The following is a 72,089-nucleotide window of genomic DNA, read 5'->3' as shown; positions in this document are numbered from 1 at the left end:
GTCTTAGGGAGGGAAGCGAAGAAGGTGTTGAGACCATAATGGTTATTCTGAAGGTGTGGCTATTTTATGAATTGTATCAGAATTTGGAACTGGCTTGCGGAATGAAAGCTATCATTTCTTTGGTACTTTCTGGATACTGTGTTGTTGTTCTCACCAAAACTTGTTGTTTGATGGAAAATGGGTAAAACCTATTTATACAAGTCATAATTGAATACACCCTGGTCTCGTAGGAAGTGGGAGTAATTGAGTGATGGAAGAGTGGAGTAATGCGTAACTTCCAGAAACCACGCCTCCACTATGAAGGAAGTGGGTTCGTTTACACCCACTACTTATTTCCTCCGCTAACTGCCATGTTTTCCTGAAACTTTCTTATGATGGATGTGTTGCACGCCGCACGCTGTAAACCTACAGACCAGTACCCTTATGAGCATCCCCCAGTTTGTGACATGTTTGATGTCTCGAGTGTTTTCGTGAAAAACGTGTAGCATATTGCTACGTGTGGCAAGTCAAAGTCAAGAGACTTTCCATAGGAAAATAACATGTGATGCTATTAGGCTTGCCTTGGCTGGACGCCTAAAACTTGCCACAAGCCTGTCAATTCCATGGAGAATTTGGACGGATGAGATTGTAGCTTATGAGAAAGGATGGCCATTGATTATGGTCATATCCTGTTTTATAGGAAAGTGGCGTCATTGGCATGGTGGCGCCTGGCGTAGCCATGGTATAACGGCATGCCAGTGGCAGCTGTTTTGGCGTATTGGTGTTAGACCCAAATATGGCTCCGACAACATTGGCTCTGTTGCTAAATTAAACTTAAGGCCTTAGGAGAATCACTTGACCTAGTTGGCACGACGACTTTAGCTAAATTAGGGTTTGGCGTATCGAAACCTTTATTAGCACGTGCGCTGCGGCACGGTGGCGTGGATGACATAGTTAGCGCATGCCAGTGGCATGATGGTGCAAGTAGCGCCTGACGTAGCCATGACCGCTAGATTTTGGCACATTGGTGTTAGACCCAAATGTGGCGTGGCAACATTGGTCCTGTTGCCACATCAATCCCAATACTCTGGGAAACGTTACTTGGCTTGGTTGTCGTAGCAATTTTGCCTAAATTAGGGTTTGGCGTGCCAAAACCCTAATTAGTGCATACAGCATGCGACATGTGGCATGTGGCCGTGGCGCATCGACGTTTTGTGCAAATGGTGCCATAGCCACGCCAAAGGAACCATAGCCATACCATCATGTGCAAAGGACCACGGGAGTAAGGATTGCCGCGGGTGGCCATGATATGGCGTCTTTATTAGGGTTTCTTGGGTCCCGCACGGCTCGTGGCATGTTATGGGGTCCGAAGTGGCATAATTTGTACCACAACTGGAAATTAGGGTTTCGACCATGCAAGGTTCGTGTTTCTGGTTAGGATAACCACATTGAAGTCTGTTATGACGTTGGAAACGAACAGAAGATGGGTTGGCACGTAAGTGCACTATTTATGGTATGCCTCCACGTTCGGCATGCTTCTGTGGCATAGTGGCGTGTCCGTCACGTTGGGCATGCACGTTTGGTATGTCAGTTAGCGCATTGACGCAACTTTGGAAATCCAATGGAAAATGGCGTCGGCTGGCCTAAGGCATGGCCACGCCTCCCTTTGTTGTTGTTCCTATTATGCGGCTCCTTTATTTCTTGTTTTCTGATTCTAGGCAAGATTTTGTACCTACTAAGCCATGCCGGATTAATTACCTAATTTTCCTAGGCTTAATTTCGACAGGCAAGGTCTGATATACTGCATAAGGCGCAAAACCCTAATTTTTGCAAATTAGTTAGGGTAATATGTAAATCTTGTGAATTATCACAAAATTGATTGAATTCTATGTGTTGACACAGAGTTCTTTAAGTTCATTTCCAGAGAGCAGTATGCTTTCTGATTGAATACTTTATGCAAAGACCTTATCCTTGATACTTGGAAATTCGTGCTACTCTCCTGCGAGTGAACACAAATTGTCATGCCATATCAACATTAAGGGTTCAGCCGGGGAACATAGCACAAAAGGCATTCAAAAAAACTTATATTAACCGAATAATACAGGTAAGGTGCCAAAATTTACATAATATCTGGGATTGTTGCTACGTGCACCATTCTGAGTAAATTTCATAAGAAAATATTGAGTTGCTCAATAAATGCGCCAGTGAAGAGGTTGAACACTCATCACTTTTACATGGATTCGTTTCTTTGTAGAGTGACGGCACATTAAATGCATGGTTTTACAAATTTAGGCCTGAACTAAAAACCACCATCAACAGTCCGATTAATAAGTAGGTAAAAATTTCGAGATTGGGTCAGAGTAATCGGCAGTTTATGAAGTTATTTATGAACTTCACCTATCTACCGATTGCTAACGGCCACAAGTTCCATTTCGAGTTTTATACTTTAACAATCGTAGATAATACTACTATACTAACTACCGATTGTGTAAGGGCACTCAGGTAATCTCCAAAAATTAAGACATCCCATAACCGTGTCTATGAGTTGGGAATAAAAAACTCGCCCCTAATTATTTTCGTTCATAAGGCGGGCGGTAGGTAGGGGATTGATACCCACTAGGGAAAGATGGAGCTGCCCAAAATCCAGAAATACTCTCAATTTTACCGTGGTTTTAAGTTTTGTTAAAAAAGTTCATGCCTAAAACATAGGCTTAAGCCACCCCACCAATCCAATTAGTTTGCAACCCATCCCACCTATATTTTCCATCTCCGCCACTAGATGGATCCAAGCTTTCACTAATTTCTTTTATGGATAGAATTGAAATTGGGTCTTGTTAACGGGTTAACGATTGGATTAGCAATATGGCTAGTCCAGGTTGCTAGGTCTGCTCATGATGTGGGCCTAACTGTGCCGTGACAAAAAGAAATAAGAAACATAAAATATTGAAAATGACTCTGATATCACCGTGATTTCATAAACTTCTAACCAAATCTTTCGAAAGATTAAAGAACCTCTGTCAATTCAATATTATATTCATTAAAAATCCATAATTCTGCACCATCGAAGACATGGAGATGGAGCGTATAATTTTTACTTTTCTTCCACCACTAAATTTTGTCTCTCAAAAGTATATATCAATATTATCATCTAAATGTCATTGCCGGTTGATTCATTAACTCTCCTTTTAACTTTAAGTCTTAAGAGTCTAGCTTTTACCGCCAATTTTACATGAAGAGAATGACGATGACAGTACACAGTAATACTTCTTCATCTGAATAGATTATAGACAAATAGTACGCATTAACTCAATAGAGTAATGTAAAAAAATGTTTTAGAAAATAATTGAGGAATATTTTGTTTTTATTAAGAAAGTTCAATTGAGATTGTCATGCAAGAACATGTTTAGGAATTATTAAAAAAAGAAAAATAATACTCGATTTAATAATTTTATTACCATATGATTTTCTTTTTCTTCAAAATCATCAATATTCTTGTTGCAGAGACATTAAGGACAGTGTACGATCTGTTGGATACATCCTACTGTCTTTAATCATGTGGAGTGTGGACTAAATCATGGAGCTAAATCCAAAGCAGTTGTCAATTACTTAAAATTAGAGTACTATTAATTAGAATGCGTCACCAGAAATGACAGAGAACTACGACTACTGCACGTGTCTTCACGTATCCAGTAAAGAAAAGAGAATATTGTAAATTTATTATATACAGATAGATTCAATAATCAATGTCTTTCTTCAACACTATGTACAAGTATAAGTTGGCTGGCTGCAGAAGTATCATCACATGGTTACAGATACTTTAAGAAATCACACTTGTATTTCTATATACTTACAAATTCAAATGGAGATTAAAGATTAGTGTGTAATCAAATCAACTGATATTTAATTTACAACGTCATTACCAAAACTACAGTGCGAAAGTATTATGCAAGGCCTTTATCATCAGACAATTAAATTTATATTTGAATGTCAGTAAGTTGATTTGATATGTTATTTTTGATCCATAAGGACCATTATTTTTTATTTTATTTTTCTTTTTTGATAAACAAGAAACCTTTTTATGAACGGGATTTCAAGGTTATAATGAGTTTAACATCGAAAATAAGAGAATACAAAGTAACAAGAACATACTATAAGAGTACAATACCGAGAAATCCGGCAAGAGAAAGAGAAGGATTACCGGAGTAAGACAAATACAAGTATGAATAAGATCCGATTAAATCGGAAGAAGGATGGTTTTTCTCGGAATTAAATTCCAACGATTTAGTTTGTTTTTCTTATTAAGAAAGAAATGCTCCCAAAGTAGGAGTGATTTGTTCAAATCTCATGTAAATAATGATGAAGCTTCCGTCGTCAAAGTATGTTGCAAGCATGCATCATTTTAATGTATTTCATAGGAAAAGTGAATATTGCACTAATTTGCATGTTCACTGAATAAATATTGGAACAAAGTGGAATCAACTAGCACAAGTCCTGTGCATACTTCTCGAAAGTCCCTTGACCTATATGAATTAGGGTTGTTTGGCCTTTGCCATTGCAACAAGAGTTGGTTTTGTTTGCTAGTCCCTGTATTGATCAAGTATGGTATGTGTTTGATTCCTTCATGGTATGGGTTGGGTGCGTAAGCAGATGCTCCACACTTGTGGTCCTGCACTTTGTTGCTTATATCAGCTAATTGTGCGAGGATTGCAACACTTTGGCATATTATATCATCTCGGCTCGACTTGCAGGACAACATATGATTTATGCCATACTTGATTGGGTAGTTGCATCCCATTTATTGAATTCTCCAACTGCTTACCAAGCTAATCGACATTGGCATGCACTGTTGTGGATTGGTTATGATCAGGAAAAAAAAATTTACCAGATTGCAATTTAAGGGAGCTCGCATAAGCCACTTGCATCACAAGGATGTTGTAAGGAAATGATGGCATGAGCCCGGCTGATGCACTCTTGGCACGAGCAATATCAGTGTATGCATCAAGCTCAATGTCGAAGCAAAGTAAGGAAGCTGAAAATAGGCTTGCAATGGCCTATGGGCCCAAGGAATGCCTTATGCCTGGACAACGCTTGTGAGATTGTGATGCATGCAAAATGCATCACCATTGGCCTTTAAAGCTATGTACCCTTATCAGAACAAGGGTATGTTAGAAAGGTGTCGAGCTACGTATTGGAAAACATGTTTCAAGTATGTAGCAATGGTTTTTTAATATTGCTCCCACATGGACGTTCCATTTCCTATTAACGAACCAATGAACTATATACCGAGATAGGTTAAAACAAATATCGTAATGATCCGTAAGTCCTTTTGTTGTACAGGACAATGAAGTTATTAATAGTAATATAAGCGATATGAGATACCGTGGACCGATCATATTGAGTTCAATGGGAGGTTCTGTAAAGCTTTGGAAACACCACATAAGTTTGTGAGCATGTCCATAACCGATCTTACAAACAAGAGCAAGCCTTGTTCCAAAGCTTTAAAAAGAAAAACTATGAACTCGATATGATCGGTCTGCGGTATCACTTATCGTTGTGCATACATCCTATACATGGTGTAAGTCGTGTTGTCCAGAACAATAAATATTATAAACGTTGTCATATACCTTATTGTCCTGTTTTCCAATAAAATTCGGGACAACCAGGCCAACGTCGAAAAAAGAAGGAAATATAGGACATGCTTGGCATTTGCGAATTTGTCCGGGCGCGAAATGACCGAAGTCCCTTAGTTAGGAATTTTAATATTTCCGCCCCTTATTTTGTCAAACGCAATATTAATCTCCCCCAACAGGGTATTTCCCCTTCAAATATCATCCTTGCAAAGCACGTTTGGAAAGGAAAATCGAAGTGCATTTGCATGATGAGAAACGAAGTTTTCCAACATGGTTATGCCGTTTTAGTGGCGCACCGGTGAGTTTTGGCCTACCCAGCATAGCATTGGTGGGAAATTTATTAGTCTGTAACAATTAATACTTAGTTTAATTAATGGCAGTAATCATTACTTTAGAATGGAAAATTTGTATGAATCGCCTGAATCTGTATATCCCGATCTTCAAAGTTCTTGAGTGGTCTTATTGCATAAAAGAAAGACCATGGAATAAATAAGAACTTATCTATAATATAGCTATACGTTGGTCACAAATTCAATGAAGAAAATAATATTATATAACAATCTAGTTACCCAACGGTACTATTAGTGCTCCTTGATCCCGTAATAAGTTTTTCAACTAGTTAATCGCGTTTTCACCCGAAACTTAATCACGGCTACTAACTGTTGATAATAACTTCCACATAACTCAGGCATATTCTGAGATGAGTTTGTAATAATACAAGATTCTAGTCTTTATAGTTTCATGACCAATGCTTGGAAACAAGATAATTTCGTTTTTAAATTACCAGATACCCATAAGTGAACATTTTCTAACATTGTATTATCTAGATATTCTTGGATTATATTTACGCAAATAACTCATTTGTAACTAAGAAAAATATATTTTTATTTATGGATAAAATCTAGATATATTCCACATTAATACTTGAGATATCCTACTAGTAATACAACCATATTTAGATAGTTGTAAATCCATGTACTTTGCTAAATTAGTCAATTAGTTATGTGAAATTTTATGGAAACAAAAGAGAAAAGAGATTGGATACTAATAATAGTAACAAATATTTTTTGCAAATATTAATCAAAAGTATATAAAACTATACTTTGTAGCTCAATACAATGTTGTAGATTACAACCAATGTGTATCATCTTTCTATACCTTGATCATATATAATGATCAAGTCACCGTATATACTAAAGCCATGTAAACAAACAGTTAGAGCATCAGTTGGTCACACTCACAAGTTTTTGTATGTCAAGCTTGTTGTAAAATTTGGTTAATCAAGACTAAATCTTAATTTATAATCTACTAAAATCAGTCTCAGACTAGGAATAGATCATGGTAGTTGAGTATCATAATTCACCTATCGACCTAGAAGATTGAAGATTGAAGAACGATGGAGGCACCTATAGGACGTCATCAACAAAGATATGTGAATACTGACTATCCTATTTACTTTTTTTTTACCATTTTATCTACTGAGACAATGTCGTATGATTTTAATATTATGATGAAAATTGCAAATAAGAAATTTTAGGTTCAATCTAGTACTTGATAAATCTCGAATTATAATTTCAAGTAATGGAAGTTCTAAAGAAATTATCTCATAATACGTTGAGAACAATTTATTTTTCAACAAATCTGTTAAAGCATTACTTTGTTGTACCCACTGGCATTGGTATGTCAAGTCAGTTGTCAAATTTAGATGCCAAAACGCATTCTGATTTAATTTACCGAAGTCAATTTTGGACTACATTAGGTTTCGGTAGTAGAATACATAATTAGATATATCCTTGAAGACTGAAGATTTAAGACTCACAAATACATTTATAGAGAACTTCATTTAAGGTTAGTAACAAATACTCGATTCTATTGTTTATTCTACCTCTCTATCTATCGAAACAAAGTGCTCACTCTTTGAAACAATTTCTATGATGGTAAATATACTTTTGTGTATAAACAAGAGGAGTTTTGAGCCTAATATTTTTACTGAGAATAACCATTGACCTTGGAAAGGTCTCCTTCATCTTATGATGAATGAAAATACGAATCCAATGAGCCAAGAATCACTCAATTCCGAGTTATAAGGAAGGAGTTATGAGTGATTTACTAAGCTGAAAAGTGCGGCTAAAGGTGCAGTTCATGAATAGGAAAGAGTACATGAACTTTCAGTTACAGTTCGCGAACTGAAACCTCAAAAACATGATTAAAGTACTCCCTCCGTCCCAAATTAGATGACCTAGTTAGTTTAAAATTTTGTCCCAAAATATATCATCAAACAATGAAATATTTCTAAAATTACCCTTTTAATTGATAGTATAATAAATATTAAAATTTGATAGTCATGTTTATATTCATTACATAGTGTTTTAAAATGCTTTCTAATGGTATAAAGTTTACAAATATCCGTGGTATGGTTTGAGAGATAAATCATTTCTAAATTTTACTAGTAATTATCCACAAGGGTATAATTATATAGAATACTTAAAAATTCTCCTCTCTATTCCTTACCTTAAAAATTGTGCAAACCACAACTACGTCATCTAATTTCGGACGGAAGGAGTTTATTTTAGTCAAGTTTTTGATGTTTCATTTCCTAGACAAGGTGGCTTGAATTTTAAGCAATCAACCTTGGCCATTCATTATAAAAAGAGGTTTCATGTAACTACACAAACTATCCCTTGAAAAATTGTGTATATGTTGCATAGGTGATCTAATGACCAAAAACGATGGAAGTGGGCTCTCGAGATGGACTGTTCTGCGTATGCTATCGTCTCTACCTGCAGGAGGGGGTTACCATATTACCTTCTACTACCGTCGGGATGAGGTGGACCACCGAGATGCACTGCCCCGCCAATTATTTTCTACATCTTCGTTCTTCACAAACAAGAGTGAGTTTTTTAAGATTTTACTTGGGGTCGTAAAGTACATGTTAGCTATCTTCTTCTTTGGTAGTTAAAGAACATGTATCTAGGTGATTATAATTGTTTATATTAAGGTCTTTCTCTTCGTTATAAGGTCATTCAAGGATTATTTATCATAAACCTAGATTTGATAAATCAAGATATTTTTAGAATATTTGTATTTGATCTTGTGAGGTAAAATCAAAAAGTTTACAAAACATGTAAACCATAATTATTGAGGAGAATCTTTTAAAGTGAATTAGAGTTTTGATAGAAGATTTACAAGATCAATTCCTAAAGAGAATCAGTATTCTTCTTGGATTTTTACAGGTACACGAATACAACTGAAGCAGATGTTACATCTAGTCCGAAATTTGGTAGTAGGTAATTGGTGTAACAGCTTAAAATCAGCGCGTATTCGATATAGACTAAGTTCTTTTTTTTTTACAATATTGTAGTTTCCTCATTAACAAAAAAATCTGGTGTCCGTGTTACTTCTTTTTGTATTATGTTGTTTTATCTTTATAATTAAATATCACAGGTTGTACGTCGTTAAACTTAGATAGTATTAAGTCAACTGTAAGGAACCTACAAGACCCGTTCTTGTTAAATTTGTATATTGAAATATAAACTACAAAACCTTTTCTTCTTGGAATTCGGTTCGTGTATAGTTCTGGTGCATACTAGGTTTATCTTATTAAAACAATTTTATATTTATATCCAGTAACATATAGATTGTATAACAATTGTCCATATAGGTTCCCAAGAGAAAAATTGGTGGTATACTAATTACCCTCTCCTTTTCAATATCGTAATTGGGTAAGAAGTTCATAGCACATGTCAAGTTATATTAATGATCACTAACTAATTTGGTTAGTATACGAACTTTGAATTTATTGATAATATACTTGATGGATTAAATCTCTTGTTATGTCACATTTAGGAACTGATTTGTCCAGTTGGCGAATCGGTTTATTTTGAGATGTTCCTGGATACTTTTAAATCCTCAAGTGCACTAACTGATTTGGTTAGTAAGCGAAGTGGTTGGATTTAAGAGGTTTCTGGACAATTTATTGTAACTTGAGTACACGAGATGATTTTTACAGTTCATGAACTTATAGATATAAAAAGTTCCTTAAATCTGAGACGAAAATTTGTTCGGAAACTATTTTGGACAGTTTACAAACTGATTTAGTATGTGAGAGTTATTGAGCTTCATGATTTCTGATGGTTCACGGAAAACTTGACCATTGTTCTTGAGCCAACCATTTGGTACACATAGCGTATATCGATAAATACATGGGTGCACAATTTTCTTTGTAATTAAAGGTAAACTTCTCACATGCTTACATAAATAATCTATATTGAGAAGTAAAGCTTACTTGGTGTCAAAGTAATTCATAAACATGAAAACTAGTTCTCTAACTCAGCTTTGATTGTAAACTACCTATAAATGTTCATCATTATAAATAGATGACTCTCTGTATATTAGAATCTCAATATTGGCAGTTTTGTGCTCTAGTGGCGGCTAGATTCGTCCTTTAACAACCTAGGTATCATTGAGAAACTGTACTAGGTTACGAATTTGTTGATGGTGGTTTTTAACTTAGGGTTATAATTGTAAAACCTTACATCTGATGTGACGTCACTCTGTAAGGAAACAGAGCCATGAGTGTCAACCTCTCCACTGACACATTTATTGAGCAACTCAATATTTTCTTATGAAATTTACCCAGAATGGTGCATGTAGCAACAATCCCAGGCATTCTGTAAATTTTGGCACCTTGCCTACATTCAATTAATATAAATTTCTTTGAATGCTTCATGTGTTATGTTCCACAGCTAAACCCTTAATGTTGATATGGCGTGACAATTTTTGTTCACTCGCAGCAGAGTAGCACGAGTTTCCAAGTATCAAGGATAAGGTCTTTGCATAAGGTATTCAATCAGAAAGCATGCTGCTCTCTGACAATGAACTTAAAAGAACTCTGTGTCAACACATAGAATTCAATCAATTATCCTGACTAATTTTCAAGAGTTAGAGTGTTGCGCCTTAGGCAGTATATCAGACCTTGCTTGTCGAAATCAAGCCTAGGAAAACTAGGTAATTAATCCTCCATGGATTAGCAGATGCAAAATCTTGCCCAGAATCAGAAAACAAAGAGCCGCAGGATAGGAGTAGCAGCAAAGGGAGGCGTGGACATGTCTTAGGCCAATCAGCGCCATTGGCCACGCCCCATCCTAAACCGGCCCCATATCCCTCAACCAATCAGGTTGCTCTAAAGTCGCCACGCTCACACCGGAAGTGTAGCCACGCCCATGCTTGGCCGGACCCTCTCCTTTCTACCGACCAATTAGGTCATATTAAAATGCGCCACGAGCACTAGAGGTGTGGCCGTGCCTTATGTTTGGCCGGCCCCTTTTCTTGATCAATCAAGTCGCTCTAAACTCTCCACACATACATTAAAGGCCAAACGCACCTTGCCGCGCCACCATACTAACTGGCAAACCAAACGCACCCTGCCACAACAACATATTAACCGGCATACCAACATGCCATTCTGCCGCAGTAACATGCCAATATGCCACAAATGACGCCACTACGTGCTAATCCACTTTATGTTCGTGGCCAATGCCATAACGGACTCCAATTAGGATTTCATGATCGAAACAAGACTTTTGCTTCAGTAGCGTTAGCCGAAACCCTAATTTTTGGTCATAATCCACAATATGCCACGAGTCACTTTAACCTTGGCCATGCCGCCAAGCCCTAACTTTGGCCACGGCGCCAAACCCTAGCCTTGACCATGCCGCCAATCACTAAATTTCGCCACAGCGCCAAATCCTAGCCTTGGTCATGCCACCAAGCCCTAATTTTGGCCACGACGCCAAATCCTAGCCTTGGACATGCCGCCAAGCCCTAACTTTGGCCACGACGCCAAATCCTAGCCCTGGCCATGCCGCCAAGCCCTAACTTGGGCCACAGCGCCAAATCCTAGCTTTGGCCATGCCGCCAAGCCCTAACTTTGGCAACGGTGCCAAAATCCTAGCCTTGGCCATGCCGCAACGCCACAGGCGTGGCCATGCCACAACGCCACAGACGCGTCTATGACACAATGCAGTAGGCACATGCTACTACGCCGCGGCCATGCCATTATTTCACTAACAGGTGCCAACAGAATGTGGCCATAATCAACAACCATTCTCTCTCCTGAATTACAATCTCAGCCATCCAAGTTTGCCACCGAATCGATAGACTTGTGCAACTTGTAGGCGACTCACCGCCTAAATATAATGGCCATGGCTATGCCAGGCGCCACTTGTACCACCGTGCCACTGACATGCACGGGCCATGCCAGGCATGCACCAAAGGTGCCATTGCGCCATTACCAGGCGCCAACAGAAGGTAGCCACAATCAACGGCTATCCTTCCTCATGAGATGCGATCTCAGCCATCCAAGTTTGCCACTAAATTACCAGACTTGTGGAAACTTTTAGACGACTCGTCGCCTAAATCTAGTGTCCATGGCTACGCCAGGCGCCACTTGCACCACCGTTCCACTGTCATGCACGATCCATGCCATCCATGCTGCAATGCCGCTGGCATTCACCAAAGGTGCCATTTCTCCATTACCACACGCCAATAGAAGGTAGACATAAACAACGGCTACCCTTCATCATGAGATGCAATCTCAACCATCAAAGTTCGCCACCGAGCCGGCAGGCTTGTGGCAAGTTTCAGGCGACCAACCAAGACAAGCCTAATAGCTTCACATGCTATTTTCCTGCGCAAGCCTCTTGATTTTAACTTGCCACACGTAGCAAAGTGCTACATGTTTTCCACGAAAACACTCGAGACATCAAACATGTCACAAACTGGGAGATACTCGTCATGGTATTGGCCTGGCGGTTTACGGCGTGCGGCGTGCAATACGCCTGTTACAAGAAAGTGTCATGACGAAGGGCGGTTAGTATTGGCAAGAAGTAATGGTGTAAACATTTCCTTCATCATGGAAGCATAAATTATGATGTTACACGTTACTCCACTCCTTCACCACTCAATCGTTTCCACTTTCTACGAGACCAGGGTACGTTTTACTACGATTTATATAAATAGGTTTCACCTATTTTCTCCAAACAACAAATGTTGGTCAGGAGAGCAACACAATATCTAGAAATCACCTGATAGATTTTTCATTCAGCTAGCCAGTTCTACTTTCCGATACAAGTCGTAAACAACCACACCTTCAGAATCAACTATTCTAGTCTCAACACTTTCTTCGCTTCCCTCCCTAAGACCAACCCTTCTCCTTCACTTTGTGACCGAAGCAAGCCTGGAATGTCCATTTCTTTGTTTAGGCTAGGGTTGTACAGATTGATCTCTCGAATCAAAAGTACTCCCGTACAGTACATTGTTTAGGGTCTAGACTCGTTTCTCATCTACACACATGAGTTTACCAAAACCAGCAGAAACCGTTTTCACCCTCAAACAATTGGCGACCACATTGGGAGATTAATCTTTCGGTTGCAATATCAATTTCCAATTTCATTTTTCAACACTAGCAAGAGCTCATACTGTGACTCACCCGACAAGTCTCCTCCTCAAGCGTACATACCAAACCGATTCATGGCACCGCTTTCGATAGTTTCTGATACAAGCGACCTGAAGATAATTTGCTCAGACAAAAAAGGATGACTGGGGACTTCTCACATCCAGGACGGCGTCACCATAAAGCTCGGATTTGCGCTATGAAGATCCAATTTTGTTAAAAACTCTAAAAGCGACTTTTCTGAAATAATTGTGCTACTCACGGCGATCAGGGTGCCACTATCTTAAAAGTAATAATTCATTCAAAAAAAAAAACTAAGAAAAGGAAGTTCGGAAGACAGAAGATATTCAAGGGAAATCATTCAACAATAGTTCGTTCTTCTTGGAGAAAGCATCCTTCACACTTTGAAGAGCCGCCCGTTTCAGCTTCAACTCCTGAGACAAACTTTCGACCTCTGTTTCCTGTTGGTTGATCACATCCGCAGAGGGACCTTCGATCGCTTCAGTCTGCAACTTTTAGATCTCGGAAAAACCTTCACAGAACCTAGAGACGTTGAACACAAAGTCTACGCACACACATCCCGGTGAAACTTCCAGCTCGAAATTACATCTCCAGAAATAGTGTGGCTGGTCACGTTGCACATGTCGTGAATTGAGGACAAGGCTTCTTCTACACGCTTAACCAACGCAAATCGGCTGGTGATCTTTTTAGTTGTTGCGATATGTCCATACCTTCCCATATTTTGGTATACAGCTCCGCCTATTTTATTGGCACACTGAATCCTCCAATCAACACGTGGCCCTCAAAAAGGAGCCTCAAATGGAGGATCGAAAACAACACCTGCTGCTGGATGTGCAATTAGCAAAGATTCTTGGGGAACAGTCACGCCCGTCGTCACAACAGCGTTTTCCGCTATTGGGAGCACATCAGCATCTTCACGACGATCAATCTCCGTCTCCAGATTACCAGCGGGTACGGCTTCCATGACTGGAGACACAGTTATATCTTCATTGCCATGAATCTCCATCTCAGGGTTATTTTCAGAAGCGGCTTCTTCCTGTAATATCACCAATTAAATATTTGCTCCATATAAATAAACAAGTCTAAAAGAAAAATGTGTGAAAACTCACCGACTCATCTGTGGGACCGCTGGAACTAGAAGAAGACCCGTTGATGCGTTCTGAAGTGTTCTCCCCGTCATAACTGGATTCTGAATCTTCTTCTTCTTCATTTTCCTCCTCATTGGCCGAAGGCTCAGTATTACCAGACTTTTCTTCAGAAGCCGTTCCCTGACCACGTGCAAGCTTGGCGAAGGTGTTTGAACTGTCGAGACCCTGAGTAAAAAAAAGAAAAGATTTTCAGTGGAAACAATCCAGAATGTTCACGCAATTCAGGAAGAGAATCATACGTACTTGCACGTTGGAAGAACTGAAGGTCACCGGGGCTGTCGAAGCCGATTGAAAGCCGCCTGCACGACCTTTTGACCTTCGATCCTTTTTCTGGGGACTGTGTTCACTTGAGTTAGAAGATTTCCGCCTACACGGAGAAGGAAATCTCAACAACCCATACTTCGCCAAAACTTTAGAGAAGGGCTTGCCGCGTGGATCCGTCACAATATTCTGCACAAATTGCTGGATACAAAAGAACTCTCCCCGCCACATAGCATTATATTTAGGGGTTGCCACCGATTTCTCCCTGAAAGCATAAAAGAAAGGCTCTTATGCTCTGTCAGGGCACTGCTATCAAAAACAACTGGCAACAGTTTTTCCGGAGGCGTTGATGGACAGAAGAATGGAACCCCCTGATCAAAGCCCATATGACGAGCGGACCTGTCAATATTATATGGGACCGCTTCCAAAGATTCCTTGAAAAAGGACGGTACGTATCCAGGTATGCATCTTCGCATGAATATGACTTCTCCAACGGTTAAATACGTTCTATCAGAATGTAATGTTATGTCCGGGTCGGAAGCAAAAGTGTTTGGCTGAACTATGGATTTGTGGACCGGAGCCCAGGGACGAAAGTTTATTACATTCACGTTGTCGAGAAAATCAACGATTTTCGAGCTAGGTCTTGGACGCTTATTCGACCACCGAAGTATCCTAGAGCCGCCATATGTGTCAGGAAGTGAAGTTATTGGATTAGGAGCGTAGTGCTTAAAATGCTCCCACAACCATGCTTGGAGAAAGGAGACATGGACGTACGAGTCCACCTTCATGTACCCGTTAGAAGCATACATGTCTGCTGTTAAGCAATCCATATGGGTGTACAAGGATCCAAGGAACAAGCTTCCCATGAGAAGGGCTACACCTTTCGCCAATTTGATAGCAAAGTTGATGAGATTCCATCTTATTTCTTTCCTGCCAGAACCATCATCAAAAATATCTCTGGATAACCAAAAGGCTAAAAATGCAGCGATATGGAGCATATCGTCCAGCACCGAAGCCGGCTCCGGGGGAACCATTCAGACACCCACCAAGTATAAAAGCACGTTTCCTCATTGTCCTTCCGAACATATTCTTCCGACTTCCTAACCAGAGTAGCATGCATTTCCTCTTCCTCCTCGGACAAGACGACATCAAGATTCCCAATTATATGAAGATTCAGTAGGACGGCTACGCTCTCCAAAGTAATAGTCATCTCGCCCCACCTAAATATGGCAGTGTGATTCTCCATACACCACATAGAGATGAAAGTGATCAGACCTGCAATGTCTTTCCTAATATGAAGTGGCGCAGACGCCATGACAACATTCATGATTCGTGCTGCAACCAGAATAGCCTTGACGTGGTCACGAATTATCAAGAATCTCATCCATCCTTCGTAAGAGCTCAATGGGCTTTGGAAAATTTTAAAGTCGATAGAAGAAGCCGGATACTCTTTCCTCTAGAGACAAAACCGTATCACACGCAATGGTGAAATCGACTGGACCTCTCCTTCGTTCTCTGATCCAGTCAAAAAAGTTGCCACATGACTGGGATACGTCCTTACAACTGTGCAAGATTCTGTGAAGAATTAATCATCCATATTCGGCTTGTCCTTGGAGTTGTTAGCATTTATCGGCACGACGGCAGAACTGTTTCCAGGTGACATCTTAACAAGAATCTCTTATGCTACTTTTCACTTTTTGAATAACTACAACGGAGCAAAAAACAGGAAAAGGGTTACTACTCTGAAGAAAAACAATGCGTGAGGATTTTATCAGAAAAATCGGATACAATGATCAAAAACCAACCACAAGTTTTCTACAGGAAAGCTTTCTTTGGTCACATGTTATGACACTCACGGCCAAAGAGAATGGGGACCGACGCTTACTCAGCGCAAAGACATGTCTTGCCACGGGAAATATTTTTTTGGCCAAGACCGTGCCTTGCCGCTGGAATGACGGTCACTTCCAAACAAAAAAAGTAAAAAAACCTAAAGCTAGGTTTTATGGAGGAAGGAGCCAATGGCGGACACTCTCCCATGCATGCTCGCTTTGGATAATATTTAGCTTCGTTGTTATTAATGTTGTGGCTAATGCTATTACATGCCACAATACTACTGGAAAAGAGGAATCATTCATACTGAAGTATTTATACAAATGTATGGAAGATATACATGTGACTAGGGTTTACACCAAAACAGAAGAGAAAGCAAAATAAGAAACACTGGGATACGTACCTGAAATATGCTCGCCTGCTTTATTGTTACTGCTCTGCCGCTAGCACCAAGACATGGAAACAAAGAAAATAATACGAGATAAAGATGATAGGTAACGCCTCTTATAGGCATAGCACTTTGGAGTTCGAGAGAAGGAAGGTTTCTTATTTTGGGATATACACGGAAAGAGGTAACCGGACCCGCGCTACCAAAGCTCCATGGCGCCAACAGGCCACGGCCAAGCTAGCACCAACAGTCTGCGTCCCAGCCAGCGCCACACCCAAGCCAGCTCCATCAGTTCGCGTCCCAGCCAACGCCACGTCCAGCACCATCGACCTATCCAGCCAAAGCGGCGCCATCCACCATTCTATATCCAGCCAACGCCCGTTCCGCGAATCAAGTTGCAGTGCCACCTCTGCCGATGAGTAGCCAAAGTTGCAGCGCTGACATGAACACCCTATGGCCAAGACGAATTTATGCAAAACTTCCAATGCAAAGATCACAGATTCTTCATACCTCATGCCAAAGGTTAGCCAAACTTCCCTGACAATCTCTTCATGACTTGTCGTTTCGATTTTATCCTTGTCTGTCACTATCTCATGCTTACCCCGCAACAATGCCACTGTTACGAGCTAAGCAGTGGACTTAATGTTGATGGTGGATTTTAGCTTAGGGTTATAATTGTAAAACCTTACATCTGATGTGACGTCACTTTGTAAGGAAGCGGAGCCATGAGTTTCAACCTCTCCACTGACACATTTATTGAGCAACTCAATATTTTCTTATGAAATTTACCCAGAATGGTGCATGTAGCAACAATCCCAGGCATTCTGTAAATTTTGTCACCTTTCCTACATTCAATTAATATAAGTTTCTTTGAATGCTTCATGTGCTATGTTCCCCGGCTGAACACTTAATGTTGATATGGCATGAAAATTTGTGTTCACTCGCAGCAGAGTAGCACGAATTTCCAAGTATCAAGGATAAGGTTTTTGCATTAGGTATCCAGTCAGGAAGCATGCTTCTAACTGGCAATGAACTTAAAAGAACTATGTGTAAACACATAGAATTCAATCAATTATCCTGACTAATTTGCAAAAGTTAGGGTTTTACGCCTTGCGCAGTATGTCAGACCTTGCTTGTCGAAATCAAGCCTAGGAAAACTAGGTAATTAATCCGCCATGAATTAGCAGATGCAAAATCTTGCCTAGAATCAGAAAACAAAGAGCCGCAGTATAGGAGCAACAGCAAAGGGAGGCATGGCCATGCCTTAGGCCAATCAGCGCCATTGGTCATGCCCCATCCTAAACCGTCCCCATCTCCCTCGACCAATCAGGTTGCTCTAAAGCCGACACGCTCACACCGGAAGTGTATCCACCCCCATGCTTGGTCGGCCCCTCTCCTTTATACCGACCAATCAGGTCACTTTAAAATGTGCCACGAGCACTAGAGGTGTGGCCGCGCCTTATGTTTGGTCGGCCCCTTTTCTTGATTAATAAAGTCGCTATAAACTCGCCACCATACATTAAAGGCCAAACGCACCTTGTCGCGCCACCATACTAACTGGAAAACCAAACGCGCCCTGCCACAACAACATATTAATCGGCATGCCAACATTCCACTCTGCCGCAGTAACATGCCAATGTGCCACAAATGACGCCACTACGTGCTAATCCACTTTCTGTTCGTGGCCAATGCCATAACGGACTCCAATTAGGATTTCATGATCGAAACAAGACTTTTGCTTCAGTAGCGTTAGCCGAAACCCTAATTTTGGTCATAATCCACAATATGCCACGAGTCACTTTAGCCTTGGCCATGCTGCCAAGCCCTAACTTTGGCCACGACGCCAAATCCTAGCCTTGGCCATGCCGCCAAGCCCTAAATTTCGCCACGACGCCAAATGATATCCTTGGCCATGCCTCCAAGCCCTAACTTTCGCCACGGCGCTGATTAAATATTTTTCGTGGTTGTAGTAATGAGGTTCAAACTCTCGGACTTGTGAAGGATAATTTTTTTTAGAAAATAAAAATATATACAAAATTTTTGTCACAGGATCAAGAGACACTAGGACTCAGGATTCCACCATTAATCATTCACACAATTCATATATTTATTCGAAACAATTATAGCTCAAATCATAAGGACTCTCATTCTTGCCAAGGTAGATTTTTAGAATATTTATTGTATATCACTAGCATGACGCATCAAAAGCACTACGACCAAGCATACATCATCATACGATATCACAACCAATTAAGAAAAATCATAAATCGATTAATAAAAAGTGCAAGTAGTCAAAAAGAATTAATATAATTATCATATGCGTAAAGAACGGCTTCCTCCATCATCCCAATGTTGGGGTTTAGCTACTCATATTAATCATGTTCTCAAAATACATTTTTATAGCTCAAAAAGTTGATTAAAAGGTAAAGAAGAACTAAAACAGTGAATCTGCGACCAACATAAGGCGTCCAGAAAACAACGATACTTTACCACTGCTGTAACAGAAACAACGATACTTAGCTTCCACTGTCGCTGTCGCTGCTGTTTTAAGACTGCTAAGAAACGACTGTTCTGGTAAGTGTGTTCTTCGTGTTCTTCAGGCGTGTTAATGGCAGCAGCAGCAGCAGCAGGTAACTTCTCTGCAACTCCTCCTGCGCCTCTCTGCTCGCCTCCAAACCTCCCCAAACTCTCGACAGCCTCTTCCCAATGACCGATACTTGTATTTATAGTGTTTTGGAGCAAGAAATCCGACCATTGATTGCGTATATTTTCTATTTAATTCGATTATTCTTTGCTGCTCATATTTAACAATAATTTCCATTTTTGGCTTCCACACACGTTAGATTTGATCCTGCACGCTCTAGTTAGACTTCTCCACGTCTCAACACTCTTTCAACGCTAGTAGAACTCCTCCATGCACACAAGAACTTCAATTTTGCTCGTGTTACAGTACACGTGCTCTGTTTTGGGTGTGTGAATCATCACGAATTTTCCAGCCAATTCCGATCGAATTCGATGCCCAAAATGTGTTCCTTAGGCTATATCACATCTTCCTACCAAGTTTGAGCCATTGAATCGCACCACAACACCTTCATTTTGTCGATTGAAATTCTGACAGTTGATGAACCAATTTTCCCGCCAAAAAGTTTATTTGAATTTGAGAAGAAGGTGTCCTGGTGGTGCCCCTTAGTAATTAGGTTACCCCTTATCCAAAAGCGAGAGTCCGAATAACACTTGTCCTCCGGGTGCCAAAATCAACTTTTCGAGCCAAATTTTCCAAAAATGTTTATTTCCTAAAAATACATAAAAACACAATATTAGTACAAAAATAGAGTTCCAACAATACTGACATTGAGGACAAATTAGACACAAAAATGTGTCTATCAAATACCCCCAAACTTATTATTTGCTAGTCCTCGAGCAAATTTATTCTTGAAAAGTGACCGAGTTAATCTCGGGTGGGTTTATCAGAGGTGTACCCACAAAAACCAATACTCCATACCCTAGCTATCTACGCAGAACCTTGGAAAGCACTAAAGAACCTCCTTGGTTGGCATACTTATTAATTACTGGAGGAAGTACCCTGACGCGAAATTCCAATTGTTGTATACGAGTTTGCACTCAAGCATACTAAAATTCATATAAGTGACAGAGCTCTACTAAGATAGTTTCACGATGGACATCATACTCGGAGTCAGACTAATCACATGAAAAGATTAAGAAGATGGAAAAAGAAAAATGTAGATGGTTGAAAAGTGAACGGTGTTTCCCATATCTGTCTGAAGGCCTCTGCCAAGGTGAACCTAACCTAAATGACTGAGATACCGGTCTGACTAATATTAACACACTGGCATATACAAGGGAACCAGTGGTCAATAACTTAAATCTAGATCAACAAACTGGCAAATACAAGGGAACCAGCAGTTGACTACACATAACAATAACCATTTTTTTTTTAACTTAACGGCATGAATAGATCTTTTGGATCCAAGCGCATGCTTCTTGTCAGCAGATTACACGATAGTTCCCACGGGTCCTGCATTCCACGCTTGCTTAGGCGACGGAAACAGGGAGAACACACGCATATTGCTATCCAAGTGTTAATACTTATTCTGATTGATTGGTCTAACTGGTCCGGTCTTTTTCTCTCTCTTTTTTTTTTTTTTTTTTTTTTTTTTGGGTAACTCAGTCACTCTATTTCACCCTAGCAAAGGTAACAACTTGAATCGTGTGCCCCACCAAATCACTTGAAATAAAAGAAAACTAAAAAAAGAAAGTGAAAGGACTCGACAAGATATGGCGAAACTATCATGTTATTTCTAACACCTGAGCTCTGTGCTTTTATGAATAGACTCTATAGATGTTTCCATCTAGTCAGATTGGTTCCTCAACTCCTAAAACAAAAGTTTCCATCCTTAGATTGGTTAGTGCTATCCTTAATAGGCGTAAATTTCTAGGCTCTGGAGTTTATTTATTATGCAACTAAAAAGTTTCTCCCATACCCCCAAACTTAAATCTAACATTGTCCTCAATGTTCTAAAGATGAAACTAAAAGCATGAACAAGGAGAAACTGTTACCATTTGAAGCGAAAGAGTTAAGGAAAGATATTACCGTGTTGCATGAGATTGGGTTACCTCCCAAGAAGTGCTAAGTTTAAAGTCTTCAGCCAGACTTAGGAAAGGATTAGTCAACTCAACCATAAAGTAACAGTCGAAATAACTGTGGGTCTTCAAAACGAAAAAGAGCTGACCAAAGGAAACTACAATAACCCAAGAAAGTGAACAAGAATAACATGCCCTTATCTAGTTTTCTGATTAAGAAATTTATATCTAATTGTGGTTCAGGTTCAGGTTCTATGAAAGGGTCTAAATAAAATATTTTCCTCGGATGCATTTCCTCATAGGTTGGATCCAAATTATTAGGTCCTAGAGTCTGGAAAAACTCAAATATGATCTTAGAAGCGCACAATAATAACCTAAATAACTGAGGATCCTCTAAGCCAATAAGATTTGACTTACAAATTGACCACAATGAGAGTAGTGGTCATTCTTAAGCAAATGTGTCGATTCTAATTTCCTAAAGCATTTAGGTCTAGTCTCACAACTTAATATTCGACACATTTGGAATATAAACGTTCCCACAGTTGGAAGAAAACTATTTGGTGGGAAAACAAAGTCAATCTGGGGATCATAGCCTGGGCAAACCACATCAACCAGAGGATGGGTTTCTAACGACTGAACTCCTTCATGGACATCATTAGGTTCGGGAAAACGAGTATGAAGGTAATCTTGTAAAATGGTTGAGGCACATATGTCAAGTCCCAAGTGAGGGACCTTTCTAAGAGTTAAAGGTAAGGCACTAGGAAGGTGATAATCACCCCCGAACTTAGAGTTTTCAGTGTCTCTAGATAGACCTCTAATTATTTCTTGAATTTCCGTATCTTCAGAGTCCTTAAAATATTCAAGAGATTCTTCTAAGTTATTATCAGGTAGTGCATCTTTACTCATCTCTACGGGTCTATCTTTTTTCCAAGACTATTGTTTCTAAGTCGCTAGACTCTAAAACAGTATTTTCGAAATGAACCCGTTCCTCTAAACCACTATCGGCTTCGTAAACAGGAAATACTACGTCGTCTAAAACGGTGGTATCCCTAATCAAATCCTCGTCCTTTTGAATAGGTGAATAATCATAAAAATTATTTGGATTTGAACTAGAAATAATATAATCACTATACAACTCAATTGGATTACTAGACTCCTGATCACTATGCCTACAATTTCAGATTCTTCATTACTGCTATCCTCATCATCAGTACGAAAATGATTGAACCTTATCTAAATAAGTAGTGTCTTTTATTCTAACCTCGTCCTCTAAATTAGGCAAATATTCACTATTGATCAAGGGTAGAATTGGAAACACTATTTTGGAAATTTAGATTATTTCGAGCAGCATTAGCTAACTGTTCATTTTCTGCCTCTAAACGTGCTTGAATTTCACTGAGCGTAACACTTATACTTTCACAAGTCTCATTGAATATCTTAGACCGTTGTGTACTCTCTTCTCTTGAACTAACTGCACGTTCATACTCCCTTCGAATTTGTTGGTAGGTTTCTTCTAGAGATTGAACATGTTTAGAAATGTCATAATCAGGACTAGTTTTTAAGTAATTTTCCAAAAACGCATGACTAGTACTATAATATTCCTGATTTTCTTGCTCGTAAGACCAATTCGTGTGTGGATAGTAATTAGGCTCACTATGGTATGAACCATAACCTTGAAAAGGTTGGCGTTCCCAACTACTATTCCCACCATGGTCATAAAACTGATGATGTCCATATTCAAATTCAGGTCGATACTCATTGTATGGCTTCTATCATACCAGTTCGACATTCTTAATTGCAAGGGAATTCTACACAATCACAAACAAGGCCGACTCGACTCCACCAAAACAAACCTAAAGATTTCTAGCAAACAAAAAGCATGATGGCTCCACTTAGATTGTTTCTAGACCAGCTTCTATCTTTCGAAAGGGAATTCGTTGCAATTTGAGCAAACCCCTCTGGAATCAATCTGAGTCAAAGTAAGTTGAATGAGGCGAGGGAAGCTAGTAGAGCTTTGATACCCAAGGCCTCACCGCTATCACAAGGCGGCGCAGTCACGCATTCAACTCACAGAAACCATCATGAACTTTGGAGTGTGCTTAAAGAGCAACCAATATTTTTCGAACGAGTTTCCTATTAAGCTCGTTACCCTATCGGTCTCGTTCTATTCCAAATTTTAAAGCTTAGGTTCGCGTTCGGTTTCGTTTTCCTAAGGCGGGCAAGAAGAGAACGGTGATGAAATCCGAACCCTTATCTTGTTTAGGCCAGGCCTTGCCCTTTACTAGGAAATAAAAACAGTCCGGTTCGTCCTCAAACAATTATCACCTTAAGGCAGACAGTAACCCGCTTGCAGGAGATTCGCGGGTGTTTCGATTGGACTTACCTCCCGTACCAGACGGGCGATGAACCGTTGTCGTCGACTCGGGCCACGACTCCTATGCCGTGTGCGAACCCGAGGGGCCGAGACGATATAGTAATCGTCGTCCTTCCCTGCAAACAGTTTGTATTTTTTTTTTTTTTTTAATTTAAACCCTTCCGTAGGGTTTTAAAAATAATGTCCAAAGTCCAGAATAAAGTCCAAATAAAAAAGAAAGTCCAAAATAAAAAAATTACAGTTTTCCTCACACACTCAAAAAAAAAAATTAAAAATTAAATCCTAAAATTGTCCTTTTTTCTTCTCTTTTCGCTTTTCGCTTTAAGCTTTTTCCTCTCCAAGTCCTTAGTGCTCCACTTCGAACCTGTAAATCAAAGACAAAAAGACAAAGTAAAAAGGAACAAATAATTCTAAAAAAAAAAAAAACCTAAAAAAAAAAATTCTACCTAAGCACAAATCCCCGCGGCGGCGCCAAAATGATTAATATTTTTCGTGGTTGTAGTAATGAGGTTCAAACTCTCGGACTTGTGAAGGATAATTTTTAGAAAATAAAAATATATACAAAATTTTTGTCACAGGATCAAGAGACACTAGGACTCAGGATTCCACCATTAATCATTCACACAATTCATATATTTATTCGAAACAATTATAGCTCAAATCATAAGGACTCTCATTCTTGCCAAGGTATTTTTAGAATATTTATTGTATATCACTAGCATGACGCATCAAAAGCACTACGACCAAGCATACATCATCATACGATATCACAACCAATTAAGAAAAATCATAAATCGATTAATAAAAAGTGCAAGTAGTCAAAAAGAATTAATATAATTATCATATGCGTAAAGAACGGCTTCCTCCATCATCCCAATGTTGGGGTTTAGCTACTCATATTAATCATGTTCTCAAAATACATTTTTATAGCTCAAAAAGTTGATTAAAAGGTAAAGAAGAACTAAAACAGTGAATCTGCGACCAACATAAGGCGTCCAGAAAACAACGATACTTTACCACTGCTGTAACAGAAACAACGATACTTAGCTTCCACTGTCGCTGTCGCTGCTGTTTTAAGACTGCTAAGAAACGACTGTTCTGGTAAGTGTGTTCTTCGTGTTCTTCAGGCGTGTTAATGGCAGCAGCAGCAGCAGCAGGTAACTTCTCTGCAACTCCTCCTGCGCCTCTCTGCTCGCCTCCAAACCTCCCCAAACTCTCGACAGCCTCTTCCCAATGACCGATACTTGTATTTATAGTGTTTTGGAGCAATAAATCCGACCATTGATTGCGTATATTTTCTATTTAATTCGATTATTCTTTGCTGCCCATATTTAACAATAATTTCCATTTTTGGCTTCCACACACGTTAGATTTGATCCTGCACGCTCTAGTTAGACTTCTCCACGTCTCAACACTCTTTCAACGCTAGTAGAACTCCTCCATGCACACAAGAACTTCAATTTTGCTCGTGTTACAGTACACGTGCTCTGTTTTGGGTGTGTGAATCATCACGAATTTTCCAGCCAATTCCGATCGAATTCGATGCCCAAAATGTGTTCCTTAAGCTATATCACATCTTCCTACCAAGTTTGAGCCATTGAATCGCACCACAACACCTTCATTTTGTCGATTGAAATTCTGACAGTTGATGAACCAATTTTCCCGCCAAAAAGTTTATTTGAATTTGAGAAGAAGGTGTCCTGGTGGTGCCCCTTAGTAATTAGGTTACCCCTTATCCAAAAGCGAGAGTCCGAATAACACTTGTCCTCCGGGTGCCAAAATCAACTTTTCGAGCCAAATTTTCCAAAAATGTTTATTTCCTAAAAATACATAAAAACACAATATTAGTACAAAAATAGAGTTCCAACAATACTGACATTGAGGACAAATTAGACACAAAAATGTGTCTATCAGGCGCCAAATCCTAGCCTTGGACATGCCGCCAAGCCCTAACTTTAGCCACGACGCCAAATCCTAGCCTTGGCCATGCCGCCAATCCCTAACTTTGGCCACGGCGCCAAATGCTAGCCTTGGCCATGCCGCCAAGCCCTAACTTTGGCCACGACGCCAAATCCTAGCCTTGGCCATGCCGCCAAGCCCTAACTTTGGCCACAACGCCAAAATCCTAGCCTTGGTCATGCCGCAACGCCACAGACACGGCTATGCCATTATGCCACTAACAGGTGCCAACAAAATGTGGCCATAATCAACGACCACTCTCTCTTCTGAATTACAATCTCAACCATCCAAGTTTGCCACCGAACCGACATACCCTTGGCAACTTTTAGGCGACCCGCCGCCTAAATATAGTTGCCATGGCTACGCCAGGCGCCACTTGCACCACCGTGCCACTGACATGCACGGGTCATGCCAGCCATGCTGCAATGATGATGGCATGCACCAAAGGTGCCACTGCGCCACTACCAGGCGCCAACAGAAGGTAGCCATAATCAACGGCTACCCTTCCTCATGAGATGCGATCTCAGCCATCCAATTTTTCCACCAAATTTCCAGAATTGTGGCAACTTTTAGGCGACCCACCTCCTAAATCTAGTGTCCATGTCTACGCCAGGCGCCACTTGCACCACCGTGCCACTGACATGCACGAGACATGCCTACCATGCTGCAATGTCGCTGGCATGCACTAACGGTGCCATTGCGCCATTAAAAGGCGCCAACAGAAGGTAGCCATAATCAACGGCTACCCTTCATTATGAGATGAAATCTCAGCCATCAAAGTTCGCCACCGAGCCGGCATACTTGTAGCAAGTTTCAGGCGACCATCCCAGACAAGCCTAATAGTATCGCATGCTATTTTCCTGCGGCAAGCCTCTTGATTTTAACTTGCCACACGTAGCAAAGTGCTACATGTTTTCCACGTAAATACTCGAGACATCAAACATGTCACAAACTGGGGGATACTTGCCGGGGTATTGGTCTGGCGGTTTACAGCGTGCGACGTTCAATACGCCCGTTACAAGAAAGTGTCATGAAGAAGGGAGGTTAGTAGTGGCAAGAAGTAATGGTGTAAACGTTTCCTTCATCATGGAAGTATAAATTCTGACGTTACACGTTACTCCACTCTTCCACTACTCAATCGTTTCCACTTCCTACGAGACCATTGTACGTTTTACTACGACTTGTATAAATAGGTTTCACCTATTTTCACCAAACAAAAAGTTTTGCTTAGGAGAGCAACACAGTATCTAGAAATCACCTGATAGCTTTTTCATTCAGCTAGCCAGTTCTACTTTCCGATACAAGTCGTATACAACCACACCTTCAGAATCAACTATTCTGGTCTCAACACTTTCTTCTCTTCCCTCCCTAAGACCAACCTTTCTCCTTCACTTTGTGACCGAAGCAAGCCTAGAACGGCCATTTCTCGGTTTAGGCCAGGGTTGTACAGATTGATCTCTCGAATCAAAAGTACTCCCGTGCAATACATTATTTAGGTTCTAGACTCGTTTCTCATCCACACACACGAATTTACCAAAACCAGTAGAAATCGTTTCACCCACAAACAGAATTTTAAAGTCTTCACTAAGGGATTTGCGAAGCCTGGTCAGATTATCTTTTATCTAACAATTCTTGGTATTCGAAATCTTATCCGGATCATCATAATTCTTATCTATTCTAAGGTCCGTCTCTTATGTTCTACGGTCATTCTAGAATTATCATATAAAAAGATTGATAAAAATTACAACTTTCTTTTCGTCTCAGACTTTGTAATTCTAAAATTTTCATATCTGTTCTAGATTGGTCTTGTGAGATAAAATCGATTATGCATCTCTATAACCTTTTGAAGAGAATAAGCTATCCTAATTGTTGAGGTTTACTTGATATCTTCTTTATCCTTTATGTTTCATCTAAGCAATTTCCACTACCTTGATTGTATATTTTTTTGAAAGAAATTGATAGACACATTTTTGTATCTGATTTGTCTCAATTCTATATATTATTAGTGCTCATTTTTGTACTTATTATGGTGTTTATGTGTGTATAGGTGTTTTTTGAAAATAAACATTTTTGGAAAAATTGGCTCGAAAAAGTGATAAAGCACCCAAAAATTACAAAAGGCACCCATAGACAAGTATTAAAGGCACCCCAGTAGAAAATAGAGACACTCCATCTTCTCAAAATTCATATATAGAAACTGGCGTGAAAATTTTGGAATGAACTCTCAGATTTAGGGTTCGATTTTTGGGATTGTTTGGGGGAGATTCAATTGCTGATTTTTATTGGGATGGACTTGATTGGGCTAAACAGGGTTGGTATAGGTGTTGGATTTGACTAAATATGGATGGATCATCGACTTGAAGAAAAACAAAGGAGAAGTATTCTCTGGATTATATTTTGGTCTATTTTTGGAAGTTATGTGAGATTTAAGAGAAGATATTCTCTGTAGATATCTTGCTATAGAATCTGGAGGACTTTGGAATGGATTGTACAGCACAGAAACGCGTAAATCAGATTGGCAGAGATATTATTGTCGGGACTTGCACGAAAAGGAAAAAAAGATTTTGTCGGATTTTCTAAGGTTGTTTAGGTTATATAAGGAGTGGTGGAGTCCCAAAAGAGTAGACATAAGTTTGAAGAGGGTTTAGAGAGCTAGCATAGGTGAGGGAAAGAAGAAATCATAGGTTGCAGAAAAGTTTCTGCTCCTGCACAACTAAAGAGCACGAAAAACATTTGACGCCTCAGAACTGTCGTTGTTAAACAGTCGCCTTTTCATTCACAGAACAACTGTTCTTTATGTGACAGTCTTTTATTTTCGTTCTCATTAACGCCTATACGACGTTGCAAATTCTCTGCTTTATTTTATTCTCATCTCAATGTAACACTTTTGATCTATGAACCATTATTTTGAGCGGGTGATTAATATGAGGAGCTAAACCCCACTGCTGAGGCGACATAGGAAACTACTTTTCCAATAAAAAGTGGTATATTCTTATTTATTTAATTATTGCAATTTTTTTATGATTATTTGCTTTGGTTAAAAAATTGATTCAATAATTTTTTAAGACATTTGTGATTTCTTTTGATGGTGCATGCTTGGCCTACGGTTTTTGATGTTACATGCTTTCGGTTTACAGTTGTTATTCTGAAAAACTACTTGTTGCAATAATGTAGTATCAAATTGAATGTATGAATTGCATAATTATAATTATTGAATTAAATCACCTGAAAATTGGAAAATAGTAAAATATTAGCCTTAGTATTATTTTAATCTTGATATCATCTTTGTTTTGAGTTTGAGTGAGTTTTATAGTTTTAGTGTCAGAATTGAAGTCTAAAAATCAATATTCACAAGTCTGAGTAACGACCACTCTATTTATCACTTCTACAACACATACAGAAATCAATAGGCTATATGTAAAACAGTTAAAAGTGTTCGCTTCGGCTGTAAACGATGTCATGCATAGGGTCTTGCGAGATCCAAGAGAGGTAAGGAGAACGACTGAAGCTGAATTGCTTGGATGTTCAATTCGATCTCAACTACATTCCAATACGAAGTATGATAGTAGGCTAGTGTTCATACCAAATTAATACAATGTGAAAAGAAGAGGGTACCAAGTATACCAATAAATTTTTATTCGAAAACCTGTATGGACAAACTTATAACAATGAGTAACACAAATCAACTACAAAGATCCGATACTTGTTATGTAGACAAGTTTTAGTTAGACGATCTCAAAAATCTATATCTTAGTAATAATTAGTATGTACCCGAACTGTTATAAGAACTAAATTCCAACAAGATCAAGTCTATTAATTGTTAGAGCATTTGTCGGTCGAACTCGCAAGTGTTTCTATCTCAAGCTTGTTGTAAAATATAGTTGATCAAAACTATATCTTGATTTATAGTCTACTATGTAGTCGTGTCTCGTTTAGGATATAAGTGTGTAGTTGAGAATCAGACTTCACCGCGTTCACCATTTGAAGAAGAAGATCAACTGAAAACTTCGGATTGGAGATCAACTGAAGAACTGTGGAGAACTTCGTCGACAAAAAGTATGTGAATACTGAACCATCTATTCACTCAGATATATTTTATTCTATCTACTAAAATGAGACTAAGTCGTATGACTAAGTAGATTTTAAATTATAGCACAATGAAAATTTCGAGTTGTGTTTATTCAAAATATATATCTCGAAATATGAGTTAAGCTACATGGCATTCGAAAAATTTATTGTTCATTATGATCGATTGAAAATAGCCTTGAACAATAATATGTGTGAGATTATGATTACTAAGGAATGTCTCGATTTTAATTCATTTCGATCGTGTGAAAATAACCTTGAACATTTTATATGATCTATGTGAGACAATCATGTAATATTAACTTGGGATGTTTCGTATTGATTAAGTAATCATTTCAGAATTACTTGGAACATGTGGTATATGTCAGATTGCCATCAACGTCTTCCGAGGATGTTTCAAATCCGCCCCAGCTACGATGTAGTCGGGCCACATGTATTTTGTATGTGGTCCCTCTTTATTTTTTGACACCTATTCAACCAAAAAACCTTCCCCCTCCAAATCCCCTTAACTATTTCACTTTTTGAGAAAAAGTTGGAAGTTGAAAAAAGAAAAAAAGCAAAACAGGTAGGTAATAAAACAGTTTTTCAAACTTTTTCCTACTTTATATGTGGTGTCAGCAATTAAAGAGGGGCCACATACTTCAAGTATGTGGCCCGACCACATCGTAGCCGCACCGTTTCAAATCGACTACCGAGAGTTTTACAGAAACACTGACTTCTGGATACATGACAATATGCATACCTAGTACACGTACTGGCGTAATTGTGATGGGTACGGATCTGTAGTATGCGTACTCAGTACATGTACCAGCGAGACTAGGAAAGGTTTGGAACTTTAGTGTGCGTACTCAGTACACATACTAGTCAGTTTATGTTCGGCTAAAAACACCTTAGTACAGATACTCAGTATGCATACCAAAAATATGTGCTCGTGATGTCAAGGGAGTATACGTACTCAGTGTGCATACACGAGTCCCAGATGTAGCTGTCGTGAGAGTAGAATACCTAGTATGCATACCTTAGCATTACAACTCACAAACTTGATGTAGTACACATACCCAGTATGCGTACTTACTCTGTCGAATATATTCAGATGCATTCGAAAATATTTCTTTAAGATTTGATCGCCAATTAATTCAGATGCATTTGAATAACTCTCCAAAACACATTTTAGATATATATTTGATCGCCAATCAATTTTTGGTTGATTATCAAATTGAATCTAAAGTGTTTTACGTAAATGACGAAAGGCTTATTACGTTCATATGGCTAACGTTGGTTAATCGTTATTGAGCCTACTCATTGTACACGTTTAGGTACGGTTCATCCTTATCTAAGATTGTATATTTCATTTGTGTGAAAGTCAATCTAAATTATCTAACGGTAGATATGATTGCTTATTTTCTAAGCTATGTTACCTTGAATCTCAAGTCAGAATTCAATCTAACGGTGAATGTTGTTTGCTTGAATACAAATCTATCTCAGCTTAAATTGTAAGTAACCTTTGATCTTGAAAGTCTACATAAAGATAAGATCTTGCATATGGGAAAACTAATCCCGACAGTTTCATGTATTCTAGTTGCAAACTAGAGTCGATTCTCTCTTGACCCAGGTTTCCAGATTTTTATGTGAAACATAATTAGGTTTACGACTTAAATAATTCTCTTGGGATTCTTGAAGCCAGGTCCGACTATTTTATCTTTGATAGTTCGTGTATCCTGATCTCGTTTTGAGTTTGTCTCGTTTCTGAGTTATCTCGAATTTATCTACGATAGGTAACATATAATGAAATCACAAAGTTCTTTGTCTCAAATTTTGTGATTCCATAATAACTTATTCTATCTATTAGGTAAGTTATTATGAGGTGAATAATAATCTAGGATGCTCTTCGGGAGTCGTAAGTACCGGATTTTAAGGTTTGATGAGCTTTATGCTTATTGCAATTGATTTCCTATTTCACCTTGATCTTTGATTTAAACAGATAACATAATAGACTTATCTGCGAAAGATAGATTGGTTTGTAAGTGTTTTTATTTGGGTTGAAGCAACTTATAAGTTGTAAAGGACGTCATCTAGGGGAATCAAGTGCGCAGAGTCTTGCTGGGATTCAAGAGGCATAAAAAGCGCGACTGCACCTGAATCGGTGTGAGACTGGGTTTGGGCTCAACTACATTCTAGAACGAAGTTATTCGTAGTAGGATAGAGTATGTAGCAGCTTAATACAGTGTGGTATTCAAGTCTGGATGAGGTCTCGGGGTTTTTCTGCATTTCTGGTTTCCTCGTTAACAAAATTTCTGGTGTCTGTGTTATTTCTTTCTGCATTATATTTTGTTTATATAATTGAAATATCACAGGTTGTGCGTTATATCAATCATAGTTGATAAATCCTTCCTTGTTTGTTGGATAATATTTGATTGAACTTGGATATTGATTTTTGAGATCGTCAAAGTACTTTCACGTTATAAGCAGGTTTGCAGACTCGTTTCTGTTCAATCTAGAGAAAGAGATAAAGCAATTTAATATTTTTTATTGATTGAGTCTCATTAAGTTGTAACTTTCGGAATATTTTTAAGGCTTAGTCCATACAGGTTTCCGAATTAAAAAGTTGGTTTGGTTGTTGTACCCCCGGTTTTTCAGTAATCTTTCTTTCAATATATCAATTCTCAAAAACAAATTTTGTGGGTTCCATACAGTCTTTTAAGCTCAAAACCGTTTAAGTTATTTAACGTACTAGTAGTATAAAGACAAATACCATTATGCGCAAAATAAATAGCACAAGACATCATAAATTTTGTTAATGAGGAAAACTGCAATGTGCAGAAAAATCACGGGACCTAGTCCAGAACTTAAACACCGTATTGTATTAAGTAGCTATAGACACCAGCTTACTATCAAACTTCATCATACAATGTAGTTGAGACCGAAACGACCATACAAGTAATTCAACTTCAGTTGTGCTCCTTTATGTCCTTTGGATCTCACAAGATCCTGCGTAACACGATTTCTCTTGATGACGTTCTTTACAGGCCTCGGGGTTGCTTCAACCTACGCGGAGAATTTTTGACTATATTGCCTCTTACAAAAATCCATTTGATTTCCTTTCTGAAAGATAGTCAATCAGGGTATAAAATTATATGCTTATGAGGGATCTTCAAAAGAAGAAAATATCAAGCAAACCAACGATTATGATAGCTTACTTTATTCATGCAATCAATTATACCTCACAATAGGAATCTATTTCCATCTTGTGAAATTACAAAATCTGAGACGAAGAGTACTTTGTGATTTCTATCTATCTTGTTCCTGATCTACATTTAGGAAACTGTAATGATCAATAAGAACAAGATCCGGATAACAAGAACTGTAAAGTAAAAGATAGTCTAACCGAGCTTCACGAATCCCTTAGTGGAGTCTTTTGAAGTCGTAACCTAATATAATTTCACCATAGGGACCTTAGGTTTTTAAAGGACGACTCAAGCCGCTACTAGGACACAGAAGCGCACGTGTGCATGGAGTTCTCTATTTATATTGGTGGACAAAGATTGGTAACTTGCAAACAAATACAGGTTCATGAATTAGTTTCCATGTTTAATAATTGCTTTTTCACCAAGAAGGCTAAACTTCTCCAAATAGATTGTGCATGTAAGCATGTGAGAAGTTTGCTTTGAATCCGAAAGAAGATACGTGCAATCGTAAGTATAAATTATGCACCAACTGGTTTTGTAAAAAAATGATTACGTAGTTTTGAAACCAACAAGCTTAAATTAGAGTTTAGTCATCTCAAGACTAAATCATTTCGTGAACTGTCAAAGCAGTTTGTGAATTTAAAAGTCATCTCGTAATTCAGGATCCTTTTGAAATTGACAAGCTTCGCAATCTGTCCATTACAATTTGTGTACTTTAAAACAGAAGTTTTACATGAAACATTCAAAAATAACCAGTTCGTGAACTGTATAAATCATTTTGTATCCTATTGTATCCAGGATTATCTCAAAATCGATTAGTTTGCGAACTGAGCGAATCAGTTCGTGTACGCGAGTTAATTGAGATTTTGTTAATCAAGTCTTTACTTTTATAAGTTCAAGTTCGTGAACTGAATGAAACAATTTGTGATCTTTAAGAACTAACTTGATGAGTTCTTATTGATTTAATGATTCATTGCAATGTTTATTATAATATTAAAGTCATACGACATGTCTCAGTAGATAGAATGGTAGATAATATGAGTAAATCGGATAGTCAGCCTTCACATACCTTTGTTGATGAAGTTTCTGTTGATTTCGTCGTTCTTCAGTCTTCAATATTCGAGGTCGATTAGTGAACTCTGATACTCAACTACCAAGTTATATTCCTAGTCTGACTTTAGTAGACTATAAATCAAGACATGGTTCTGACAATAAAAAGCTTGGCATACCAAATTAAACTTGTGAGTTTGATTGGCGATGCTCTAACGCATTGCATTTTTCAAACTGTACTATCTCCCGGAGGTTTTCTACAATATTGCATGTAACACTTGGTGTTTTTAGCATGACACATGCTCAAAGATGCTCCATGGACTGAGATAAAGCTTCATCCATATTGTCCAAAGGCTAATATCGCGTCAAAGTGGCACATTATGTTGGGCATATTGGTCAAGTCCAATATGGCACCAATAGGGTATAAGCTGCAAGCTACACTGTCCTAGGTCCAAAGGTCAATCTCGCATCAAATGGTCCATTAGGCCAGTTAGGTAGATGACCTTGAGCAAAGTTAGTGCTAACATAGCACAATAACATGTCATTAGCCTAAGACCAATATCCCATCACTGTGTTGCATCAGGATAGATCAGGTTGATTTAGGAAATGTTCAGCCATTACGGACGGACATTGGAATTGCTTTATGGGCCAGAACTGAATGTAAAACCATCATGGTCGGTTATTCAGAAATACATGGTAACATCCATGAATAGTGAAACAAGCACCTCGAAAGTAGGACTTGGTGAATATCACTTTCCTTCCCTACTTTAAGCTGTCAAAATGTCTTTAAAACATATACAGGTAGGGTAGTTGGTTGAAGGTGCATATGCGGACCATGCACCAAGTAAGCTTCATAGATTAGACGAAAGAGCATAAATTGTGCTTATGCCTCATTGTAGCTGTGTAGCCTTGCCATTAGAGCATATTATGCACGGGCATTACTATGTCATGTTGCGGATGCAATATTGCATAATATTTGTGCATTTTGACGGAATGGCCTATACGGACTAGGCCATTATTATTTGTGCATTTTGACGGAACGACCTATACGTAGTAGGACATTATTATTATTGCTTGGTCGTGGCATTGCAACGCGAGTTGGCTTAAGTTTCTGTCCCTTCGTGGATGAACTACGGTCAGTTCGTGATCCATCTAGAGAAGGGAAGGGTGCATACATAACTGCAATGAATTGCAGCATTTTCGGTCCAGCACATTGTCGCTCATATCATCTAATTACAAGATGATTGCGGCATATTGGCCTCTCATATCACCTATCTCGGTATTGCGATGTAAGAGATAATTGTAGCCAAACTTGATGAGGCATGTTACATTCCATTCCTTGGATGCTCATACTTCCTATCAAGGCGTTCGACGTAGGCATGCACCAATGGCGCAATGGGCATGGCCAGGAAAGTAAGCACTAGATCAATATGCAAGTTAGTGGAGATTGCATAAACCTAAAGAAAGTATTACATGATCCTGATTGATGCACCATTGGCACGAGCAAGACTAGTGCATGCTTTCAGCGATGCCTAATCTAAGTAAAGAGATGGAATTAGGCCTTTAATGGCCTATGCGTAAGTTCAAGGCATGCTCTATGCCTAGAATGGATTCGAAAGCCAGTTATGCATGATAATGCATCGGCACTAGCCCTAATGGCTTTAAACCCTTCGCATAACAAGGGTAAGTTGGAACAGTGTGGAAGCTAAGTTACTTGCATCATGCTCTTTGAGCATGCCTGTAAGGAAAATAAACGTGCATTTTTTTAGCACGCTAGGCGTAATTTTTTGATCCGTCACACTGCAGTTTCCTCGTTAATAAAATTTCATGTGTCGTGCGTTATTTCATTGTATAACACAAGTAGTATGTTAATCATCTTAGAAAAATTTTAAACTTAATCGTATAACAACCTACATGCTTGTTCTTCTGAATTTGTGTCTTGAAATCTATATTTTAAGACTTCTGCTTGTTGGAATTCGGTTCTTACACAGTTCGGGTACATACTATGTTGTTCTTTGATATTAAGTTTTGAGATCGTCCAAGCAACTTGTTTTACAATCAGGTACAAGGATATTTTATTTTTATTTTTACTTATTCAACAAAAAAAAATAGTAATGTACTTGGCACCCTCTTTTTTTCACAATCATGTTATTTTCAATGAATAAGCTATGAAGTTGATTGAGAGGGAACATCCGTTCAATAATTAGTTATTAACCTCGGTTGAAGTATGATGTCTTCGTTTATTATTCAATATGTACTCAAGTCTTGAGGGCGTAAGTAGAGTGTTGTCTCAACATTTCTATGACCTGAGTATAAATTAAGGAAGTTTATTTTAGTAAACAATTCAAGCAGTTGAGTTGGGATTTTAAACATAAAAGTTAAGACTTTAGTAGCAATGGGGTTTATGGTTTCTAGGTTACCAAGAGCAACTACAATAATTGGAGAAAATCTTAATTTTTATATCCAAATAGGATTTAGAACCCAATATGTTAGAGCATTACTCAGTTGAACCCTCCAAGCATTGGTATGCCAAGGTTGGTTGTCATATCTTAGTATCAAAACTCAAAAGTCGCATGATTAGATTACTAGAGTCAACTTTGTTAGGTTAGACTAGGAAGTCTAGAAATATTGAGACATACAAATATTACTCTGAAGACCTGAAGAATACGAAGACATATCGACATCAACGAAGACATCATCCTTCCACTTGAGGTTAGTAATACAATACTTGACTTGTTTCCACTTCTATTACGTTACTTTCAAATCTGAAAACACTGAGGGTACCAAAATACACCACCAGCTTTTTTCGCCAGCAATCTGTATGGATAAACTTAACATAATTCCGAGAGTTAAAACTCAATCAAAGAAAGTTTCTAGGGTTATATCTCTATCTCTCTTGCGATTAGAACGTTTACAGAATCAAATCCGTGAACTAATCACAAAGAGAGTTCTTGGACGGTACCAAAGACCAATGTCCAAGGATCAATCAAGTCGTATCTAGCAAACTAGGTCGGACGTATCTACTTTGATTGATCAATGCACAACCTGTGATATTTCAACTATAAAGATAAACAATATAATGCCGAAAAAGAAATAACACAGACACCAAAAAAAAATTTAACGAGGAAACCACAAATGCAGGAAAACCTGGGACCTAGTCCATATTGAACACCAAACTGTATTAAGCCGCTACAGACACTAGCATACTACCATTTAACTTTGGTGTGGAACGTAGTTGAGCCCGAACTCAGTCTCCCACTGATTCAGGTACAATCACGCTCCTTGCGCCTCTTGAATCCCAGCAGGACTCCGTGCAATTGATTCCTTGGTGTTAAGTGCATATTTTGCATATATTTAGTGTCGAATCCATGCTAGTAATTGCTATATATTCTTGCGAATTATTGTACATTACTCTTGTTTTCTCTTATTTATGTTTTCCTAGGTGAATCGTCCAAACGAAGTGAATTTGCACGTAATTGTGCAATAAAAGAAGTTAGTTACAAGTGGAGAAAGGCCAAAGACCCAGTGGAACTCTTTCAAATAGAGGATTTCTAATCTTCAACTTGAAGAGGACGAGAAGATGAAGAAAATGGCGAAAGAACGGAGTCATTGTGAGTTCTATGAAGAAGTTATGAGCAAAACAAGAACTTAGAAGACTAAAAGGGAAAAATGGTAATTTTAAAGGAAAAGTGCTATTCCTATCCCCATTGTACGTTAAGGACAGTCACGCTGCTAAGGGGCATTCAAGTATCAAATGAACTGCTAAAGGGAATCAGGTCTTTTATAAAAGGGGAGTTCAGATTCAAATGTTGATTAAGGCACCCGTCATTTTTATTAAGGGCACCTTACTCTTCTTCCCAAATTCTACATAAAGGAACGTCACTGGCCGGTGATGCTGATGATCGTGATGATCAAGATGTGACGGTTTTGGAATGATTGTCGAATTCGAATGATTCAATGGGGTGTTTTAGCAGTTGGAAGAATTGGGTTGCTGGTAGAATGGAAGTTAAAAATCGATGGTGCTGCTGCCATTGAATAGCAACAATCGTGAGTGATGGTGAACACATAGAAGCTCGTGATGATCACGTTGGTGCTGTGAAGAGATGAAAGAGTAGTTGTTGCCATTGGCAGCGATAAGAAGGACGACAGGTTACGAAGAAAAGAGATGGTTGCTCGTTTGGTTAGCTCCCATGGATGATCGATGGATGCTGATGATCCTGGCAGAGATAGAGAACTCAACAGTGGCTAGATGCTGCCATTATCGATGATGCCAGAGATGTTGTGAACTGAGTTAATGGAGTCGGAGGGTGATGATGGTATGTGGTTTAATGGTAATGGGTTGAGAAGAGCTCGGGAAATATCATAGAAGGTTTGGGTTGTGTTTGGGGCAGAGAGTAAGCTTGAGCAGTTCACAACCAATGCTCGATGTTGTCGAACCAAGTGCACCTGCCATGAGACTAGTGGGATCTGTTGGGTACGTAAGAAGTATAGGAGATGGATGGAGATACTCAAACACGTACGAGTTGAGCACGGTATGAAGATGTCGTGGAATTGAGTTTCTTTACCGAGAAACTAGCTGAAGAAGAATGACTTCTTGCCATTGATGGAAACGATGAACGAAGAGGATTAAGCGGTGATGGAGTTTGGTCGCTGTTGAAAGACTAGTTAAGGATAGATACAAAGAAGATTTCCGCAAAGTGGAAATATTTACACGGAATGGAAAGTGGGCATCTGGTGCAAGATTCGTACATGAAGTTTGATGTATGATCAGTTCTTGGGAGGAGACATTGGTACACGTGGCTAGGGGAAAGGTTACAGACTATCAGAAGAGAGGATCTATACGATTAAGATAATCCATGCTATATCGAAACATAAGCACTTGTTACCTAAAAGTTTAAAACACTGCTGACCGACTATGAATTGAGGATTTGTCGCATGTGATAGGTTTCTTACGAACCTATATAAAGGCGCAAAGATAGCTGAGTGAAATACAACTTTAGAGAGAGAAGAAAAACAGAGAAAAGGAAAAGAGAGGAGAGGTTTTATTCAACTTGGGGTTTATCCTTTTATTCATCTCGGGGTTCATCTCGGGGAAACCAAGCTATCTTCTTCTTATTATTTCATATATTTTTTATGGATTTTAGTAGATCCATGTGTAGTTAAATTTTACTGATTCAGGATGATTTTAAAGTCCTGAATAATGGAATTTTAATTCTTTTTACGAGTTTATTTTAAGTCGATTTTTTTTATCGATTGTCTCTATTGTTTTTAGTATCTAAGATTGCTATTGGGTTATTCAATTGGCCATTTGAATTAATCCGATAGTAATTCTTCTACTAGTATTGGGGTTGGTGATACGTGTAATAGTCACTCAATTCCATACACAAGTAGTACATCGCAAAAGCTGACAGAGGGATTCTGTTAAGCAATTGTGTATAGAGATGACACTAGTAAGTAGACCGAGCTTATGCGTTTGATGCTAGGATCAACCTATTTCACAAAACATAATGCATTCGACGGGTTACACCTTGAGAGCTTATTCATGGTGGCTCAGATGGATAGAATCTGGTAGTCGAGCGCTTATGTATCCAGTGACAACAGGAATTCTGGGGATAGCAGAGCTTATTTCTATTCTACGGTTGGTGATAATAGAAAATTAACAAGGAATACACGAGTATTTTATGTTCAGTGGCGGCGAATGATTCCTTAATCATCTTTGTTTTCTTATTATCTTATCTTAAAGCCAATCCCCTATTTGTTATTTAGTTTATGTTGCTGATCAAATAACCTATCAATTACACAGCTCTTTGTGGGAACGATCTCTTACTACCGCTATATTACCAGTTAATTAGTGGGAAATGTCTTAATTAATTTGTTGCACTTACGACACGCATCACTTAGATGACGTCTCACCAACTAAGAGTTGCTTCAACTCAATTGAAGACTTTAAACCAAATTTTCCTCCCACAGATTAAGCCTATATAATTGATCTCCAGATTACTATCGAAATGGATGATCAAATTAAACGTAGGATCAAGGTGATGGAAATCGATAGTAATTTGACAGAAGTCTAGCTATCCTCAAAATCCGGACCTATGCAACCCGAAGTGCAGCGTAGGTTATTATTCACCTCACAAGTATAAAACTTTCGGAATCACAAAGTTGAGACGAAGATAACTTTGTGATTTCTATCTATCTTGTTTAAGTGATAAATCAACAATCGAACAAGATTAGGATACTCAAGTTATCAACATAAAAAATAACTGGACCTGGCTTCACGAATCCCAATGAAGTCTTTGATAGTCACTAAACCCTAAAAGGGTTTCTGGAGAGGACGACTTTAGATACAACTAGGACATACCAAAAAGTAGTTTCAGGATTCAAATATCCTAGTTGCCAAGAGTCTCCCTTATATAGACTTCAAAGCATAAGTTGCTTTAGGTTTAAGCTAAGATAGCTTTGGAACCAAACAAACAATATTCACCGTTAGATGAAAGTTTTGAATCTTATTCACATAGACAAGATATACACTCTGGTTAGGTAAACCGTAACCGAACCTTGAACAAAGACTATGTTCAACATGGTTAGCCGAAACTATCTGGTCTGAACTTAAAAGCTTAACACTCATTTTCATGAACACAAAGACATTGATCTTGAGTCACAATCATGTGATCAAATAAGTCTGATGTTAATTAGAGAATTGATCAAATGCAAATCATCTAGTAGAAATAATTTAATTGCATTTGAACACAATCGACATAGTTTGTAAATGCACAAAGTACAAATACATGAGTCGTTCGTGAACTGGCTAAGTCATGGTACACGGACCGATTTGCAAACTTATGAGCAAACCGAGTTCCGGAGTTAACAACATTTTTTCAGTTCACGTACCGGTTTGCAAACTTAAGTGCAAAAATGAGTTCCGGAGTTCACAGAACTTTTTCAGTTTGCGAACCGGTTTGGAAACCTTAAGGCTTTACCGGTTTCGGAGTTCATAGAACCTTTTCAGTTTGCATACCGGTTTGGGTACTAAACTAGTTCAGGAACATAGAACTATATTGGTTCGCATACCAGTTTGGATACTTAAACCCGGTTCCCTTACCACAGTTCCAAAATGATTTGCATACAAATATGCATACCTATCCGGACATGAAACAAACAGATTTTTCCATGATGTGCACACGAATATGCGTATCGCGCAAATATGTAAGTCGATATATAGCTACTCCGCTACGTGTACAAGTACATGTAATACGACTTCACACATATAACAGTTATATCAGTTTGTAATACTGATAACACTGTCTTGTATTCCGAATATAATAATTATATATTTTTCTCTAAATCAATTCGAAACATTCCCGAATAACATCAATGACACATATAACTGTTCCAGGCTATTTTTGAATGATAAACTTGAATCATGATTTGGTTCCGAACAATGAATTATTCTCCACCGAAATTAATCAAGTACGAACAAATGTTCATTAAGCTTAGTCATTATATTCGAGTAATTCATAAAATAAATAATTAGTTCTCGACTCGAAATTCTTGTATATGCAAGCTAGTCTAATTAGTTATGCGACAAACGTCTCAAGGATAGAAAAATGAATATAACTTGAGAAATAGGTGGTTCAGTCTTCACTTACCATTTGTTGATGAAGTTCTCCAAAAGCTTCGGTTGATCTTCACCTTCAAACGGAAAAACAAAAATGATGACTGGTTCGTTTCTCAATTACCTCTATCTTAGACCGGGATTTAACTAATTGTAGACTAGAAATCAAGATATAGTTTTGACGACTAAATTTGACAACAAGCTTGAGATAGCAACACTTGTGAGTTCGACCGAGCAATGCTCTAACAAAGTCATTTAGATTGAAAACATAACATGCGAAGTTATATACATGAAACACTAGTATTAGAGACTTGATAATCTTATTATGATCAAAGTATCAAGGAAGAATATACAATTTGTTTTGCAATCTTGGTATACTGAATTACGAAGTACAATGCTTATCTTTTGAACCTCGTAATTGCGACATAGACATAATCTTTGTAACTTGTTACTAGATTGTTTAATGAACTTAGGATTTATTTTGCATAGAAAACTATATTTGATTACACAAGTTTAAGAAAATATACTTACGAACCCGTTTCATAGTTGAAAGAAATCAATATGATTAGTGATCTGGTTTTTATTGCAGATCTAAGGCAGGGCCGATCCCTTAATGTTGGGAACCATGATAGTACCGATCCTTACCTATGTTGAGAATCAATGTAGTACCGATCCTTACCTATGTTAGGAGTCATGGTAGTATCGATCCTTACCTATATCATGGACTAAGGTAGAACCGATTCATATCTACATTGGGAGTCATGGTAGAACCGATCCCCATATGCAAAACCGATTTCTATTATAACTTACAATTTAGGGTTTGTGTGATTTTGGAAATTGCGTTTGCAAAATGTGAAAGTTCAATATGTCGACATAGTGAGTAATTTGAACATGTGCACGAATCTCATATTTTATTGTTCAAATATATTCCATGATACTCAAGATAAGATCCCAAATCGAAATGTTTGAGAATATATTTATTAAGATTTTCGAATATATATGTTTTGTTTTTCCAGTAAGCGAAGCATATCTTTGGAAGATATATTATTAAAACGTTAGCTAAAATTGAGTTCTCCAAGAGAGATTTTGGTATTACAGTTGGATATTGGTTGGAATTAGACAAAACCGAATTTAGGTGCTTATTGCATATCTTGAGAATATTTTCGTTTATGGAAATACCTTGGTGTCCAATCTACCTTGATCTATAAATAATGAAGTTTGTTCTTCTTAAAAACTTATTCCGAGGTAGGCACTTCATTTTTTAGTCGAAATATCTTGAAAACTATCTTGAAGAGGAGAGTAACCTAATTAGGCGAAATATCTTACGCCCGCTAGTTTAAAAACTTCTTTGGGATCAATAGGGTCTACTAGTACCATTAGTGGGAAACTAGAATCAGCATTGTTAATTTAGTTTTCCAATATGTATTTGATTGACTAACGGTTGTTAACTCTCGATTGCACCTAGTTTGATTAGTTTTGAGAGCCTTCTCTTCCGACATAATGTCACTCAAACTACATCAAGTGATTAACGGTAGTTTAGATCCGATGTTGACTTGTGATCATCTATTGTTAACAGATTCCTTTATGTGCGTGATCGATCATAAATGGGAATCAACTTTTGTTGTGCAGGTACATAAGAATACATTGAATATTTTGAAGACAAAAATATTTCTAATTGGTTTCTTATCTTTGTGATTTAACTTCTTGTACAAACTTGATCGGCCGGGGTCTGACTATAACTCATTTATGTTTGATAGGCGATTGACCGAATAGTCGTATTAGATCAGCAAGCTATCATTTGGTGGTATTCTTCAATATTTGAATTTGATAGTTTGTAAATCAAGATTTGATTATTTCGATAATCTAGATCTTGATTGATCTTACCGGACTAAGGCTTTTATTGAATTAAACATAAGAACCTTTATCATAGTCAACATATTATTTGATTTACTTTTTGAGGTTTAAGAGCGGTCACCGGACAGACTAGTCCTTTACTGCTTCGGAAGACGATCCAAATGAGTTGAGTGCTTGAAGTCTCCACAACGGCTGAAGCAACTTAAGATAGTGGACTCTATCCTAGGGTTCACGTGCTTTGTCCAGATTGCTTGTAAACGCAGGTATACTGAGGAAATTGGGTAAGTAGGGGTAGTTTACTTGGTCTCAACTATACGAAGTTGGTAGTTATCTTTTATAGCGGCTTAATTCTAAGAGTATTCAAAACTGGACTAAGTCCCGCGGTTTTCTCCTGCGTTCGCGGTTGCCTCGTTCACAAAATTTTATTGTGTGTTTTTACTTTTCTTTCTGCACTATAATTGTTTAAGCTATAATTAAAGTAATTGCATTTGTACATTAATCCAAAAAAAACTTGGTGGATCCCTATAATTAGGTTCTGTTTTGGACTTATATTATATACCAAGTGTATACCTTGTGGTTGCAATCTTCTTGACAGTTTATGTCTGTATTAGACCACCACATGTATCAGATTTATAGGTGAATATCGAAAATATTGTGGTATACTTGATACCCTCGTCATTTTACAATATCCTTACAATTTCATCTCCAATAACATGGATTAAAAAACGTCTTAGTGAAAGTCTCGGACCTCCAATAGATTTCAAATCCCCCTCTTTATATACCAACTTAAATGATAAATATTTATTAGCTACCAAAGTTAACACTGGATCCAACTAAATATCACATTACCACTATTCAAAATTAAAGAGTTAACTATTTCCTAATAAGAATTTTGTATGTTTTAGGAGCCCGCCGTGGAAAATCCATCATAGAATTTAAAGGAGTATCCAAGAACGGAAACCATTTTAAAATAAGAGTTTATATTAGTAATACTTTCTGTTTACTTCTTATTAACATAAAACCACCGTTATATAGGTTTCGGAGTATTCTCCAACAACGAGTCAAGAAAATTCTACGTGGATGTCTTCATAATACCTACATTTTTCAAGGTTTTAATATATGACATTTTGACATGAAATTCATCTCCAATAGTTGGAGTGTTAAATTGTCTAAGGTTTTATACAATGCAGAATTAATGGCATAAGACATCCATTGAAAAGAAAAAAAGAAATATCTTAATAAATTGTAAAAAACATCGCCAAAAAACCACGATTGGTAAAGGAGTACCAGTACAAACCTAATCATTAGATTTCTGGATTGATATCTACCATAACGATATTGATGCCTGCATTTAGCAATTATGCATACCCGCTTTCAACAATCGAGCGAAATACCGAGAAAATATAGGAAAAATTGTTAACTAATCCAGAATATACGTTTGTTTGTTATTTTTTTTTTGGTAGTTTTACGTGGTGTCTTTTAAAAGGACAAAAGAAAACGGTTATGCTCCATGTATTGTTATCCCGCTAGAAGTAAAACTCAGTAACCCCATCAGAAAAAAAAATGTTTTAAAGTGGAGCACGCATCCTATTTCTCTCGAGATTATCGACAATAATCCCACGGTAAATCTATCATTTCTAAGAAAAAAGAATGAATCTACAGAGAAATTGGATTATCCAACAACCAAATAGATACTGAGCGGATCATACTCCATCTAAATTAACAACCCTGTTATAGGGGCGGCATGTTCCATTAGAGGGGCGGCAAGTGTGATAGCAATGTCCCTCTTATTGGTTAGGGGGTGTCCTATAGGGGGTGTAAATTGACTAGATTACCCTCTCCAATTTTTAACCTAATGGAATCAGAAAAATCAATTTTTTTTTGATTTTTTCATCTTCTCTTCTCCTCCTCCATTAAAATTGAAATTTCATCGTCCCCGATTAATCATCGATTTGAAAAATTGATAATCGTTGATTGAAAACTATATTTCGAAAAGACCCAGTTAGGGTTTAGTTTATTGTGTTTGATTTAAGTTAGTTTTGTATCAAAAAGTAGGGTTTTGGATCAAAATTGAAATTGAAATTTCTGTGTTGCATGTGAATTACGGTTGGTAATAACTCCAATTGGAATCGTAACTATAAATTTGGTTGATGTTACGGTTCATTTAACTCATATACCAACCGTAAGTTCTTGATTTTGAGATAAAATGTTCAGTTACGATTTTTTTTTGCAACCGTAAATTACTTACGGTTGGTCTCGTTACTTAAGTTACGAACCGTAAGTTGTCCTGGATGTTTCATTTTTTTTTTACGGTTTGTAATTGCATCACTGTTATCAACCGTATTTAAATTACGACTTGTAACTCAAATAACCTTACCAACCGTAGGTTAGTTACTGTTGATCTCGATTCATTAGTTACCAACCGTAATTTGTTACGGTTGCTACATGTTGTCATTCTACCAACCGTAACTGGTACTACGATTGGGTTTTTCCCAAATTGAACCAGTTACGATTGGTATTCGATACTTTTGGAACCGTAACTGAGAGTTACGGTTGGTAACGAGCTAAATTCCAACCGTAAGTTCTTCTGAAATTTTAAAAGTTTCGATTTTTTTACGTACTTTAGATAATTTTGAGCGACAAAAAGCTAATGGGAACTAATTTAGAGATTCACCCATCTCAAATTTGTCACTGGAATCACTCAATTTGGTTGAGTGAATCAAAATCTAGGGTTTCACAAATATCACAAAAGTTTTTATTTTCTTCTTCTCTAAACTTTTTTTTTAAACTCTAAAAATCTGATTTTGATTTGTTTTAGAGTTAATATATGTAAGGGTTAAAATCATTTTTAATTTTTTTAAGGGCATTTCGAATTACCATGTAATGATCCTTTTTGTCATATTCACCGCCGCCTCTTTAATGGAATCCGCAGTCCCTTTAACAGGGTTTCTATCTACGCGTGCGGTTTTGGATAATCCCATACCAAGGTTTGTAAATTGTAAATAATTTTTGTTAAAATGAAAAACACTGATGACGGGCGCAAATTTGTCCAGCTAGGAATATAGGATAACTTACGTGTATATATATTATTGTCTACGTTGACCCATAAATCTCGGCCCTATATTTGGCAGGAAATAGCTTCACGTGCTAGCTATACATTACAGTCTTTTGCATAATGTGTCAATGTAGTCATCTAATCCCATGGCTGTAAACGTATGTGTATGCTGGAATTGCTGTTAGATATGAGTCCAATCATTCAAAAGGAATGTGAATAAGAATCCTCTTTCTGCCATCGAATCCTTGAATATCCAAAATATGATAGGGCTTACGATAAAATGCAAGCTCTAGCTCGTTTTTGTGATTTTATCAATCTATTCTCAACCCCAGACTTAACTCCCAATCTTTAATAGCTGACTGACACAATTGTGCATGACCAGTTAACGGGACCGACAATATATTCTGATGTCAATCAAGATCTTATAAGTTGGTGGAAGAATCTGATGTCAGTTATTACTCTGGCTGATTATATGTCCTATCTAATGCTGTCACCTTAATTTAGTTATCTAGGATGATAATCAAACGGTTGATTATATGTCTAATATCACATTAATTATCTAGGATTGATGATCAAAATTGGGATTAGAGGCTTAACAACAAAATAAATATTGGGATTAGGGTAACATTACATTAATTAGGATCATTACCAACAAAACTGCAGCCGACGGAAATTTATAGTTTTTGGTCTGCCAGGAAGGATAAAGTCAGAATTATCAGCTAGAGTCTCTTTCACACATATAACGTCTGTGTTCAGACACGTCTACCCTATTAAGATGTGGAAACTGTTTGGTGGAATGGTGGGGCGAAAATTTTGTACCGTCAGATATTAATTATTTAAGCGGTGAAGGTAGCTGTTCCAAGCTCCGCCTTATATGATCGAGTATTAATTATTTTGTACCACGATAACGTTTGTGTTTAAGAGAGGCGTATTGAATCAGGATTTATATGCATAAAAACAGATACTAGTTTACGTGAATCAAGTGGATTTATAAGATTTCTTAAAAGAATCTTATAATTCTTATAGATATATAATTTTAAATTATAATGGATCAAATTTATAAAAATTGAAGATCGTGTTTTCCTTTTGAATAAAAACCCATCAATAAAATTGAGGTGATGGGCGGTGGTATGTGATATATGTGTTGGTGGCGGGTAGTTGGTGGTGGTGGTCGGTGACGATGGTCGACAGTGGTGGTTGTTGGTGGTGGTGTGTCGTGGTGGTGGTTAGTAGCATAGGTGGTGGTGGGTGGTTGGTGGTGGTCGGTGGCGATGGTGGTGTTGGTGTTGGTTGGTGGTGTATGGTGGTGGGGGAAAAAACATAGTATGATGTGATAAAAAAAAAAAAAGAAAAAAAGATGTCCACAACAATCCATGTAACTCTTGTAGTTTGGGTTGAAATTATAATGAGATAATAATGTGCATATTTTGCCTACAAATATCCATAACAATCCTTATATATCCTTCTCCTCAGTTATCCTAAAAAATCTTAAACAAATTGAATACCTAGGATATTTAATGATTCCTGACATATCCTAATTGAATACCTCGGATATTTAATGAATCCCGACATATCCTAATTGAATACCTAAGAGTTTTTAGGATTGTCAGATATCTATCTAAATCCTAATCCAATACACCCCTGTAAATATTTTAGCGAGGAGAATGTGGATGCTTGAATTGAATATCTATGGGTAGAAGCCTACTAGGACAGTTCTGAACAGACTGCTCCCAGTGAAAACCCTATACTCACCTCTCCGAAGCAACCTATTGAAAGCATAATTGGCAACTATGACCGGTCCAAACAGTGTTGCGAATAGACTGGCAGATGGAACTGCACAATCCGATGACGTAGCGCCAACTTGGATAAGATAAGAAAGGCTACTTAGCACATGCAACAACTATGCGATAGTATTGCATATCCTTATTCAGAGTTGGCCCAGCTCAAAGAAGGAATAAAGGATGAAATGCAAGTCATGCAATGACTTTGGCATTGTCCCAAGCATTGGCCAAGGCTTGGACAATGCATATGCAACAATGGAGGGGACAACCATGCCATTGGTATCAATTGCTCAGGCAAAAGGAATGCAAGTGATGCATATGAAGTATGAAGTTGAACTAAGCAAGTCAAGACTCAATTGGCATGGTATCTGGATGTTGCATCCACATAAGCTACGTATGTGACCGGAATGAGTGAAGCATAACCATTGTCGGATACTTGGCAGAAGTGCAAGTTGAGTGTTGCACAATCATTGCCGAATATTGGCAGGGCCAAGTTGCGAAGTGCAATGATTGTCGAACAACCATCTGTTCATAGGTAGTTCCCCTAACCGCCAGCAGCCTTACTTTTTAACTACTAACTTTAGTGTTGGCGTGCAGAAATCACTGCTAACTGTGTTGCGTACGGATTGTCCCTGGTTCTTGGCAGTATAAAAAGGCCAGAGAACCTTTGCAAGTGCAAGTATTCACATTGATCGGTTGTCAACCGTCAAATATAATTTCACTTTTTTACTTAACTACAATAATATAGTAAGTGGTAGGAAAGAGTTCGTATCCACAGAGAGGCTTTTGTTGTTATGTAATTTTCAGTTTCTAAGATAACCAAGGGGGATTTTTGTTTTAGCAAATATAATAAAATAAAGTAAAGCAAAGCAAACAGTTGGAATAATCAATAAGGAGAAGATATTGGTCATGGGGTAGTATCATTCACAAACATGTATTTTCATCAATGATTAGAATTGATATTTTAATCTCGCATTTATTAAAAGTCCTAGGATACCTTGATCGCAAGAATATATCGCTAATTCCCTAATTTCATCACAACCACATTAAAAGATGCATATGTGAATTCTTCCTAGAGAGCAACCCAAAGTGTAAAATCACAATTCAGTTTAACTCTCTAAAAGCATTAAGATTTATGGAATAAGACTAATCAACGCAAACAAACGTGTAAAAGCACTACTTCGTTTTAACCAAGGTTATGATCCATATGTGACTAGTAGGATATATCCCTACAAGCACTACCCACAATTATGCTACTTAAAATCAGGGACAAACAACTTTTTCGTATTGAAAACCCTAATATAGCTTTAAAGATGAACGCAAATCGGATTGATTCCGGACTCAACCAATCAAACAATCAAATCCTATAACAATATAGACTATGAATCATAAACAATAAAATATTGAGACAAAACTAATCCATAGATTCAAATAACATATTTGAGAAATCAACTTTTATCCCATAACCAATAGTAGTATCTAGTTACTCATAATAACGGAGTTCATCATAATCATAATCAATAAAATAAAGAAGATGAAAACAAACGAAAGCAAACCCTAGAAGAAGTTCTCTCCAAAGCTCCAAGTAGAAAATAATACGTGTTCTCCAAAGTTTGTAGAAAACTTTTCCTTTTTGTACCTTTTCTCCCTTCCAAAACTAGGTCAAAACTTCAAAGCCCATTAGATGAAAATCCACGTGGCCCAAAAGCGAGATGAACCCATGTAGAAACTCTGCCAAATTGTCGCCGAAAAGTGGCCGGAGAGTCGCAGGAAATTGGGCTCAGGTGACCGGCAAAGTCAAACTGGTCACCGGTCAACGGGTCAACTCGGTCTTGGTCAACTAAGTTGGACTAGGGTCAACTCGGTCAAAGTCAGACCGAGTCAGCTGGATAGTCAGATGGTTAGTCAGGCCTGTGTCAGAGCTGAATGAACTGAGTGTCCATGGCCTTGGCTTTTGCACTGCCTGAACTAATACAGCGTAATCATTGTGCATCACCAACTCTTAACCAGCCATGACGGATGTTCCCTGTAAGCTTCTATGCTCCTAAACATTCATCTGTATTCATTATGTAGCTTCAGTCGCTGCTACCACCAATACCAGCAGACTCCATGATGCTCTTGACTGCAATCCCAGACTCATAGCCACTATTGCAGTTGCACAACATCCATTTCTTCCTTGCCTGTGAGTTCAATTTCATACCCATTTTCTTTGTTGTCTTGCAACACCAACAGCACAATCTCCCCTGCAATCAGTTTTGACACAGCTGCAATACCCCAATAGCTCATCATCAATTCCATTCTCAAAACTTCCCTTCATTTGTGATCTCTGAAATTCACCACAAATCCTAACATCCTTCGCAGCTGCAACTCAGCACCACCAGGACCACCACCTCAGTTCAAATCTCTGTCCCAGCTCCAGCTGCACTTCATAGCAGCATCAGATCCCTGCAGTTCCTTGTTGGCTGTGAACTTAGCCAACTGCAATTTCAGTTCAATCCATCAACTTCAGTTCATTTTAGTCCACACAAACCGTTCCATTACTTAATTCCCTTCATGCTGCTTCAAACTCCATCCACAACCATGCAGTCCGTTGCCAACTGCAGCTGCATCACTTCAGTGCAATTCATGCCTGCACTTCCATAAAACTCTCAACAGCATTTTAGCTTAACCTGCGACAGCTTGTATCTCAGGCCAAAACCAATTCCACCAATGCATATCCATCAGCATCACAACCTGCACCATTGCATCACCCATTTCATCTGCACAGCAACAACCAAGCTCTACACCTGCTCTGTGCAAACTCAACATCTTAGCAACACCAATCTCATCTTCTATTCATTTCTTCATGGCATCCCAGTAATCAACACCAGATACCACCTCCTTCCATCATCATCAGTGGCACCAACAGAACCAGCACAGCCCACTCCACCTGAAATATTCATTAGCAGCATCATTGTAACAAGCCTGCAACTCAGACTTGAGTCACGCAAGGACTGAACCTGTACAACATCACCACACTGTACAGCTGCAATTTCAGTTCATACCCTCAACTCAAGCCTCAATTCTCATCTCAATTTCATTCCCTGTCTTTACCACCAGCACTGTGAAATATATCCTCAAACTTGAGTAACTCAGTCACATTTCCTGCATACCACCATTCAGTTGCATCACCACTAACATCAGCCATCATACCCTGTAAACCTAAAATACATCTACAAAGAACAACCACCATCTTCTTCATGCATCTGCTACCACTATCAATCCTAACCCATCTCTACCCATCTGAATCAACCAAAATACCACTTTCACCTTCCTCCAATTCTACATCCAGGCTTTTGCAACAACCACTAACCCAGAAAACCCAAGGCTATAGCTAGTACATCACCAGCTCTTCATTCTTTGAATCTCAGTTATCCCCAAGTCATCCAATTCAACCCTAGTCTTCAACATCTTTCACCAGGAATCCAACCAGTATCAGACCACGGCAGCAACACAATTGCAATATCCTCTGAAACCCAGATTCGATCCATCCCTCAAACTAATCAAATCAACAACACATCTTCAATTTCCATTCACGGCTGCAATTCTCAGCCAAACTTGAAATCACAAGAGACACATTCTTTGATTCTTCTCGTTCTTCATTTCCGCTTCCTCAATTTATGTAGAACCCTAACTCGGTTCAATTCCAGTTCGTTCAGCAAACCCATTTTCTACTTCTCTCGATCTGAAACTTCAAGGAACCCTAATTAGATTTTGGCTTCTTCTTACCAATGAACAACAGTTTCTCGATTTCAGACAGCTTCATCTCGTCAATCTTTAGACATTGTCGACTCCATTTCCTCACCTTTCTCATTTCTCTGAACATTGAGGGAGCCGCCATCGACTTCTGATAAACACATTTTTGTGTCTGAGTTGTCCTCAATGTCTCTATTGCTAGTGCTTGATTTTGTACTTATTATGGTGTTTTAATGTTTTTGTAGGTGTTTTGGAGAAATATACTTGTGTGGAAAAAGTTTCTCAAAAAGTGCTATTTGGACCCCCTGAGGACATTTGCTATACGGACCCCAGATTTGGCTAAGGGGAACCCAAGGTTATGCGTATCCCAAATTCATCCTCAGCACCCAATTTTGTCCACGGCACCCATCTTCATCCTTTGAATTCTGAAAAAGGCGGGAAAATACGGTTCTCACCTGAAGAATTTTCATTCGAAATTGGAAGGCATTGTAGAGAGACTCCATGGCTCGGATTGATGGGGGAGACTCTATTAAGGTTAACAGGCAGGATATGGTTGATTTCGTCAGTTGAAATTCACAAGATAACTCGCAAGAAGGAGACAAAGCAATACGTACACCGTAAGAGATATTCACGCGATTACGACAAGTTTTACGTGTGCTGCTCGTGTTTGGATATCACTTGGTCTCTGAAGAAGTGTGGAGAAGTCAAATAAGGAAATTTTAGAGGCAGCAGACGTGTAGGAGAAGGATTTTTGGAAAGAAAATATTCCGAGAATATTACCCTTCACTGTCGAATAAAGAGATTACTGTGAGTTATTACGGAGATTTTTCTTCGCCTGTTGAGTATAAATATCATCCTGGGGTAGCAGAGAAGACGGACGGAGAGTTTGGGAGATTACAGAGCTGTGAAAGTCGAGTTGCAGAAGAATCACCATTTCTGCTGCTGTGAAGAACACCAAGAACATAAGGCGCGCAACAGCAGTCGTTTCTCAACAGTGGAAACGACACACAGGCGTGGGTCGAGAGCTACAGAATCAGCGACAGTATTTTTCTATCGTTCTTTTCAGTTTGTAACAAATATAACTGTTACAAAACCCGGTTCAATAGTTTTTCTCCATTTCATCTTTGTAAACACCCATTGAGCAATAAAATTGAATTTTGAGTGTGTTTCCAACATGATGATGAGCTAATTCTCCCACAACCAAGGCAATGAGGAAGCTATTCACGCATGAATAATTGGTAACTATTTTATTTTCTCTAATTTATAATTTATAATTCACTCAATCACTGCTTTTGCAGAGTTTTAAATTGTTTGCATAATTTTCTTAATTAGTTGTGATTTAATTTGATAGGTTATACTTTGTTTAGTCAATTGATAATCTATGCTTAGGGAATACAATTGATATTTGAGAATTTGCCTGATTATTTGTGAATTAAGAAATAAGGGACTTAAAAGATAATTAGAGTTTTGGATTATTTTCCATAATTTATTCATGTGTGATACTGGAATCAGTGTCTTGCTTATTCCTAATAATCTTGAATTAAGTTTTGTTTGTCTTTAAATTTCATTAAATGTAAAATCTTTTGCTTTCAAAAGTCTCAACAATCTTTTTACTACAACTCAATTGAAAATCACATTAACTTCAGGCAGAGAGAAAACTGAATGATGGTTTCTCTGAAATTTAGGTGTAGGTAATGATGGAAATTACTTAAGACACCGACAAGAGTGACTATGTGCCACCACGTATGGCCTCTTATCCTCCACTGTGTTCCCTATAGCGCTTGCCTGTGGAACGACGATTCTTCCCTCCTTGCTCCAAGTGAATGCTTTCCGAGTTCTTCCACCAACAGTAACCATCTCTTATTTCTCATATTCACTTCTTCTCTTCAATTTCTTCTCATCACTAAAGTTGTCGTGCTTTTAAAACAGAAATTTGCATCAACAAAGCCGACATACTTTTCAGACAGAGATGAAGAAATAAAAGCAAATAATGAGAAATAATCCGCCTCCAACACTTTTGCACTTGAGATGAGACTTTTGGGATGCTTCTTCTTCTTTTGTTCCAAATGACTCCAAAGTACCTAAACACTCAAAAGCAAACATAAGATATATAATTTAAAAGAAAAATAGCAAAGAAAACATAAATACTAGATATAAAATTAGGTGTTTTAGACACCTATCAAAGTCCCCCACACTAAGACTTTGCTAGTCCTCGAGCAAATCAAACAAAAGAATTCTAGAACATACATACAACTCCGTCTCGTCGAGCCTACGGTCACTTTTAGCATAAATAACAAGCCTTTGAACCCCTAGGTGTCCCCAGTGGACGAGTTACAGTCTCGTGGAGGTTTACAAAAGGTTTTCCTACAAAATCTATTTTTCAAACTCCGTCTACCTGTGACAAATCCATGAATGAATCCAAAATGGTTGCAAAAGGAGGTACCTTGTTATGAATCCAAATTAATATATATAAATTAAGCTCTGTTAAGAAAGTCGAACGAGCCACAATCTCGGAAACTAACAAACCACAATCACAAATGAATAGATTAGAAGATGGAAATAAACATAGATGGTTGCGATGTTTACTAAAATGATGGATGTTTCCAAAATCTGTCTGAAGGTCGCTGCCAATGATGAACCTATGAATCCTATTGGATTGATCTACTGATCTGAATTCTAATATCAACACACTGGCATATACAAGGGAACCAGCAGTCAATAAACTTAAATCTAGATCGACTCACTAGCATATACAAGGGAACCAGGAGTCGTTTTTATTGCACCATAACAATTTTTTTTGAGACATCATGATTGGATCTTGTGGATCCAAGCGCATGTTTCTTGTCAGTAGATTACATGATAGTTCCTTTGGATCCTTCACTCCACGCTTGCTTAGGCGAGGGAGACAGGGAGAACACACACATATTGCTTTATCCAAGTGTCAAATTTATTCCGTTTGGTCAATTGGTCGGTCTTTTTTTTTTGTAGTAACTCAATCACACTATTTCATCCTAACAGCAATAACAAGTCGATGTTAGTGACCCACCAAATCACATAGATATAACATAAAGGTTGCAAAAGTAAAAACAGAGAGTGATATGGTGATATTCCGAGCTATGGTAAAAACTTTCATATTATTTCTAACACATGAATAATTTTGTCCCTTGTAGTTAATGGGTTCCTCAACTCCCGCAACCAAAACGGTTTCATCCACATAGATTGGTAGTGTCATCCTAAAGGCACATATTTCTATGTTTTGGAGTATCATCATTTTTTTTTTTACTAAAAAGCATCAAACTCTAAAAACATATAAATGCTTCCCCACACTTAAACTTTACATTGTCCTCAATGTAAATTAACTGATCCAAAGTGAAGTTCAAGGTGGGAAATTACGCAAATAATATGCAAAACCAAGATAAAAAATACTTTAAAAAAAAAAGATAAAGGTAAAGATACAAAATCGGTGGGTTGCCTCCCACTTAGCGCTTGGTTTAAAGTCGTCAGCCCGACTATCTCCTTGCTTTCTATGACTCCTCCAGAGGGATTGCATCCACAAAATTAACTCCTTCCACCACTTCGGAAGAGAAGTTCTCATAGTATGGTTTCAACCGGTGCCCATTAACTTTAAATTCCTTGCCTGTAGCTATGCTACAAATTTCAACTGCACCATGAGAAAACACATTAGTAGCAATGAAAGGTTCAATACAACGTGACCTTAATTTACCCGGAAATAATTGCAAGCGAGAATTAAACAAAAGCACTTTCTTCCCAACACAAAATTGTTTTCTATAAATCATAGTATCATGAAATGCCTTCGTTTTCTCCTTGTAAATGCGTGAGCTTTCAAATGCATCATTGCGCAGCTCCTCTAGCTCTTGGAGTTGTAACTTCCTTTGCTTTCCAGCACCATCCATCTCCATATTGCATTGCTTAATAGCCCAAAACACCTTATGCTCAACCTCCACGGGTAAGTGACAAGGTTTACCATACACAAGCCTAAAAGGAGACATCCCAATAGGTGTCTTGTATGCGGTTCTATAAGCCCACAAAGCATCATTAAGTCGCATGCTCCAATCCTTCCTTATTGAATTCACCGTCTTCTCAAGTATGGATTTCACCTCTCGGTTGTAAACCTCGGCTTGTTCATTTGTTTGGGGATGATAAGGTGTTGCAATCTTGTGCGACACATTGTACTTCTTCAACAAGTTTTGTAAGAACCTATTTTTGAAGTGAGAACCCCCATCGCTAATTATGGGTTTTGGAATTCCAAACCTTGCAAAAATATTAGTTTGCACAAAATATGAAACCACTTTAGAATCATTAGTTGGGGTGGCCTTAGCTTCCACCCATTTAGAGACATAATCAACTACAAGTAAGATAAAATAATTCCCATGGGAGTTGACAAAAGGACCCATAAAATCAATACCCCATACATCGAAAACTTCAATAAATTGAATAAAAGTTTGTGGCATTTGATTTCGAGCACCTAGATTGCATGTTCTTTGGCACCTATCACAAGTTGTACAAAATATATATGCATCCTTAAACAAGGTTGGCCAATAGAAACCGCTTTCAAGCACCTTGTGAGTGGTTATCTTACTCCAAAAATATCCTCCGAAAGCATAAGAGTGACAAAAAGACAATATAGAATTAAATTCACATTCGGGAACGCACCTTCTTATTACTTGGTCGCTGCAATGTTTCCACAAGTATGGATCATCCCATATGTATTGGTTTCCCAACTTCTTAAGTTTGTCCCTCTCAGCACGAGACAAGTTCTTTGGGATTTGTTTAGACACCAAGTAATTAAAAATATCGACATACCATGGTTCTCCAAAGGCAATTGAAAATAGTTGCTCATCCGGGAAGCTTTCACGCAATGGGATAACTTCCTTGTCCACAGCAAGACGGCTCAAGTGATCCGCAACGGTGTTCTCAATTCCTTTCTTGTCTTTGATTTCAAGATCAAACTCTTGCAAGAGTAAAATTCATCGTATGAGCCTCGTTTTCGCTTCTTTCTTCATTAGCAAGTACCTAAGTGTTGCATGATCAGAAAAGACAACCAATTTTGTACCAATTAGATAAGAGCGAAACTTTTCCGAAGCAAAAACAATGGCTAACAACTGTTTTTCAGTGGTTGTGTAGTTTTGTTGGGCCTCGTTTAACGTTATAGAAGCATAATAAATAGCATGAGGTATCTTCCCCACACGCTTCCCAAGCACCGCACCAACCGAATAATCACTAGCATCACACATAAGCTCAAAAGGCTTGCTCCAATACGGTGGTTTAATGATAGGGGCTGAAATCAAAAGCTATTTCAAGCGATTGAATGCCTCCACACACTTTTCATCAAAGTTAAAAACCACATCTATTTGCAATAAATTACAAAGTGGTGACGCTATCTTGGAAAAGTCCTTGATAAACCTCCGATAAAAACCTGCGTGTCCAAGAAAAGAACATATCTCCCTCACCGTAGTGGGAGGGGTTAGAGCACGAATAAGGTCAATCTCAGATTTATCAACTTCCAAGCCTTTAGAAGATATTATATGTCCTAAAACTATGCCATGAGTTACCATAAAATGGCACTTCTCCCAATTCAGCACAAGATTTGTTTCAACACATTGTTCAAGGATTAATGAAAAATTGTTCAAGCAAAGGTCAAATGAATCACCAAAGACACTAAAGTCGTCCATGAACACTTCGATTATGTTTTCAACATATTCTGAAAAGATACTTATCATACACCTTTGAAAGGTAGCTGGAGCATTGCACAAGCCAAAAGGCATCCTTCTATAAGCAAAAGTACCGAACGGACAAGTGAAAGTAGTTTTCTCTTGATCCTCCGGTGCTATCACAATCTGATTATAACCTGAATAGCCATCAAGGAAGCAATAGTAAGAGTGTCCAGCTAAACGTTCAAGCATTTGATCAATAAAAGGTAATGGAAAATGATCTTTCCTAGTGGTGGCATTCAATTTTCTATAATCAATACAAACCCTCCAACCGGTTTGCACACGAGTTGGGACAAGTTCATTCTTATCATTCTCCACCAGTCACACCTGATTTCTTTGGTACCACTTGCACCGGGCTTACCCACTTGCTATCGGATATGGGGTATATAACACCCACTTCCAAAAGCTTGAGTATCTCCTTTTTCACAACTTCCATCATGGGAGGATTCAAACGACGTTGCGCTTCCCTTGTAGGCTTTGCATCGTCCTCCAAACGAATCTTATGCATACAAACGGCAGGGCTTATACCCTTGATATCAGCGATTGTCCATCCAATGGCCGTCTTGTACTTCCTTAGCACCCTTAGAAGTTTTTGCTCCTGTAATTCACTAAGCTCGTTAGAAACAATCACAGGTAACTCTTCCTTGTCACCCAAGTACAAGTACTTTAAGTGACTTGGGAGAGGTTTCAATTCTAATTTTGGAGATTTAACAATAGATGGTAAAAGTTTTTCATCGCTGCATGGTAAAGAAATAAAAGAGATATTATGAGTTTCCGGGCATCCTTGTAGTGAATTAAGATCACCAAGGGCTTCCTTGACTTCATTACCACACTCTACACCATTATCCATGGATGTAGTTAAAACGGTTTCCAAGGCATCATCACCATTCAATTCGAACACTTGTTGTGCCAATGTATCCATAACATCAATGGAGAAACAAGAGTGGACATCACTAGGATATCTCATCGTCTCGAAAATATTGAAACGTATTATTTCTCCATCAAACTCCATAGTCAACGTTCCCTTTCCACATCAATAATGGTTTTCGCCGTTTTCATGAAGGGACGCCCAAGTAGCAATGGAAGAGACGAGTCCGGTGAACCTTCATTCATCTCTAACACGCAAAAGTCAGCTGGAAATACAAGTTGATTAACCTGCACAAGAACATCCTCAACAATACCCATTGGGTAAACATTAGAGCGATCGGCTAATTGCAACACAATTCCAGACTTTTTAAGAGGACCTAACTCAAGTGAATTATACATGGACGCAGGCATAACATTAACGGATGCACCTAAATCCAACATAGCTTTGTTAAATGTAGTGTTACCAATTGTGACGGGAATGTCAAAGCTACCCGGATCCTTGCATTTCAGTGGGAGTTTGTGTTGTAAGATTGCCGAAGCATTCTCCCCCCACACTTAGCACTTCATTGTCTTTGAGCCTTTTCTTGTTGGTACACAAGTCCTTCAACACCTTTGCATACTTTGGCATTTGCTTTATAGCATCTACGAGCGGTATGTTCACATGAATCTTTCTTAGAACGTCTAAAATCTCCTTTTCTAGTTCCTCCATCTTGGACTTTGCGAATCTGCGAGGGAAAGGTAAAGGAGGAACATAAGTAGAAACCGGAGTTTTAGAGTTAGGAATAGGTACCTCAGAAGTTTGGGGAGAATCCTCATTCTTCTCCTCCAAAATAGGTTCCTTTGGTGTTTCCACCTTGCCCGAATCAGTAACTTCGGGTTGCACAAGTTGTGTACCACTTCTCAACGTAATAGCATTCACATCCCCTTTTGGGTTAATAGGTTGAGAAGGGAGTTTCCCACTATTTTGTGCCTTTAATTGATTCAACTCAATAGCCATAGAACCAACTTGAGTTTGCAACTCCTTAACCGTGCTCTCCGTCCTTTGCATAAAAGATTTCAGCAACTCTTCCATACTTGACCCCTGATTTTGAGGTTGTTGTTGTTGTTGTTGTGGTTGGTGAAATTGTTGACGCGGCTGGAATTGTTGTTGTTGAGGTTGAAATCCACTCGTATGGTTGAAATTAGGTTGTTGAACCGCTCCTTGCTTGTTCGCATAGCTAAAATTTGGGTGATCTCTCCATCCCGGATTGTAAGTGTTGGAGTAGGGATCATACCGTTTTTGCTGATTTGGGAAGATCACATTAGCTTGCTCATTGGAGTCTTTATACCCTTGAGAAGAACTTGGTATCAACCGCGTCTGCAACTTATTGCATCATATCTGTCATGTTACCCGTTTGTTGACGAAGTTCCTCCACCTCGCTCACTTCATTTACTCTCCTAAGAAGCACATCCGAACCACGACTCAAGAATTGTTGGGAGTTTGCTGCCATGTTTTCAATCAATTCTCTAGCTTGTGACACCGTTTTTCTCACTAGTGCACCACCACCCGCAACGTCAAGAATATTCCTATCGCTTGATTGGAGTCCTTCATATAAGTATTGGATAATCATCGCGTCGCTGAATTGATGGTGAGGGCAGCTTGCCACCAATCTCTTGTATCGTTCCCAACATTCATATAAAGATTCTCCCACATTTTGCTTCATCCCGCAAATCTCCTTGCGAATTTGAGTAGCCTTTGATACAGGAAAATACCTCTCTAAAAAGAGTTTCTTCAACCCATTCCATGTTGTGATACTTCCGGGAGGTAAATAACACAACCAATCCTTAGCACTATCCATCAACGAGAATCGAAAAACTTTCAACATTGCACCATCCGCTTCAATATCCGTTGGAATCATGGCCGTGACAATGGTGTGGAAGTCCATAAGATGCTTGTTTAGGTCTTCATTCACCATGCCATGGAACTTTGGTAATTCTCTAAGCAACCCCGGCTTGATCTCAAAAGTAGAGTTTGTTTGAATACACCCTTGTTGTGTATCCAACTTGTGAGATGCCAAGTCCTTGAGTGTATGATTTGCATCACCCATTGCTTCTTCTTCTTCTTCAAAAGGTGGTGCTTGTTCAACCGGTTCCTCATGTTCTAGAAATTCTTGTTGTAACTCTTCTTCCACTTCGAACTGTTGTTCTTATGTTGTACCTTGACTTGGTTGGAGTATTGTGTCTCTTCGACTGGCTATTCCGCACCTTGGATAGTTCCAATCTTTAGAATCCAGGGATTAGGTACCTGAAAACAATTCTCGCAAACAAGTGAGAAACAAGACAAGAAACAAAAAGCAAATATGGAAGCGGAAGTAATGATAAGAAACTACAAACTTAATAACAAGCCGTATGCCTCCCCGGCAGCGGCGCCAAAATTTGATCGGTTGTCAACCGTCAAATATAATTTCACTTTCTTACTTAACTACAATAATGTAGTACGTGGTAGGCTTTTGTTAACTACAATAAGAAAGAGTTCGTATCCACAGAGAGGCTTTTGTTGTTATGTAATTTTCAGTTTCTAAGATAACCAGGGAGGATTTTTGTTTTAGCAAATATAATAAAATAAAGCAAAGCAAAGCAAATAGTTGGAATAATCAATAAGGAGAAGATATTGGTCATGGGATAGTATCATTAACAAACATGTATTTCATCAATGATTAGAATTGATATTTTAATCTCGCATTTATTAAAAGTCCAAGGATACCTTAATCGCAAGAATATCTCGCTAATTCCCTAATTTCATCACAACACATTAAAAGATGCATATGTGAATTCTTCCTAGAAAGCAACCCAAAGTGTAAAAGCACAATTAAGTTTAACTCCCTAAAAGCTTTAAGATTTATGGAATAATACTAATCAAAGCAAACATACGTGTAAAAGCACTAATTCGTTTTAACCAAGGTTATGATCCATATGTGACTAGTAGGATATATCACTACAAGCACTACCCATAATTATGCTACTTAAAATCAGGGACAAACAACTTTTTCGTATTGAAAACCCTAATATAGCTTTAAAGATGAATGCAAATCGGATTGATTCCGGACTCAACCAATCAAACAATCAAATCCTATAACAATATAGATCATGAATCATAAACAATAAAATATTGAGACAAAACTAATCCATAGATTCAAATAACATATTTGAGAAATCAACTTTTATCCCATAACCAATAGTAGTATCTAGTTACTCATAATAACGGAGTTCATCATAATCATAATCAATAAAATAAAGAAGATGAAAACAAACGAAAGCAAACCTTAGAAGAAGTTCTCTCCAAAGCTCCAAGTAGAAAATAATACGTGCTATCCAAAGTTGTTGAAAACTTTTCCTTTCTGTTGCTTTTCTCCCTTCCAAAACTAGGTCAAAACTTCAAAGCCCATTAGATGAAAATCCACATGGCCCAAAAGCGAGATGAACCCATGTAGAAACTCTGCCAAATCGTCACCGAAAAGTGGCAGGAGAGTCGTCGGAAATTGGGCTCAGGTGACCGGCAAAGTCAAACTGGTCACCGGTCAACGGGTCAACTCGGTCTTGGTCAACTGGGTTGGACTGGGGTCAACTCGGTCAAAGTCAGACCGAGTCACCTGGATAGTCAGATGGTTAGTCAGGCCTGAGTCAGAGCTGAATGAACTGAGTATCCATGGCCTTGGCTTTTGCACTGCCTGAACTAATGCAACGTAATCATTATGCATCACCAACTCTTAACCATCCATGACGGTTGTTCTCTGTAAGCTTCTCTGCTCCTAAACATTCATCTATATTCATTCTGTATCTTCAGTCATTGCTACCACCAATACCGGCAGACTCCATGATGCTTTTCACTACACTCCCAGACTCATAGCCACTATTGCAGCTGCACATCATCCATTTCTTCCTTGCCTGCGAGTTCAATTTTATACCCATTTTCTTTGTTGTCTTGCAACACCAATATCACAATCTCCTCTGCAATCAGTTTTGACACAGCTGCAATACCCCATTAGATCATCATCAATTCCATTCTCAAAACTTCCCTTCATCTGTGATCTCTGAAATTCACCACAAATCCTAACATCCTTCACAGCTGCAACTCAGCACCACCAAGACCACCACCTCAGTTCAAATATTTGTCCCAGCTCCAGCTGCACTTCATAGCAGCATCAGATCCCTGCAGTTCCTTGTTGGCTGTGAACTTAGCCAACTGCAATTTCAGTTCAATCCATCAACTTCAGTTCATTTTAGCCCACACAAACCGTTCCATTACTAAATTCCCTTCATGCTGCTTCAAACTCCAGCCACAACCCTGCAGTCCATTGCCAACTGCAGCTGCATCACTTCAGTACAATTCATGCCTGCACTTCCATAGAAAACTCAACAACATTTTAGCTTAACCTGCGACAGCTTGTATCTCAGGCCAAAACCAATTCCACCACTGCATTTCCATCATCATCACAACCTGCACCATTGCATCACCCATTTCATCTGCACAGCAACAACCAAGCTCTACACCTGCTCTGTGCAAACTCAACATCTTAGCAACACCAATTTCATCTTCCATTCACTGCTTCATGGCATCCCAGTAATCAACACCAGCTACCACCTTCTTCCTTCATCACCAGTGGCACCAACAGAACCAGCACAACCCACTCCACCTGAAATATTCATTAGCAGCATCATTGTAACAATCCTGCAACTCAGACTTGAGTCACGCAAGGGATGAACCTGTACAACATCACCACACTGCACAGCTGCAATTTCAGTTTCATACCCTCAGCTCAAGCCTCAATTCTCATCTCAAGTTCATTCCCTGTCTTTACCACCAGCACTGTGAAATATCTCCTCAAACTTGAGTAACTCAGTCCCATTTCCTGCGTACCACCATTCAGTTGCAACACCACTAACATCAGCCATCATACCCTGTAAACCTAACATACATTTACAAAGAACAACCACCATCTTCTTCATGCATCTGCTACCACTATCAACTCTAACCCATCTCTATCCATCTGAATCAATCACAATACCACTTTCACTTTCCTCCAATTCTACATCCAGGCTTTTGCAACAACCACAACCCAGAAAACCCAAGGCTATAGCTAGTACATCACCATCTCTTCATTCTTTGAATCTCAGTTATCCCCAAGTCATCTAATTCAACCCTAGTCTTCAACATCTTTCACCAGGAATCCAACCAGTATCAGACCACGGCAGCAACACAATTGCAATATCATCTGAAACCCAGATTCGATCCATCCCTCAAATTAATCAAATCAACAACACATCTCCAATTTCCATTCACGGCTGCAATTCTCAGCCAAACTTGAAATCACAAGAGACCCATTCTTTGATTCTTCTCGTTCTTCATTTCCGCTTCCTCAATTTCTGTAGAACCCTAACTCAGTTCAATTCCAGTTCATTCAACAAAACCATTTTCTACTTCTCTCCATCTCAAACTTCAAGGAACCCTAATTAGATTTTGGCTTCTTTTTACCAATGAACAACAGTTTCTCGATTTCAGACAGCTTCATCTCGTCGATCTTTAGACATTGTCGACTCCATTTCCTCACCTTTCTCATTTCTCTGAACATTGAGGGAGCCGTCATCGACTTCTGATAGACACAATTTTTGTGTCTGAGTTATCCTCAGTGTCTCTATTGCTAGTGCTTGATTTTGTACTTATTATGGTGTTTTTATGTTTTTGTAGGTGTTTTGGAGAAATACACTTGTGTGGAAAAAATTGCTCAAAAAGTGCTATTTGGACCCCCTGGGGACATTTGCTATACGGACCCCAGATTTGGCTAAGGGGAAACCAAGGTTATGCGTAGCCCAAATTCATCCTCAGCACCCAATTTTTTCCAGGGCACCCATCTTCATCCTTCGAATTCTAAAAAAGGCAGGAAAACATGGTTCTCACCTGAAGAATTTTCGTTCGAAATTGGAAGGCATTGTAGAGAGACTCAATGGCTCAGATTGATGGGGGAGACTCTATTAAGGTTAACAGGCAGGATATGGTTGATTTTGTCAGTTGAAATTGACAAGATAACTCGCAAGAAGAAGACAGAGCAATAAGTACACCGTAAGAGATATTCACGTGATTACGGCAAGTTTTACGTGTGATGCTCGAGTTTGGATATCACTTGGTCTCTGAAGAAGCGTGGAGAAGTCAAATAAGGAAATTTCAGAGGCAACAGACATGTAGGAGAAGGATTTTTGGAAAGAAAATATTCCGAGAATATTACCCTCACTGCCGAATAAAGAGATTACTGTGAGTTATTACGGAGATTTTTCTTCGCCTGTTGAGTATAAATATCATCCTGGGTTAGCAGAGAAGGCGGACGGAGAGTTTGGGAGATTACAGAGCTGTGAAAGTCGAGTTGCAGAAGAATCACCATTTCTGCTGCTGTGAAGAACACCAAGAACATAAGGCGCGCAACAGCAGTCGTTTCTCAACAGTGGAAACGACACACATGCGTGGGTCGAGAGCTACAGAATCAGCGACAGTATTTTTCTATCGTTCTTTTCAGTTTGTAACAAATATAACTGTTACAAAACCCGATTCAATAGTTTTTCTCCATTTCATCTTTGTAAACACCCTTTGAGCAATAAAACTTAATTTTGAGTGTGTTTCCAACGTGATGATGAGATAATTCTCCCACAACCAGGGCAATGAGGAAGTTATTCACGCATGAATAATTGGTAACTATTTTATTTTCTCTAATTTATAATTTATAATTCACTCAATCACTGCTTTTGCAGAGTTTTAAATTGTTTGCATAATTTTCTTAATTAGGTGTGATTTAATTTGATAGGTTATACTTTGTTTAGTCAATTGATAATATATGCTTAGGGAATACAATTGATATTTGAGAATTTGCCTGATTATTTGTGAATTAAGAAATAAGGGACTTAAAAGATAATTAGAGTTTTGGATTATTTGCCATAATTTATTCATGTGTGATAGTGGAATCAGTGTCTTGGTTATTCCTAATAATCTTGAATTAAGTTTTGTTTGTCTTTAAATTTCGTTAAATATAAAATCTTTTGCTTTCACAAGTCTAAACAAACTTTTTACTACAACTCAATTGAAAATCACATTAAATTTAGGCAGAGAGAAAACTGAATGATGGTTTCTCTGAAACTTAGGTGTAGGTAATGATGGAAATTACTTAAGACACCCACAAGAGTGAGTATGTGCCACCATGTATGTCCTCTTATCCTCCACTGTGCTCCCTATAGCGCTTGCCTGTGGAACGACGATTCTTCCCTCCTTGCTCCAAGTGAACGCTTTCCGAGTTCTTCCACCAACAGTAACCGTCTCTTATTTCTCATATTCACTTCTTCTCTTCAATTTCTTTTCATCACTAAAGTTGTCGTGCTTTTCAGACAGAAATTTGCATCAATAAAGCCGACATACTTTTCAGACAGAGATGAAGAAATAAAAGCAAATAATGAGAAATAATCCGCCTCCAACACTTTTGCACTTGAGATGAGACTTTTGGGTTGTTTCTTCTTCTTTTGTTCCAAATGACTCCAAAGTACCTAAACACTCAAAAGCAAACATAAGATATATAATTTACAAGAAAAATAGCAAAGAAAGCATAAATACTAGATATAAAATTAGGTGTTTTAGACACCTATCACACATGTAGATGAACCACATTGCAGTAGAGAGTGTTTTTGTTGTAGGCTTAGAGAATAAGCTTTTAAGTCCATTGGTTGGACTGATTTTGCAATCTTCATCTTAAGTTAATAAAAGAGAGTTTGTTGGCTTATATATTTTCCTTAGTATCATGTTAATTCGAAACTACTCCCCAATTCTGTGAATTATAAACATGGCACAAACCTCTTTGTAGATTGGGCTACATTACTAGTATAGAAAATCTAAGTAAGCCTTATGTTGCATACTCAAGGTGGAGTTGTCTATTTGCATAGGTGCAAACTTATAAGGCTGAAATATGAGTGGGTGATAAGAGATCACTGAACCACTGTATTGGCAGGTTACATTTGTGCAAAAATTTGTCAGAGACATTTGCAAGAGTGACAATTCGGGTATCAGAGCCAGGTTGCTCTGTTTTGGATTTGTTTTGGAATATTTTCTCTGTTTTGCTCGAGTTTAGTTGCTGAAATTGCTAGAGATAATGGCTGGTAAGAATAGTATGATGGATGCCTTATCTAATAGGGTAGCGGACTTGGAAGACATGATTGGTGATGAGGTACGTCATCCTAATGATGTCAATTATAAAGCAATGGTTATGGCTCGCGTTCAGGATCTTGATGAGTATGATGTTGATATGTTGGAGTCAAACCAAGAAGCAACTAAGAAGCACGCTGATTTGGAAGGCCAAATCGCTGCTGATAAGACCATGTTCACAGATTCCTTGAAAGAGCTAACTGATGAGTTAGGCGTCTTAAGGAGAATGGTGAGTACGATTGGTTCGGATCAAACTACTGCGGGTGGTAGTGGCAGTGACTTTACAAAGATTAAAGTTCCAGAACCTAAGGCGTTTTCTGGCGCAGAAGATGCGACGGCATTGAATAATTTCATGTGGGACATGGACCAATACTTCAAGGCCGCCAGAACCCTGGAAGAGCAAAAGGTCACTCTCGTTAGCATGTACCTGGAGGGTGATGCGAAGTTGTGGTGGAGGACTAGAACTGATGATGACCTTACTGCTGGTCGTATAGGCATCATGACATGGGATGTCATGAAAGAAGAATTGAGAGGGTTAATTCTTACCAAGCAATGCTGCTTGGTTAGCCAGAGAGAACTTGCTAAGTTGCGGCATACCGGTACACCACGTGAATACGTCAAAGATTTTTTGTCTTTGATGCTAGATATTCGTAACATGTCTGAGGAAGATAAGTTGTTTAATTTTACATCTGGTTTGCAAGCATGGGCTCAGACCGAAGTAAAAAGGCAGGGTGCCAAAGACCTACCTTCGGCCATTGCAATTGTGGACAACCTTGCTGATTTTAGGTCAGTTAATACCTCAACAGATGCTAATAGGAAGGGCAAAGATAAGAAAGGCCAGAAGAAGAAAGATGATGGAAGTAGGAAAAGTTCTGAGTCTAAGGAAAAGAGATATCAAAGAGATGATAGTCAGGACGTGAAGAACAAAGTTGTTGGTTGTTTCCTATGCAAGGGTCCTCACCTTGCGCGTGATTGTTAAAGAGATAAAAATTGTCCACAATAGTCACTGAGGGCAGTGGCGAGAAAGAAGAAACTGATGAAGTAGAGCATGTTAATCATATTCAACTATGCAACATAGTAGCACAAAAGGCAGCAACACAACATGGGATGTGTGGCGTTGTCCTGGTTTATGTGAAAGTTGGCATTCACAATCATCAACTCTGGGGCATGGTAGATACAGGTGCTTCGCACACTGTTATGAGCTTGCCAATGGCAGAGTACTTGGGTTTGGAAGTATATCGGGCTGATCACTGCATGAAGACAGTGAATGTTATAGCTAAGCCAATCAAGGGGATGGTTGTGGAAAATGTTGAAGTGGGAGAATGGCATGGCCAAGTCAGTGTAATGGTGATGCATCTCAATGAATTTGAGACGATCCTTAGTAACAACGTTTTCAAGCAAGCAGAGGCAAAAATAATGCCTCACCTTGGTGGGATTTTCATACAAAGTCCAAGTGCACCTTGTTTCGTGAAAGGTGTAAAGAAAGTTAGTCCTGTTTATATGAAGTGTGACAAAGGAAAGGAAAGTGATTTTACTCCTATCCGCTCGTTCGAAGAAATCTTAGCTGAGATTCATGCGGAATTTGGATATCCTAAGTTTCTTAGTATCCCATGTTCACCGTGATTTGCGTGTGTATGAAGCAGGGGCATTGCAATGTTGTTTGCAAGTGCCTGAACCTGCAAGGTTTGCTGAAGTATGCAGACTTTGGCATGTTTTTGTTAGCTGTTTTTGTTTGAAGTTTAAGTTGGATGTTGGTGATCTTGTGGTCTTAAAAGATAGCATATTGTTTGTTGGTGTATTTTCTTTGGTTATCTATTTGCTTTTAATAAGGCCGAGTGTTGGCCAATGGTGTAAATGGGAAGGAGTCACTATGTTTCTTATGTAAGGCTAGTATAATGAATGAAGGTGGTGTTATGCAAAAACCTTGTCTCTTTTTGCTTAATGTAAAGCTAGTTCATTGGGGAAGCACTACAAGTATACTTAGCCAAAGTATACAATAAGAAACGCTGAGAGCAAGGCCAATCAATAATTGAAGTTGGTGGCATAGGCGAGTTTGCTGTTGGGAAAGTTATATAGAAGTGCGACAACATTTGGCAACGATAGCATGGAGTAACACAACAAGAATGAAGATGTAAATCCATCAAGCATATGAGTTGAGAGTTACTCATAGTTAGGAAGAACATGATGTTGTTTTTCCGCTACGTTAAAGGTAGCAGTTTGAAAGAACAAGTGAGGCCTTGTTAGTTTCAAAGGCGCATGAAGAGGAGCCTTATCCAAAGATACGGTGGGATGTCCCGGGTTTCCTAAGTCATGGTTAAAGTCATGCATTTCATTCGAGTTTTCATAAGAGAGTTGCAAAGTGATTGAAGAACACTTAGTTTGCAGTAAGGCATGTTGAATTGCAAGAGTGCAATGGCAGTCGGAATTGAAGGCAAGTAAGCTAAGTTATGCATATTAGGTTGATATGTTGTTTGTTTATCGTATACACTTAGGCACATAATGGCTTGAAGGAGAATTTGTGTGTTGATGGAAGAGGCATAACAACAAACTGCAATATATTTTGGGTGTTAAGATATGAATAAAATGGAATTGAAGCATAGTCGACGATGCAACAATGAAGCTGGAATTTGTAGGCTTAATGGAAAAGCACATAAGCTAAGTGATGGCATATGGTACTAGGAAGAAAGAGTTGGCAATAATAAGGAACAAACAAGTTTGCTGAATTCTGAGAGTGGCTCAGAAGCGTACAAGGCCGAAGAACAAGTATATTGAGTATACTTTGTTGCGTTCAACGAGGACGTTGAACAGATTGGGTGGGGGAGGTCTATGACCGGTCCAAACAGTGTTGCAAAACCATTGCACAATACTGAAGTTGTACCCTGACTGATGGAGTTGCAACATCCGAAGATGTAGCTAACATGTCTGAGACGAGAAAGGCTACTTAGCACATGCAACAACTATGCGATAGTGTTGCATATCCTTATTCAGAGTTGGCACATCTCAAGGAAGGAATGAAGGATGAAATGCAAGTCATGGAATAATTTTGGCATTGTTCCAAGCATTGTCCAAGGCTTGGACAATGAATATGCAACAATGGCGGGGCCAAACGCGCCACTGGTATCAATTTCTCAGGAAAAAGGAATGTAATTGATGCATATGAAGTTGAACTAAGCAAGTCAAGACTCAATTGGCATGGTATTTGGATGTTGGCATCCAAATAAGCTAAGTATGTGACCGGAATGAGTAAAGCACAACCATTGCCGGATACTTGGCAGAAGTGCAAGTTGAGTGTTGCACAATCATTGTCGAATATTGGCAGGGCCAAGTCGCGGAGTGCAATGATTGTCGGGTTTGAGTTCAAGCTGTCAGTTGCGAGTGTGTGTGCATCACAAGCATGCCAAAGAGATAGATCAAGTTAGACATGGTTATAAAGGAGCTTTGTAACCGAGTTTGGAATGTCCTAACCGTCCAAGACAAGTGTGCCACAATTTTTGCACGCCAGCACTAAAGTTAGCAGTTAAAAAGTAAGGCTGGCGGTTAGGGGAACTACCTATGGACAGATGGTTGTTCATAGGGCGTGCAACTGTGTTGCATACAGATTGTCCCTGGTTTTTGGCAGTATAAAAAGGCCAGATAACCTTTGCAAGTGCAAGTCTTCAGTGTAGAGGAACCACATTGTAGTAGAGAGTGCTTTTGTTGTAGGCTTAGAGAATAAGCTTGTAAGTCAATTGGTTGGACTGATTTTGTAATCTCCCCCTTAAGCTAATAAAAGAGAGTTTGTTGGCTTATATGTTTGCCTTAGTATCCTGTTGATTCGAAACTACTCCCCAATTATGTGAAGTATAAACATGGGAGGAACCTCTTTGTAGTATGGGCTACATTGCTGGTAGAGAAAATCTAAGTGAGTCTTCCATTGCATACTCAAGGTAGATTTGGTTGTTTGCATAGGTGCAAACTTATAAGGCTGAAATACGAGTGGGTGATAAGAGATCACTGAACTGTATTGTCGTGTTACAGTTGCGAAAAAATTCGTCAGGGACATTTGCAGGTGTGACAGCAACCATAAGGAGATATGCTCCCATTCCTCAAAAAATGTTGCTCCGCAGCAAAAAAACCTTTAGTTTTCATTCCTGCACTAGTCATTTAGACAATTTTAATTGGAAAGATCTGAATTTTACAAAACTATCATATTACCTAGGCTCTATAAATGGGACTGAGCATGATTTCAACCCAAACTGATGCACGATGCCGGAGACGGCTATGCAGGTCTATTATGTAACACGTGAGGTTCTACTCTCCGGTAGAATGCTCGTTTTCATATTAAAAGAAAAAAAATCGGAAAAATACATTTTTATATGAGTATCCAAATATCCTCTTAAGGGGATTGAGAAGACATTGGTTGAGCATTAGGCTAGGAGAGTGTTGGTTTAAAATGAACCTACATTTGGGGATACCTCTGTGGTGGAATGTCAATAATGCTCTTTAAAAAAGAAAAAGAAAACCTAAATCATTTGGTATCCCCCTTCAATCTCACTCTTTTTCTTCTCTTCTTCCGTAACTTCTTCATTTGATTGTCAATTAATCGACGATTCAAAAAATTTCTTCATAATTCCTTTTATAAAAGTAAAACCTAAAAGGAAATAATGTCTTAGGCAATGTTTTCCGACGAATGGATCTGTTGAGAAGGTGAGTGGTTCCCATTAATTTTCGTAGTATTATGATTGCGTTTTTTAGGTTTTAGTTCAATAATTATGTCAAAATTAAGGTTACCACATAGTCAGTATTGGTCAATATTTGAATGCAATATCGACTGTTGTTGTCGGCATGGATGGATGCAATGCTTACAATCTTAGTCTGTATTGTTAGTTGGTTGAATTCAGTACCAAATGAAGTTAAGTTAGATGGGTTTTTTATGCATGTTAATAGTTGGCATAGTCGATTCAAATAAGATCAATGTCGATTGTTGGTTACCTATGTCGGTTCTTTTTGCACCAATATGCATGTTATGAGTCGACATAGTTGATTCAAATTATACAATGCAGATTGTTGGATACCTATGCTAATTATATTTTCACCAGCACAGACAGTTTAGTATGAAATTATGTCAAAATTGCATCTTTCTGCTGTGAGATTGACCATGATCGGCATTATCGAGTAACACTTTTCAACGCCGACATAGGAACAAGCAATGTCGATTGTATGTTTAGTTCAATGAAGTAATAAGTAATGCCGACTGTTAGTGTTTAGCTTACTGTAGGAATTTTACATTAAA

This window comes from Papaver somniferum, chromosome 6 (assembly GCF_003573695.1).
Source record: "Papaver somniferum cultivar HN1 chromosome 6, ASM357369v1, whole genome shotgun sequence".
NCBI classification, from domain to species: domain Eukaryota; kingdom Viridiplantae; phylum Streptophyta; class Magnoliopsida; order Ranunculales; family Papaveraceae; genus Papaver; species Papaver somniferum.
Note: the sequence above shows the minus strand (reverse complement) of the source record.